The following is a 72,089-nucleotide window of genomic DNA, read 5'->3' as shown; positions in this document are numbered from 1 at the left end:
AGAGACCTTCTACAGAGAGTAGCTCATTCCTCCCTCCCTCTGATATACATAATAAAGTTACTTAGGCTTCAGGTTGCTTTGGTTGTTCGTAACACTCCCTAAGAATGTATATAACCCACCTGCACTACAAGACCTACCTATGTCACTCCTGGCATGTACTGAAGAGATGCCCCACTGTACCACAAGGACACGTGCTCAACTGTGTTCATAGCAGCTTTATTTGTAATAGCCAGAAACTAGAAACAACAAAGATGCCCCTCAGCTGAAGAATGGATGAAGAAAATGTGGTACATTTACACAATGGAATACTACTCATCTATTAAAAACAAAATAACATCATCCTGAATGAGACCCAGAAAAACACATGTAGTATATACTCATTTAGAAGTTGTCATTAGCCATAAAGTACAGGATACCCGTGCTATAATCCACAGACCCAAAGAAATTAAGTAATAAGGAGGGCTCAAGGGAGGACGCACGAGTGTCACTTGGAATGGGAAATAAAATATACATCAGGGATGGATGGAGGGAGAGAATTGGGTAGGAGACAGAGTAAGGAGGAAAAGGAATAGAGGTGGGGAATCAGATGTGAGGAGTGGTGTGGGAGACAAAATGGAAATCTGTAAGGGGCATCTCTAGGACTAGCCAGAGACCTGAGATGGGGAAACTCCCAGAAGTCTATTTGGTGAGCTTATCTGAGACTCCTAGCAGCAGGGAATATGAAGACTGAAGTGGACACTTCCTGTAGCCAGGCATGACTCCCAATGAAGAGAGAGAGACATCAACCCATCCACAAATCCTTCAAACCAAAATCTGTCCTGCCAACAAGATACACTGGGAAAAAGCAGGGATTGATGAAACAGTCAACCAATGACTGACCCGGCTTTAGACTCTACTCATGGAAGAGAGCTAACCCCTGACACTATTAATGACACTCTGCTATGCTTTCAGATAGGAGCCTAGCACAACTGTCTCTTGAGAGGCTTCATCCAGCAGCTGATAGAAAAAAAAAAATATACAGAGACCTGCAATCAAACATCGGACAGAGTTTGGGGAGTTTTGTGGTAGACGTAAGTGAGCAAGACATAGGGGTCAAGGAACCACAAGAAGACTTACAGAGTCAGTTGATACCCGATGTGCAGCTTGGTCTTCATAGTGGTCCCCTAACAATTGCATTCCTAGAGATGCCCCCACAGATTTCCACTCTTGTCTCCCAACGCTTTTCCTCTCCTCCTTACTCCCTCTGACTCTGTTTCCTGCCATTGACCCCTAGCTGGACTGCCTGGTAGGGCCTCAGTGGGGGAGGGTGTGCTTAGGACTGCTGTGAGTTGATGTCCCAGGGTGGGGTGGTAGCCAAGGTAGGTTTCCTCTTCTCTGGGAAGATATTTGTGAAGGTGTGACTGGGAGGAGAAAATGGAAGGGAGGCTGTAAAATGAGTAAACAAACAAACAAACAAATGAAAAGAGAATGTTTAAAAACAGGGTAGGGAGAGCTTCCAGGGACTAAGCCACTACCTAAAGACTATACATGGACTGACCCTGGACTCTGACCTCATAGGTAGCAATGAATATCCTAGTAAGAGCATCAGTGGAAGGGGAAGCCCTGGGTCCTGCTAAGACTGAACCCCCAGTGAACTAGACTGTGGGGGGGGAGGGCGGCAATGGGGGGAGGGTTGGGAGGGGAACACCCATAAGGAAGGGGAGGGGGGAGGGGGATGTTTGCCCAGAAACGGGGAAAGGGAATAACACTCGAAATGTATATAAGAAATACTCAAGTTAATAAAAAAAAAAAACAGGGTAGGGTAAAAAAAGGAAAAGTGAATGTTTACAACCCTCCTGACCCCGCTTTTCCATGTACTTGTCTATAATTTCATTACTGTGTATTCTGTCTTCATTCTCTGGCTGTTCCTATCCACATCAGTGAAGTCCAGGTAGTTTCATTCTTTTAATTAATATAAAAATAATTAGCATAACACCTACAAAAATAAATACAATGTTTAACAGCAACAATGGCGAGAGTAAGCAATTAGTTTCTTTTCTTGCTGCTAAGACAAAACAACTTAAGGGAGAAAAGGTTTACAAATGTTGTCAACATGGTTCCAGGCTCCCATTCATCACAGCATGAAGTGACAGCTTCATGAGGAACTTGCCACATCACATACATAATCAGAAACAGAGAGCAATGATCAATGGGTGCTACTGGTTAGTTCTCTTTCTCCAGCCCAGATCACATGGCCATGAGATGGTCCCACCCATAATAATGCTCCCACTATAAATAATAGGGTGACTTTTCCCACTCAATTAACATAATCAAGAAAACTCCCAACAGGTATGCCTAGAGGCCCATCTTCCAGGAAATTCTAGATTCTGTGGAGCTAACAACAGTAACATCACAATAACAAAAGCATTTCTAAATTTCCCCGTATGCTGTTAAAGTTTTCACACATTGCATAAATTATCCGTTTCAATTTTCAAAAAGAAATCTTTGTGTCGGGTGTTAGTTTGATATCCATTGTTTAAAACAGTGGATTGAGGTTTGTAAACAATTTGTTCAAGGCTATTGGTCATTGAACTAAAATTTAAATGTACTTGTTTTGATGATTCTGTATAGCCATGCATGATGGATAACCTGGACTATCAAATTAATAGAATTTAGAACAACCATGGAGACAAATTTCTGGGCATGGCTTTAACAGATTATATATTAGATTGGTACAGGTGGGGAGACCTGCCCTAAATGTGAGTGACAGCATCCATTAGGATGAGATCCCTGATGGAATAAGAAGAGAAAGCTACCTCAGCATTAGCATTCACCTCTCTCTGCTTCCTGACTATGAGTACAATGAGACCAGCTGCCTCACATTCAGCCATGACTTTGACTTGGACTCGATGGTGGACTGTGCACTTTAACAGTGAACTGTGAGCAGAAGTAACCATTTCTGTCTTCATGTTGCTTTTGTCAGATGGAGAAGGCTAATAGCTAAATACATAAGGCTAGCTCATGGTCCACCCTGTGGAGAGCAGGCTCCCCTTCCAAATGAGTCATTGTTTTGTTGTGGCTTTGTATGTAGCAGCAGCAGCAGGAGGAGCATGTGCGTGCGTGCGTGCGTGCGTGCGTGCGTGCGTGCGTGCGTGTGTGTGTGTGTGTGTTAGCATCTTGGTTACATATATTCTTATATATTTCTATTTATTAATGTGTTTGCATCCAATGGTTTAAAATGGTTTAGTATTTATATATTTATATAAAGTATTTTAATATATATATCAGTCAGGGTTCTCCATAGGGATAGAACCAACTGGGATGGGAACAAAGTTGAATGGAGGGGAGGGGAGAAGAAGAAACAAGAGAAATGGGGGGTGGGTTGTGTGGAGATCAACCTTGTGAAGGAAAATATTGTGGTGGAGAGTGAGTTGCCACAGTCTCCTGCAACCTCTCAAAGATTCTTGACCTGCAGTACATGGCATTAGATCTAAGATCATTCCTGGAACGCCAGTGAGACAGTAAAGAGGAACCAGGGCCACAGCAGTGGCTGCTTTCTCCATCTCCATGTCTTCATGAAAGTTCTAGCAGGTGACAATACTCCCCTTCACGCCCCCTCCTTCTGATTAATCTCATTAGGCAGAGCTTTCATTGCAGTGCAACAATGATGTGACAAGATACAGTCGGCTGTGAGTTTAAGGGCTTGCGATTGGCTCAAACACTGTACATAAGCTTACATGCTGTGCAATAAACTCAGATCCGCACCCTGATGCTGGTCTCTGGAGTCTGATTCCAGGGATTTGTCACATGACTCTGTCACCTCTCACCACCATCCCCATCCTCGATCCTGTTCCTAAAAGGAAGAGTGTTAGTAGAATTGTAGAGAGTAAGTAGTTAAACTTGTGAGGCAAGGCAGCAGGCTTGAAACTCAAGGAAAAATTGATGCCCTTTGAGAAAGAATTCTTCCTTCTAGAAAGCGTTGTTTCTCTATGACTGCTCACAACTGATCAGATGATGTTTGTCTACGTTATTAAAGAGATCAAACTCCAGAAGTTGGTTGGTTGTAAGGAACAATTAGATCTACAAAATACACAATATCAGCTAGGATGGTGTTGAGTGAGAGCTAGGTATCAGAGCTGTCTTTGGTCACTTAGAATATTATAACAAAATACCAAACTTGGCTACTCATAAAAGCCACAAAATAATTTCTTACTCTTCTAGAGTTTAGAGATCTTTAGGATAGAGATCTGTTGAGGAATTACTTCTTCATTTTAAGATGCTATTCTTCTCTCTGCCTGTGGAGGAAGTTGAGAGAGTTTTTATAGGTCTTTTCCGAACTACACTAATCCTGCTTTGGGTGCACTAAAGGACATTTATGATCCTGAAAGAGTTTGGTGCCTGTGTCTACCTGAGATCAAAAGATGGATGTGTGTGCATGTGTTAGACATCAGTGTACAGCTGGAGGTGAACATTCACCTCAGGTGAGACTCAGCAGATTAGTGTGAAGCTAGCAGATTAAGAGCTGCAAATGTAACCCTGTGCACGGCCACAGTTCCATGACTTTGCATTCCTTGATTGGAAAGTTTAAGGAGGATATTGAACTCGAGTTGGAAGAGGCGACTCTTTCAACTCGAGTCCGGTCTCAAAATGGAGGGCCACGATCCAAAGGAACCAGAGCAGCTGAGGAAGCTGTTTATTGGTGGTCTGAGCTTTGAAGCCACAGATGATAGCTTAAGAGAACATTTTGAGAAATGGGGCACACTTACAGACTGTGTGGTAATGAGAGATCCTCAAACAAAACGTTCCAGAAGCTTTAGTTTTGTGACCTACTCTTGTGTCAAGGAGGTAGATGCTGCAATGTGTGCTCAGCCACACAACGTTGATGGACGTGTGGTAGAACCAAAGAGAGCTGTTTCTAGAGAGGATTCTGTAAAGCCTGGTGCCCATTTAACAGTGAAGAAGATTTTTGTTGGTGGTATTAAAGAGGATACAGAAGAATATAATCTGAGAGACTACTTTGAAAAGTATGGCAAAATTAAAACCATGGAAGTTATGGAAGACAGGCTAAGTGGGAAAGAGAGGATTTGCTTTTTGTAACTTTTGATGATCATGACACAGTTGATAAAATTGTTGTTCAGAAATACCACACTATTAATGGGCATAATTGTGAAGTGAAAAAGGCCCTTTCTAAACAAGAGATGCAGTCTGCTGGATCACAGAGAGGTCGTGGAGGTGGATCTGGCAACTTTATGGGACGTGGAGGAAACTTTGGTCGTGGAGGAAACTTTGATGGAAGAGGAGGCTATGGTGGTGGAGGTGGTGGCAGCAGAGGCAGTTATGTAGGTGGTGATGGTGGATATAATGGATTTGGAGGTGACAGTGGCAACTATGGTGGTGGTCCTGGTTACAGTAGTAGAGGAGGTTATGGAGGTGGTGGGCCAGGATATGGAAACCAAGGTGGTGGATATGGTGGTGGAGGAGGAGGATATGATAGTTACAATGAAGGAGGAAATTTTGGTGGAGGTAACTATGGTGGTGGTGGGAACTATAATGACTTTGGAAATTATAGTGGACAGCAACAATCTAATTATGGACGCATGAAGAGGGGCAGATTTGGTGGAAGAAGCTCAGGCAGTCCCTATGGTGGTGGCTATGGATCTGGAGGTGGAAGTGGTGGATATGGTAGCAGAAAGTTTTAAAAATAAACAAACAAACAGCTACAGTTCTTAGCAGGAGAGAGAGTGAGGAGTTGTCAGGAAAGCTGCAGGTTACTTTGAGACAGTCGTCATAAATGCATTAGAGGAACTGTAAAAATCTGCCACAGAAGGAATGATGATCCATAGTCAGAAAAGTTACTGCAGCTTAAATAGGAAGCCCTTCTTGTTCAGGACTGTCACAGCCACAGTCTGCAAAAAGTGCAGCTATCGATTAATGCAATGTAGTGTCAATTAGATGTACATTCCTGAGGTCTTTTATCTGTTGTAGCTTTGTCTTTTTCTTTTTCTTTTCATTATATCAGGTATATTGCCCTGTAAATTGTGGTAGTGGTACCAGGAATAAAAAATTAAGGAATTTTTAACTTTTCAAAAGAAAAAAAAAGAACGTTTAAGGAGAATTTTTCAGACAACAAAAAGTAAGCTTTGTCCAAGAGATAAACAAAACAAACAAAATAAAAACCTAGAAAAAGTAAACTCTCTAGGGAGGCACGCTATCATCTTGGTTGAAATGCATCTGATGCATCTGGCGTCTGCTTGGTCTGGACATTAATACATACAAATCTCTGAGAAGATTCATTTACTTGGGGAAAGGGAATAAAATGGTAAATTGAAAATGAGTGAAACTACAGAATTGAATGAAATCTCATCTAATTCACCGTAGGCTTAAAAATGAAGACATAAAAAGCATGGCTTCCAGGTATGTCTCTCTGGCATGAATCATTAACACCCTCACCTCTTCTTATGTGCATCCCCTACTCTCTTATCACACAAGCACAATCACAATAATCACACACACACACACACACACACACACACACACACACACACAGAGAGAGAGAGAGAGAGAGAGAGAGAGAGAGAGAGAGAGAGCGCATCATAATAAACAAATGACATTTACAAGCTAAATTCTACTATAGGACATGTACAGTTTAGACAAACTTGGGTTTTCTGAAGCCTTAAAAATCTTGTTTACAGGTCTGGAGAGATGGCTCAGAGGTTAAGAGCACTGACTGCTCTTCCAGAGGTCCTGAGTTCAATTCCCAGCAACCACATGGTGGCTCACAACCATTTGTAATGAGATCTGATTCCCTCTTCTGGTGTGTCTGAAGACAGCTACAGTGTACTTATATATAATAAATAAATCTTTTTTAAAAATCTGGTTTACAAATTCTTCCTTACTGAGTTTCAGGATACCACATCCTTAGAAGTATATCGTAGGCCAAAATGATCAGCATTTCCATTAAGAACTAATGTTTTTAGTGGACTTCACATCTTCCTAGAAGCCCTTCTTCCTTTTAGGGCCTGTGAAGACAATTTCATGATTTAGGCTTTCCTGGAGGCCGTCTTCAGAAGCTCTCTGCTGCCTGTCCACTGCTTGTAGGAAACTTATCTCTGTTTTCAAAGGCAGCTCATGTGCTCCTGACTTTTATTGTGACTGATTAAATTCACTGGTCAGTGTTTCATGTGTCACTCAGCAATATGGCACAAGGAAAAGGGAACATGCTACTCATCTCCTTTTTTGTTGGAGAAAGGTTTTCAAAAATCAGAGCTAACCTTAGCTTCCTAATTGTACCCTTTATCGATAAAAAGTTTTTATATAATATAATTGGACAGCACCTAGGCTGAAACACTATATAACCTTTGAAACCTGGCTTGTCTTTGCCTTCCTTTTTTCTGTTATGTAGACATATCTGTGACAGCTAAGAACTCAGTGTCAAGGCATGTGAGTGGGATAGAAATCACATGAATATTCTCAGGAGAGTGACTCCATAAAAAGCATTATGGGATGACTTAAACGACAAATCCTAAAGGTGTCTTTTAGGAATTGTTACCCACAGATTAAAATAAGTCACAGATCTAATCTAAGATGACAACTGGTCTGAGGAATACTGCCTCTTTCCTCCTGATAAACAAGCATGATAGATCTGGGCATGTAACTCAGTGGTACAGTGCTTGCCTCACATGTGTGAGGCTTTGAGCTCAAGTCCCAGCACCACAAAAATAAAAGCATAAAAATCAAAACACAAGAGAACTGTAGTGTTTTCATCTACTTTGTTCTATCACTTACTCCTAAATTCTCACTCCTTGAAACCTACTCTAAATTTCTCCCTCCCTTCCTCTCTCTCCTTCCATCCTTTCAACCTTCCTTTGGTTTGTCCTTCCCTCTTTCCTTCTTTTCTCCCCATTTCCCTCTCTTTCATTTGTTTTTCTCTTTTCTTCCCTTTTCCTCCTTTCTTTCTTTTCCAGATTCTCCACTCTTTTTTCCTATTTTTGGCTCTATATTCATCATTTCTCTTTTCAAAAAACAATGATTTTAAAATGCTTACATATGATGTTTTAAGTCAGCTAGACAAAACACAATAATGTGTTCAAAAGGCCTTACATATTTCTAAGGCTTATATGTAAATTCAGTTTTTGTAGCGGGTCTGCGATGCTAGAATATTTGTTTATTTCATTTTACCAAGAAGAATTAATGTTTAGAGCAGTGCTTCTCAACTTTCCTAATGGTTCAACCCTTTAACATAGTTCCTCATATTGTGGTAACCCTCCCAACCATAAAATTGTTTTGTTGCTACGTCATAGCTGTATTTTGCTAATTTTAGTAATCATAATGTAAGTATCTGATATGCAGAATATCTGCTACCTGACTCCTCCAAAAGGTGGAAAATCATGAGTTAGTAGATCAGTGACCTGTTTAAAGTATCATAGATAATAATAGACAAGAAGCAACTGATTCTAGTAAACATAGACTCACCAAGACTGGTGAGCAAAGCTTTAAGTCCTAAAAAAATAGCAATGATGTGATAGAACAATCATTAATCTCTAGCTTTGTATACTTTAATTTCATATGCGTATCAAAGAAATATTGCACAGGACAAGTTAAGTAAGCAAAGGAGATCAGCCAAATAATTCTGGCTACTCCAGAAACCGATTTAGTAGATGACAAAAATCCAAGTAAGACTGAGTTAGAATTCAACACCAGGCTGACTGGGTTACATGTTAGACATTGTATCAAAGTAAAAAAGTTAAACAATGAACAAGAATATAGGTCAGTGGTAGACAGCTTAATTGCCCTGAATATCCTCTAAGCTAAACCCCTAATAACACACACACACACACACACACACACACACACACACACACACACACAGAAGACAGTGAGAGTTTTCTCAAAACATGAAGTGGAGAGAGGAAGCAACCTCATCCCCCCCATACAGGCAGTTAAAGAGTTTTCCAGGACTGAGGTGATCACCTGGAGAGTACCTGAAGGACGTTCAGTGGGCATTGTTATCATGGCATTCCCATCCCTAGTTGTCACTTATCGAATTCAAATCTCACAGAGCTTGGGAGGAAAGGTACAATCTTTCTTGATGATTACTTTATAAAGGAATGACCACCAAGTGGTTTTCAAAGGCTCCTGACTGTTGAATCACCAGAAACCTAGAGATAATTGCTTTAAGAAAAGGTTGGTGAGATGTCTTTGTCTGGTATAAACTCATCTAAAGTTTATTCAAGTTATGGAGAATATTGAGGCCATGATAGTTGAGAGGGGTAAGAATACCCATTTAGCTTTTAACAGGCAGCCTATGAATACAGACGTAAGGTTCATGCTTTATTACATGATTTATATGAAGTATATAGATCTTGTGGACTCTTATCTGGATTTTTAAAGGATTAGAAAAACATTTCCTTATACAAATGACATAACTACTGGTCTTGTCTTTACTAAAAAGAAATTGTTACAGGCTAGGTCTTCTGGTCTAATCAGGGCTTTACTTGTCATTATTCTCTTAATTAACTTTGATTCCTGCTTTTGATCACCTCAGTCATCTTCCCACTTGTCTAGGCTTCCAGCTCTTTCAGTCTGAACATGTTAAAACTGTCTCTTTCACCTTTTCCTTCTATTGGGAATTGAATCCATGGTGTCAACCATCCCAAGCCAACACAGCCTATGACCCCAGTACCCCACTTTACTTTTTATTCTATGAAAGGCTCAGAGTGGCCTAAAATACGATATGCTGCACAGGCAGGCTTCAAACTCACAATCTTCCCATCTCATCCTCTTGGGGAACTTCGCAGACCCTGCTAAAATGACCTCTTAGATAATAGAGTCAACCTCCTATTCTCCTGAGAGAAAACCCATGTATTTTCTGAACTTCTTACCCATACCCTTTTCAGTTCTGGCTATAATATAGTTTAGGAGACCTAAGAATTAGTCTATACACTATTTTTCCCCTAAATACTTTGGAAGGTTGGATAAGACTCTTTCAGCACCGTGGACAGCTGCCTCCATCAGAAACAATGACTGACAAACATCTCCCGCAGGGAGCCTCTTTCTACTGATTATGCTATGCTGTGATGTTTATGTCCTCACAAGTATTGCAAAGCCTCTGTGTTTATAGATGAGGCTGAGGCTTAGAGATTCTTCTCTCACCTGATTATGTATTAAACAGTGGAGCTGACAAGAATCTAGGTCTTTGTACTTTTAAAACCTCTAATCTTTGTAGTTTTATTTTCATTGTTGTGTCTTAATATGAGTCAAGTTGTTTTCCTGTCAATAGGAGGTTGACTCTAAGTTCTATGTCAGCCTTGTTTTATTTTTTGTTTGCTTTTTTTTAAACAGAAAACACAGGCATCTACAGATATTAGAGTGAAACATGAGAAATACTACTCTGTTAAAATGTAGAATATTAGCTGTTTTAGTTAGTTTTCCCTAAAGTCCTATATTCTTATTAAAAATTACAATTTAAAGTGCAGCACAAAATTTTTCTTCACATCACATCTACATCCACCCATCCTCTCTTTTGTGTACTTACAGTCCCAGCATGCCTAACTCAGAAATACACAATCTGGCTATGAAATGTTTAATGGACAGTTTTATTTAAAATATTGTATAAAATTACTTCCAGGTTCTGCATATGAAGTGTAATATGAAACATATGTTTATATTTGGAGCACATCTTAAGGTACCCAACTACATATGCGCAAATACAAGAAAATCTGAAGAACAAATAGAAATCCTATGAGCTTCACAATACTTGTCTTCATAAGAAATTTACATAATGGATACTAAAAAAAATGTTCTCACTTGTATCATGAGATTTAGTCTAGTACCAGGCTTAGAAAACAGTAGTTAAATTTTTTTTGAAAACCTAATCAATATCTTATCTTCTCAAAGTAGAATTTATGATTGATATTTGGGAAAATTCAGACCGTATCATCCAAAGAAATGTAATGTTTGTGACATGAAAACCTGAGCACCTGTGTGGCTGTAGACCTAGGGTGCACCTGTGCAGGTGTATTCCCATGGTGCACCTGTACGGCTGTAGACCCAGGGTGCACCTGTGCAGGTGTATTCCCATGGTGCACCTGTGTGGCTGTAGACCCAGGGTGCACCTGTGCAGGTGTATTCCCATGGTGCACCTGTGTGGCTGTAGACCCAGGGTGCACCTGTGCAGGTGTATTCCCATGGTGCACCTGTGTAGATGTAGACCCAGGGGACACCTGTGCAGGTGTATTCCCATGGTGCACCTGTGTGGCTGTAGACCCAGGGTGCACCTGTGCAGGTGTATTCCCATGGTGCACCTGTGTGGCTGTAGACCCAGGGTGCACCTGTGCAGGTGTATTCCTATGGTGCACCTGTACGGCTGTAGACCCAGGGTGCACCTGTGCAAGTGTACGCACAGGCTGAGCCTCTGTAAATGTAGAACCAGGGCGAACCTGTGTAGTTGTAGATACACTGGAATTGGGTTGCAGCTGATATATTTCTGGGACACTTAGGCAGCTGCTGTGAGCACATAAAAACTGTGAGCCAGTTTTGTCACCTTGATATTGATCCTGATCCTGATCAAGGTCAAAAGAGAGATATGAGGTCTCTGTGGTATCCTTAGAGTGTACTGTCACCTCTCAAAGCTGTGTGTTTGAAAGGGTGCACAATAAGTTCATTCATAAATCATGGATGATTACAATAGAATCATGCAGGCTCCTAGGGAGGCAGGACCATAAAATACAAGACAGTACAATCATTGTGGAAGTTCAGAATGGCATGAAGATCACTCAGAGATAAAAGTCAGACATTCAGAATCCTGCATCACATCCTGATTTCCCCTCAGAGAGCCTCCTAAATATTTCTAAGGTAGTTATGCCTGAAACACAAGAATTTCATTAGATGGTGAAATGATGCAGCTACCTCTGAGAATTAGCAAAGGAGATGTAATTCCTCAGTGATTTCTTTAGTTAGAATAGTCTGGGGAAAACCTAACCAGATGTTAATGCTCATAGATTAAAAAGCTCTCTGTATTCAGCTAAGTGGATGGATGGCAACTTTATTTGATTTCACCTCATGCAGACATTCAGTGGCTATGCCCCGGGGGAGAGGCACAAAGACAGGACAGGACCACCATTCTGCTGTGTGAGGGGAGAGCTGCTGTGTGGCAGAGGCCCCTTTTCTATTATGAGTGACAGGATGCAGATGTCAGCTTTTAGGAGTGACGGGAAGCTCCCGTTGTCTGGTGAGGACCCCAGCCTTTCCAAGTCTCAACACAGAGCACATGAAAATGGAAAGGACTGTTTTCTCCATGGCTCAGTCCAGATCTAACAAGAAAGGGAGTGCTTCCCCTTACTGTGGCTAATTCATTTACCCTGATGTGTCTGTCTTAGCATCCCTGCACTGCAGTAAGAGGCGCCATGCAAATGCTCAGCTATCAGGGGAGAAGTCCCTCTATTCATATAATCTCATTGCTCTTTGCTCTATGCAATACTGATGATAGATCCAAGCTTTCATTTGTTGCTTAGAATAATACCCCGCCTGTCAGAGCAAGTTTTATTATTGAAAATGCTTTTATAAATACTGTGTGTGCTTAATGAAAGTTCTGGTATGTGGTTTCATGATATGACAACACTAGAAGGATCAAAACTCATGACTGAGATGAAAACTTTAAGGTTATAAATCCATTTTCTCATTAGGGACTGTGAACATATAAATAAAAGTTCTCCATTCTATTGGACGGAGAAGGAATCTGTGATCTGAGCACAGTAGTAGACAGTTGGTTCCAAAGTTCTCAGCGATTTTGTTGAGAGAATAAACGTCATTCACACCAGGTATCTTCCTAGATCTTCTTCCATTGGTTAAAGTTTTCTTTCAGGCCTGACATTGATTATTTCTTGCTTTCTACTCCTCTTAGATGTGCCTGCTTCTTTTTGTTCTAGAGACTTGGGTGTACTGTTGTTAGTATGACATATCCCACAACCCCAGGTTTTTTTTTAATGTAGGCATTTAATGCTATGAACTTGTCTCAACTGCCATCTTTGTGTCCTTACAGTTTGAGTATGCCGTGTCTTTATTTTCATTCATTTTTAGAAAGCCTTTAATTGCTTTCTTATTTCTGTCTTGGCCCATTTTTCTTCAGGTTAAGAGTTTTCTTCATAGCTCCATGTTTAAAGCTGGATTTACTGCTTAAATCTGGTTTTACTGTCAAGTGTCTTTTTTTCTCCATTGATTGTGGTTTTCAGTTTTGTTGGGCATAATGGTCTGGTCTTGCATTTGTGGTCTATTAGAGTTTTTATAACATATATCCAGACCCTTCTGGCTTTTAGAATTCTTTTAGAGAAGTTAGGTATTTTATTAAGTCTGCCTTTGAATGTTATTTATTGTTTATCCCTTACATATTTTAATATTCTTTTTTAGCATTTTGATTATTATATACTGAGGAGATGTTCAGTTCATTTTGGTATTCTGTATTCTTCTAGTATCATGATAGGTATCCCCTTCTTAGATTAGGGAAATTTTATTCTATAATAATGTTGAAAATATTTTTGTGCCTTTGACCTGGGTTTCTTCTTATTATTTCTATTATTCCTAGATTTGTCCCCCCAACCAGGATCCTCGATATTCAAAATGGTTTGTGCCCGGATATTTTAAATTTAACAATTTTCCTAATTGAGGAATCCATTTCTTCTATTATTTCTTCAGTGCCTGAGATTCTCTCTTCCTGTCTTATATTCTTTTGGTGAGGATAGCTCTCGTTCAAGTTCCTAAAATGTTTAATTTCAGATTTCCAAAGGTTTGGGTTTTCTTTATTGATTCTTCTTCTACTTTCAGATCTTGAACTGTTTCGTTCATTTCCTTCTACTTTTTGTCTTTTCTTTAAGGGATTCATTCATTTCCTCTTTTTTTGGGGGGGGGGTTCTTTTTTTTTTTCAGAGCTGGGGACCGAACCAGGGCCTTGTGCTTCCTAGGTAAGCGCTCTACCACTGAGCTAAATCCCCAGCCCTCATTCATTTCCTCTTTAAGGACCTCAGTTATATTCATAAAGGCTTTTTAATATATTTGTCTTGTGATTCAACTGTGTTGCAATTCTCAGGGCCTGCTGTGGTAAGGTTGTGGCCTCTAGTGGAGACTTATTATCTTGACTGTTAATGCCTGTGTTTTTATGCTGGTGTCTCAGTGTTTGGGCTTGGGAAGATTGTAATTCTAGGTATTTATATCTGGTCTTCACTTTGTTGGGTAGGTTGGTTTTTTCTTTCTTAGGTTCTGTTGCCCTCTCTGGCTCTTTGAAGGCTGTGGTATATGTGTTGTCTAGCAGATAATACTTCTGGGATCCTGAAAGGTGTGGCTGCTGGGGGTTCCGGTTAAAATGCGTTTCTAAGAATTAGAAGCTAACATTTAGAAATGAGGATAGGCTGGAAGGAGCAGTTCTAGGGGTGTCCACAGGTGGGATAAAAGCAGGATTTCCATCAGGATCTGCTCAGTTCCCTAGAAATGGGAACAGGCATAGAGAATGAGGAGAGGCCACAGCAGGTGGTTACCATGAAGCAGGGGTTGATACTCAGGAAGTGGATCAGGAGAGGTGAAGATCTGTAGTACAAAGATTCTGATGACAAGGGAAGTAATCTGGGCGCAGGCAGTAATTCATGAGTAAACTCTCCCCTGGTCACATTGACATAAGCAGGCAGAGCACTCTCTGTGTCGTCTGCTTTCTTGCTACTGCAGAGTCTCATAATCTGCTGGGATGGCTTCATTTCCCCAGGAGCAGTGTACTTTGAGGTGAGGACCTTTAGCAATAAAGCAGCTCGCCATAACAAGGTGCATGTGTTAACAGTGAGATTGGTCCCCAAGACTGTGTGGCTCTCAAGAGTGGCAGGAGAGTTGCCTTTGGGAGAGAAAATGTGAGCTGTCAGATGGCAGAAGTGCTGTGAAGGCAGCAGAGAAGTGTGGCGAGGCCGTGCTGCATGCCGGTCACAGATGCCAGTCTCCGTGGGCGGCGAGACAGCATGCCAGAAAAATTCACACACATATGTACTACTTCACAGCAGAAAAGGCTGCTCAGGGAATCAGGCTAAAATTCTTCCAGTTTTGCTAAGGGAATATTCCTTCTAAATATAAATTTCCAAAAATAAATTAGTCAGGATTGACTTAGATCATTCAAAATGGACCTAATAAGTATAAATAATCACCACCATCTCCAAATGCAGAGAAAAGTAGAAATGAGAGAAATTATCACCATTGAATTGTCAGCCAGTTATATATTGAATACAAGCCATAATAAAATTAACAACAAACCATGAAGCAGAGTTCTAAACATGTGAGATAAGATATGGGAACCATGCAAAAGGGCATGGAACTATAGAATCAGAGATCCCAGCAGGCCAATGCCATAGCACAACATGACAGCAGGAATCACCCTGAGAACAGAATAGGTACACTGCCTTCCTCAGGGCAAATGACCCAGAGAGCATGAATGAGAAACAGGAGAGGATAATATGCAATTGGAAAGTTTACAAAGCATCACAGAAAGTATTGCATGTATGGATGAGAGACAAGAAAATCTATATATCTCTGAGTTCTTTAATTTAGCAAATGGAAGACAAAAAATTCTCATATATAAGTTAAGAAAAGGCTCCGTAACTATGGGACTTAGCATCTATGCTTTTTGACAGTGTTATCTAGCTCAGACACATACAGCAATAGATTGAGCATAAAGCCATGTGTGTTACTGGGCTGGCACACCAGGAGAATTTTTATTTGTGGAAAAGACAAAAACAAATATTAAAATGAACCAAGAAGCTCCGCTTTGATTATCTTAGAATAGTGCAACACCGTTTAAGCTTACTTTGTCATAGTTCTAGAGTCCAAGGACTAAGTGTGGTCATGGCTGTCTTCTGGGAGGAATTTCTTCCTTGGTTTCGGAAAGCCGCCATCTTACTGTGTCCTCCCTCGTGAGGGAAAGAGGGAGCCACCTCTGGTGTCTGCGGACATCAATCCCACTCATGTGACATCTTCTAAGTGTAATCACATCTTAAATGGCTCAGCATTAAGTAACACCACTGGTGGGTTAAACCCGCAGCACTCAGTCCCTAACAGTTAACGCTATGGGATGACAATTGTGTCTGACTCACACCCACTCTTGAGCATATTCTGAGTAGGAAAATACTAAGTTTTGAGTGTGCCAAGAAATGATGGGAAAACCTTTAAAATTTTGTATCTAGCACAATCTTACGTAAGTACAAGTATTATAGTACTACAACTTCTTAGATAAGAATCCAGTATTGTGATTATTAACTATTTTGTATAAAATACCATAAGATAAAACAGATAAACCCGAGTAAACTCAAGAATGACTGGAGAAATCAAAGCAAAAAGATCAGCAGTCACCCAGGATTTGTTTAACTGTAGGACTGACACTAAAAGTAAGTGAGTTAGGAGTGAAACTGTTTTCAGTGATAGGGTTGTTCCAATGGGAACTGCATGGGAGAGAGGGAATGTACAAGGTATGTCTTCAGATAATGGATGAAAATTTTCATCACTGATAAAAAATACTGTGAAAATCTATAATAATCACTGAGGTAAACTCAATAATTTAAAAATCTCTCACAGATAAAAAGAGCAGGGCCAGATGGGTTCTTCATAAAACTCTTCAAAGAACTAAAGCCAATACTACTCAAAATATTTTGAGTAGTAGAACAATAGAACAGGAAGGAGCTCCTCCAAATTCTGTATGAAGTCTGAATTATTTTGATACCTAAACCCAGATAAAGATTCAACAAAAACAAAACTACAGGCTAATTCTCTCATAAATATAGACATGAAAATTATCAAAATAATACTTACAAACCATATTCAAGAATACTCAAAAGATCACTCCCCATGATCAAGCTGACTTCATCCTAGAGATGCAAAGGTGATTCCTCATACCTAAACCAATTATCATGATTTATCATGTAAATGGACTCAAGGATAAAAATCACATGAGAAATTCAGTCAATGTAGAATAAAAAAAACCCTTTGAGCAAAATCTAACACGTTTTAATAATAAAAACCACTGAAAAATAGCTTATTCGTATAGGAGCAGGTCACCTGAGAATGAAGAAACAATTGGAATGTTTAAACAATGTTTGACAAAAAATGACTGCACTCCAAACTAATTTCAAAAGAATCTCTTATTCTAAGGGCTTTTTGAATCTTTGGCTCTTACCTCACTGAAACTATTTCTGAGCAATCAAATAGATAAAAGTTAAGTTTTACTATTTATATCTAATTTATGATTTCCTATTTTTAATCTTGTTAGCACTTATATTCTTCACTAACATTCATTCTGTTTTAAAAATGGCTTTATTTTTAGATCATTTCCAAGCTATGATTCTTTAAAATATATTGCTTATGTTGGTGGTATTTGTAACTTGTGGCAAAATTAACAGTCATAACTTAACAGAATTATAAATGGATATATGCCAGTTTGAGTCAGTGCAGTTGTCTGTGTATGGCTGCACTTTGAAAAGAATTGTGAAAGAAGTCTTCAGCTAATTCTTCTTTACTAATAATTGATATGGATTTATTGACAAGGAAAGCTGTGATAAGTAGAGAACTCTGGCACTAAAGCAAATCCCTGACCCCGTGTCTGCTGCTTAGATTTAACAATGTTACTGAAGAGAACATATGTAACAATAGTTGCCTTCATGATCGTGATACTCCATATTTTGCTATGAAAAGAAATATTACTCTTTTGGACAATTTACTGTGACAATAGACAGTTGATCAAATGACCCAACAAAAGGAAATATCAGTTGTCCCTAGCCATGCCCCAAAATCTACTTGAAGTTATCTGCCACTAGGAAAAAAAGGCAAAAATCATCATAAAATGTTGCCTTGACAAATGGTTGGAACTGGAAAATATCATCCTGAGTGAGCTAACCCAATCACAGAAAGACATACATGATATGCACTCATTGATAAGTGGCTATTAGCCCAAATGCTTGAATTACCCTAGATCCCTAGAACAAACGAAACTCAAGACGGATGATCAAAATGTGAATGCTTCACTCCTTCTTTAAATGAGGAAAAAGAATACCCTTGGCAGGGAAGGGAGAGGCAAAGATTAAAACAGAGACTTAAGGAACACCCATTTAGAGCCTGCCCCACATGTGACCCATACATATACAGCCACCCAATTAGACAAGATGGATGAAGCAAAGAAGTGCAGACCGACAGGAGCCGGATGTAGATCGCACCTGAGAGACACAGCCAGAATACAGCAAATACAGAGGCGAATGCCAGCAGCAAACCACTGAACTGAGAATAGGTCCCCTATTGAAGGAATCAGAGAAAGAACTGGAAGAGCTTGAAGGGGCTCGAGACCCCAAAAGTACAACAATGCCAAGCAACCAGAGCTTCCAGGGACTAAGCCACTACCTAAAGACTATACATGGACTGACCCTGGACTCTGACCCCATAGGTAGCAATGAATATCCTAGTAAGAGCACCAGTGGAAGGGGAAGCCCTGGGTCCTGCTAAGACTGAACCCCCAGTGAACTAGTCTATGGGGGGAGGGCGGCAATGGGGGGAGGGTTGGGAGGGGAACACCCATAAGGAAGGGGAGGGGGGAGGGGGATGTTTGCCTGGAAACCGGGAAAGGGAATAACACTTGAAATGTGTATAAGAAATACTCAAGTTAATAAAAAAAAAATGGAAAAAAAAATGTTGCCTTGACTTTTACATTATTCTTGATTGCTTCATGATTAGTAAACAAAACTAGTGATGGCTTGTCATGTTCTCTTCACGACAGATTCAGGTAACGGGACTCACAATCTGTCAGGTTAATAGTCACTGAGTTAGTTAATTGGTTCAAATACAATTATTTATGACAGAATCTAAACTCATACATACATATCCTGAAACAAACACTTCTAATATGTATGTAGTCTCCTTTTCTAGAATAAGATTCCTAAATGACTTCACTTAGAGGCTGATAACAGGAAAATGTCTGTAAAGGAGATGTAATCACTCTGGAAAATTGGATAATCGTTTCTTTAAGTGCTTAGTCATACACTTGTAATATGACCCAGTAGTGCGATTCAAAGGCATTTGCTCACCAGAAATGAAGCTCATGTTCCCTGGGGGCTGGAATGAAAGTCCTTAGAGGGGCTGCATTCAGAATCCAAAACATTCAAACCGGGCACTTGTTATATATACGATACATACAATATACACAGTATCATTCCTTCAGAAATCAGAGGAAGGAGACTGACAACACCTGCCGCAGTACAGGCGAATCTCAGAGATGTGTGCTCCATGGAAGGAGAAACCCATTCATGGCAATCCTGTAGTATTTGCTTATGTATAATTCTGTAGGCGACACACACACACACGCATACATACATACATACATACATACATACATGCATGCATGCATACATACATACATACATACATATACAAGCACAAAGACATAAAAACCTTGGACATCTTCTTGTGACTCTTCTGCTGTCTGTGAATTATTCCTCAATAAAATATATGTTTAAGCAGTGGGATAGTATCTGAGGAGATGGCTCAGCAGACTAAGAGTACCTGCTGATCTTTTAGAAGCCCTGGGTTTGGTTCCCAGCAGACACAGGAACTGCCTAAAACTCGTTTCAGGGGATCTCTTGACTGCGTCTGGCATCTGTGAGCACATGAATGCATGTGGGGTACATACGTGTATTCAAGAGATATAAGCACATATCGACTAAAATGTATTCATTTTAAGCAATTAAGAAAGCACGGGAGGTATGTTAATAACATTATTTACAGTTGATCTAATCATAGGCAGCAAAACAGGAGGCAAATTTGGTGGCCATTCATCAAAAGTATCATAGTTCCTGAAGGCAGCCACTGGCTGAGCACCAAATCTGTTTCTGCCCGTCCTGGTTTACAGGTAGCTTCTGTGTGTATATTTCCCTCTAACACAGACAGAAAGGCTCTGAGCACCAGCGTGGGAAATGTGCACCTCCGGTAGACCTGGCTCTGAAATCCTCCCTAGAATTATTTTATATCCTCTCCTAATCTTCCAGCTGGAGGATTGAAGTCACTGTGTGGGACGGAAGGGAGGGGCCAGGATTGCTGAGGCTGAGTGGTATTTCTGTCTTCGCCTTACACTCCTGACCTTATTTCCTAGAGACATCACTGTAGAAAAAAACCAAACTTCCATTGCATAAAGGCCACTGAAGTTTGGGGTTTGCTTGTAGTAACTAGCATGTTTATGGCACCTCAATACTATGTTACTGCAGAAGATCTGATTCATTCTGTTGCTTTGTACATTAAGAGAATGGGAGTTCTTTTGCTCGGTTACAAATCAATCACTGAAGACCTGTTGACAACAGACTGACGAACTAATTATTATTTTTTGATGAGAACTTAGGTTCAGAAGTAGCCAGTACTGTCTTGCCTAAGTAGATAAGATACACAGTGATAAGTTTCGTGCTATTCTCTCATGGTGATAATACAGTTGCTATAGTTCCAGCCATTATTCTACATTCAGAGAAAACATAACAAAGTGAATTCTACCTGCATCTTTTTATCAAGAATTTCAATGCTCACCCAAGCTTCTGAGCACAGTTTGCTATTTATTGGTAGAAATATATCACCTGTCACCGTGGAACCTAGCATGGGAAAGATGAAAAAAATCAGTGTTTAAACTGGGTGCCTTGCAGCCTACCTACCCATTTAACCACAGCTCCATTACAAAGGAAGAATACTGGCTAGGTAACTGGCCATTTCTGTAACATGTAAGAAATAACAAAGAACTTTGCATGTCTGGTTTGTAGCTTTGAGTATTTGTCAATGCAGAAGATATAAAGACCCAGAAAAACAATGAAGGTGATCTCATACAATTCTGAAAGTCACCAGAAGTGACCCTCTGCCTGAAGGGGATGTATCCTAAGGTTATGAACCCCATGTTCATGGGAGACCACTGGACCCTTCAAAGCCAGCTTTCTGTTTAACTTATTTCTATTCTCCAGATTCTAATCAATGACAAAACCTAAAAATAAGACATCTGCAGAATGTTCTCAAAATGCTGGGGTAAAGCAGTGGGAAAACAAGTCAAATTCTAAGGTCAAAAAAACCTCAAAGACTTCCATATACTAACTTATTCTATTCAATTTTCAGGTTTCAATTTAATTTTAATTTTGATAAATTCAGTAGTAGTTTCATCTAGTTTGAGTATGTAATCACAATGAAAATGACTCCATTGAATTTCTTCTGCTCCTTATGCCGGAAATTCCTAATGAAGCAGCTCTGAAGGGTGATTCATAAATAAAACATATACTTTGGCCTAGTCAAAAACATCTGGAAACTGCTTTCATATGTGATACTTGTGACAGATTTTACTTGCTGTCATAGCTCCAGGATGATAATGATTATCATTTACTTGAAGGGTGACATTTTTTTCTTATTCTTTTATTTTTCTTGATGTGAGGGTCATTTAAGCTAGCATACCCGGGAAATGTCAACAGCTTCAGTGAGCTACATATCTAGCCACATATTCATGAGTGTATTTATTTTCTCTGTATCTCTTTCACCATAAAGAAACTCTTCTTCTAAGCTTACATATGGAATACATTTTCATTATTATATGTTAATGTGCATAACGAGGACTATTTCCACATACAATGCTTGCTATATCTATAAGTCTGAGCACCTCAATAGTGAACCTATATTCACCCGCCATTACTCCCCCTGTATGCTCATAAATTCAAACTTTTATGGCTGGTCAGTATCATTTTTAACCAGGGCAGAAATATATAAGATGGACCAGGCAGAACTTGACAGCTGTCAAATCTATGTGATAGACATTGTATTTTCATTTCATTCTTTATGACAGTTTATTATATAGTACTTGATAAGAGGAGAGGTTATGGATATCATTATTCAAATAGCAGTGATAATTTTTATCTGTTATTTGAATTATTCAGTTATAGAACATGTTCTTCCTGAAAAAGCATAAGTGAAAAATTCCATTTATTTTTGTTAAGTATCACAATTTACAGATTCCCCTATCTTAAAAACAAACAAGCCCCCCTAGATTCCCCAAGCCCCGTCCCCCTGTGATCCCCACTCTGCATTTTCCCAGGCACTCCTGATTCTGTTTCCTCTCTTCCCCATTTCTAAGATGTACCCAAACATTCATCTCTGTGCTGAACTGAAATCTTATTCTCTTGGACCATCATTGACATCTATGTCACCAAATACACAGATCATCTGTATCCTGGCTCCTGATCTACCATGAATGTTTGTCACTGTCCTTTAAACACTTCTTTTACCTTCATGACTTCTGTAACCCTTGGGTTTTCTCTAATTGTACCAGCTTTCCTTTATGCCATGTGCTGGGTCTCTTTTCTTTCTGGCCTGTAAATGTTCATTGCCATAGGGTGTTTTCTGGGGCATGAGTCCTATGGTGTCATAAACATGGGGCTTCTCTTTTTTACTTGAATATTCACACTAGAGACCTGTTAATTCTTTGTGTAATTAACATTTCCGAAAACTTGCTTTCTCATTTAAACTTGATTTTGTTCAGTACTCCCTATTTCTGTGACTGGCTTCAGAATTCATCAAGTTGGCCAATGGAACCTTGATTTTTCTATTTTTTTCTCCATATTCCAACCCAATCATTCAGTAAGTCCTATAGCTTCTTCCTCAATATATATATAATTTGATGACACAGCTCCCCCAGGACCACTACCACACCTTTCTCCTTCCTCCCTAATAGTCCTGTAGCTCAATGACTCCCATGTTTGCCCTCAGGTGTCTATTGCATGTGCCATGGTTAAAGGTCACTGTAAGATCTTATTAGGTCCCTGCTGTTAATGATCTGGTTTTACCTCTAACTCAGGGTGATGCCCAAGTTTTTGTCTTGGCCAACGAGCTCTTAAGGCTCTATACTTAGTTTGCATGGTTTGCTCAGTCACTTCTCTTGGGGTTTTGCTCACAATCCTTTTCCTTACAGGCACGTGCTAATCCTTCCTGAGAGTGACCATCCTTCTGTCTCCTTATCCAGTCTGCAGATTATTAGACTTATAATCACAGGCACATGTGCTTCATGTATCCATGCTTACCTGCCCTGCTTAGCTCCTGGAGTGCATGCTACATAAGGACATGAACTTGGCTTCATCCCTCCATTTTTCTCAGTGCTAGTGGTACAGCCTAGACAGCTATAGGACACAGAATCATGAATGGCCCACAGTCATTCCTACATAGTATGGCAATGCCAGTTTTTCCACTGTGATTTTTTTTTAAAAGTTAAACGTTCTTCCTTCACTACATATGAAAATTCAGTATTTTGACTTGTTTCATTTAACAAAGAAAATATCTTGTTGCTTTGCCATCTAAATCTCTAATTAGCATGATATAATAAATACAGATGGATAAATCTTTGCCCAGAAAGAGCTGTGTGGCTCTGCTTGTGAACTTCTGAGACATGAGCTCTCTGATCTTGGAGGGAAAAGGTAAAGTCGTGGCATTAGACATTTGTGGCATGACAACAGGAAATCATTGTTACTGTTGGTGTGTCCCTGTATGTAAAGGTTCCTGTAGCAAGCTTGATTAGCAGAATTGAACTTTCCTTGCATAAAGGTAAAAATTTTGTTATTATGGGCTAAATCAAATATTGAACTCCCACAAAAGCTAAAAAACCAAAGTGGTTTAAAATGCATAAGAGTCCTGCATCAGCTATTTGGATTTAGTATTTTTCTATCTGATTTGATTATCTGAGGTGTCTGCATAGAATCCTGACCAACATATTTAATATTATAATACCTCCTAATTATTTACCCCTGTAGAAAAGACAGCTTGTGTCTGAATAAATGATAAAAGTATTTTAATGTCATGCAGTTCACTTTCTGTCTTTGATGGGAAACATGAATATGGAATACAAGAAGTAATAGAATTATAGAAGAAAGTTTACTTAAAATCTTATTTTTTCACCATTTTAGGATAGCATTTTTAAGTATACCCATCTCAGTCTTATGCATTTCCCATGCTAAGATATTTTTAATATAAACTTGTAAGAACATAGAAACGATATACACCAGTAAGCTATCATTCACTATAGTGGATATACACTGTCCACTTCCATGAGGGTAATAACACATATTTCCTCAAGAGCATCATTCCTTTATGATAAAACATTCAGAATCCTCTCCTCTAACTTCTCGAGGGCACAAAACATCATAGCTGCAGTCATCTACTGAAATAAAAGAGCCCACTTATGTCTGCGTCCACTGATGAGCAACCTGATGAATAGTTTGAATATTTCCTGGCATTGTGTAGGTTGGATCTTCCCTCTGGTGACTGTGTCCTTTGCTGAGCATTAGTAATTTATTTAGATGTAATTCCAGGAAGCTTTTGAAAACATAGTTTGCATCATCATCAAATCCTTAGTGTTGGAATTACAGTAAAAAGAAACCAAACAAACAAAAAAAACAAGCAACCTTTTCTTTTATTGTAAATGTTAAAATTTCTTCTGAGAAAGTAAATGGACTTTAAATCATATTGAGTATTTTGTCAAAGTTTGCCAAATTATCAGCTGTATTTGCAGGCTCATGCCTTTGAGGAGCCCTTCAGTCTTCCAGCCACTGAGGTACATCTCGCAAAGCACTCAGCTTCAGTATATGCCTGAAGGCAGGGAGCTGAGGCAGCTGGGAGACTCCACCTAGTCTCAGGTGACAACTACCTCCATTAGTTCTAACTGGCCAATGAACAACATACAGCTCTAACTCTTCCTTTAGAATTTAGCTCCCTTAGAGTTCACACAGGCAAAACTGACATCCACTGCAGCTGACATATGCAGTCAATGTCCCAGATGACTCTTAAGTCTCAGGCACAGCACCTACTGTTGAGTACTCCTCACTTTGTATCAATTTGTGGGTACAGAGTGACATATCAGCTGTCCAAGTCCCCAGATGACACTCTCCCAGCTCATATGCGGCAGTTCAGGGCTCGAAGTGACCGACTCCATAGAGACTCTGGCCATGTTCCCCTGGCTGCCTTGGCAGACACACCCACAGAATGTGTCTATGAGAGAGCTCTGGCTCTCGTGTGCACCTTTGGCACATCAGCCGAGAACTTCTGGAGGTGGGCGAATGAAACCTGGAAGCCTCCTATCTGTTTCATGTGGGCCTTCCACAGTCAGGGCTGAGAGGTGCTTTGTTTAGTAGATATGACTAGTGATATTTCAAAACAGAAGTTTTACCCTGGTTACTGTTGGCTGTTGCTACTTCCCTTTCCATCCATCCTCCCTGTGCCTGTCTGCCTCTTCAGGCCCAGTCTCTACGAGTGCAGCTATCTACACATTAGTCATATTGCATGATTGGTTACAAAGACAGCCAAAAGTAAAATGGAAGTCCGCTGTCAGAAAACTAGTGGAAGGTGGACATGCAGACATGGTTTACAAGTGACACAAACGGAGGGCTGAAAATGTGGCTCAGCCGTAGCACAGTTGCCAAGCTTGAAGAGGCCCTGGGTTGCATTCTTCTCACACACACACACACACACACACACACACACACACACACACACACACACCACACACACAGACACACCCACACACCCACACACACCACACACAGACACACCCACCCACCGACACACACACACACACACACACACACACAAACCACACAGACACACCCACACACCCACACACCCACACACACACACACACACGTATTGAAGATGTAACATGTCTGACTTGATAGTGAAGAGGAAGAAGCTTGGTGACATAATATACCGGGGGAGTTGACAGTGTAAGCAGAAGCCCAAGTCTTTACATTAGCAGAACTGATGATTTTACTTTAATGGTCCAAATGACCTGTGATGACTTTCGGCTTCACAGAAGGACTGAAGCCAGCAGGGAGGCCCTCCGTATGAGATCTCTAGTCCATAGCTAAGGGGGCTTCTGACATCCTAGTACTTACCTTAAGTTTGTCACTTTTCACTTAATTATATCAACTCCAAGAGGTTCACCATTATTATGAATATTTACCATACAGATATAGGCTACATGCTTATGACACTTTAAAAAAAATGAATTAATCAGAATTAAGTTGCAGGTACAGCATAAATATGATTAAAGGTATGTTAGTGTGGAAATATGTCTTGGATAAATTAACAAAACTTTCAGTTACCAAATTGTGGCTTGATCTCAATTTATTTCCATGATCAGATACACATTATAAACACATATATGTATATACATGTAGATAACACAGAAGACAGAGGGAGTGGCAAGAGACAGAGAACTATAGGAGTAGAACAGGAGCTCCTTCATCCCCTTACGCCCGAAATACTAGAGAACTCCCTAGAAAACAGACAGGTGAGTGGAAATACCGCATTACCAGCAGTTAACCCGGAGAGACGGAAACATGTTGACCTTACTCACCTGCATTTTCCAATCACTAAGAAATATTACTATTAGCAATTATGTCACATTTGCAATCCATACAGTAAAATCAGCTTCATATCCAAACCTTAAGTTGAAAATCACTTCCTGTCCACCATTTCTTTTCAATGAAAGATATATCAGCATCACATATTTTATCTTTAGCTCAGAAATAAACACACATCCATTTACTAACACCTGGTGTACAACTAATAAATTATAACACTCAATAAACTAAACTGCAAATGGCTAACTTGAATAAATTATGAAACAAAAATGTATCACTAAGGGGCAGGCATTAAATGTATCTCCCCAGTAATCCCAAAGACACCCTAAATTCAGCACCAAGAATTCACATCCTCTGGATTAACCTTATACAATTACCACTACGTGTAGCACAGCATTCCAAAAGAGCAGTATCACATGACATATCTAAGTAAAAGGGCTGGGAAAAGCCTCCAGTTCCACACTCACAGAGCATTTCACTACTCTAGCAAGAGTCAGTGTAACTAGGAATGAGGAAAATCAATAATTTGCTTTGTGTAGAATGGACACACATAGGTTTTTAAATGCCTTTTAGTACAGTACAATTGAACCAAGAGTCTAGCTAAATTAGGCAATTCTGGTTCCTGTACCACCTTATTTTTGAGAATAATTTTGACTAGCACGCACTTCCCCTGTTCTGTGAAAGCTCCTGTCTGTTGTGTTTTAGGCCCAATTTAGGATTTAAGTGGTGCCACTGTTTTCTCATAGCAGTGCAAGAAACCAAACAGCTGTTTCTCCTGGAAGGCTGGGGAGAAGGGAAATGGGAGACAGTAACAAGGAGCCACAGGAGCAACACCCACAGTTAAAGGAAGTTGGGGTGAGCATTTTAGGGGACCACGACTGTGGGAAGATGGGCAAAGGGCCTGCTGTCAGCCGGAATGATAACACTAGGAATTTGAGCTTGGAAAATGCAAAAGTGTTGGGCATCAGACACTTAAAAACACAGAAAGAGTCTAGTCCAGATTGAGTAAGCTACATCACTCCAAGGAGCATCCAACTGTAGCTCTTGAGCTCCTACAAGGTAGTGCTTTGTCAGTAAAACCCTAAGTGAAAACAACAGCGATCTGTACAATCTACAACTAGTGAACCAGTACCTTCCAGGGTGACACGCAGGCCGCCGGAATACTGTTACCCCTAGCAGTTCTTAGCGGAGTTCCTTGAGGAAGCTGTAACTCCTCCAATGTACCGTTCTATTCCTTGGGATGTGTGTGGTGTCTTTTTGCTGTTACTGTGGAACTAACTTTCATATCAGAGTTTTGTGTTTTATTATTGTAAATTTATCTATGTTGATACTTGGTACATTTTAAGGAAATGCAGCAAAAGTCTTAGTCCTTAAACAGACAAACATGTTAGGATGACCTGACCAGGCCTGTTTCCGCGCCCCTGTAATTCGGACTGCCACATTACAGAACTGGATGTTCACCCACTGTACAAGGTCTGCTTTATTTTTACTGCAGTAGAAAGGGTAGTCTTATTTAACTAGATAAATCCCACACAAGGTGAACAGGGGTTAAGTAGGGAGAAAAACTAGTACTCGCCCTATAAATATACCCATGCTAATCACATTAGAGGAAATGGCATTTGGGGCCATTGGGCCCATCTGCATTTGTCACTTCATTCTCTTCAGAAGCAATTTCAAGAAACCAGTATTTAGATGTCTTCTCAGAGGGTTCTGTCCCAGGCAGTGCTTGACTGTGACTGGTACATCAAAGATGGACCAGAAGATGGAGTTCTTTTGTGTGGTAAAAATGTACGCCAAATGACGGCTGTGCTGCTCATCCCACACCGACCTCATGCCCACCGTGGGGAGCTGCAGTACGTAAAGGATAACGATGAATACTTGCAGAGTCCTTCTGTCCCAAATACTTAACTTAAATCAGCCATTCGACATGATTGAGGAGCTAACACAACACTGCAGAGAGTGGTCTGGGTGTGGAAGTACACGCCTGGTGTGGAATCACAACACGCACACCTCGGGGGTCTGATCACTAGGAGCAGCTACACCTTTGTCTGCTCTTCCTTTGAGATCCTTACTGTGCAACCCTTTTTATTAATCACTCCCAATTCAACACACGAGGCCCATATCACTCTAGTCTGGCAGGCTCGATTGTCTGCAATTTGAGGAAACCACACAAATCTGAGTCCTGAATCCCAGACAGAGAGCACTCTGAGAATCTTTCAGTGACCATTTCTGACAGGATGCTCATCTGCCGATGTCTTGTATGTGATTCCATCTGATCCATGAGGCTGCGAAGCAGCTCCTGACGTCCTGCTTTCTGTATATCCCAAGGTTCAATACTGCTCAATGGATCCTACACAAGCTGCTGGCTTTGTTGACACTCATCAGATGGTAGATGAATGTTTTAAATCCCATGAATCCTCATTTCATTTCATAGATGTAAGGAAACGCTAGGAGAAAGGCATGCCTCACCAACACTGCCTGAATTTATACCGTTGGGAGTGACAGGAATTTGCAAGGCTGATGAACAAAGAAGTCAGAGTCACAGTCTCTCAAGTCACATGGGTATCAAGGGAGATGTTGAGTTCTGGTCCCCCACCATGCACATGTTAGCTGTATGGCAAGGTAGTTGACTTTCTCAGTCTCAGTCTTTGCACTGCACAATAAAGCTAACACTATCTACCCTGAATAGTTGCAATAAAGTTGACGAATCACATCTAGAAAGGTCCAGCAGAGATGACGTCAGAGCTAAGAGAACAGTAGCGAGTATGTTTTCCATTGATTGTCTCTGCATTGCATCATTGCCTACAGCAGCATTCCAACAATTAATCTGTTTTAAGAGATGGCCAGTCAAGTATAGGATCAGTTGATTCAGGGAGAAGCAGAGGTCAAATAAATAAATAAATAAATAATAAATAAACGATCTTGAACATTTTTACAAATTTACTTTCTTATTCAACTGGCTTCAAAATGCAAGTTGAACCACTCTTAATTAGTTAAGAAAATGGGGAAATCCTGGGAATTACCTTCATTACCTTTATAACTTTAGTCTAGAAAAACGTTGATAGTCACCCTGAAATTTTCACAACTACTCTATAAGAAACCACTACCATCACACTGATGCTTTTTGGTGTCAATCAAACAATAAAGAGATTGAGATGGGCCTTAGAAAGAACATTCCAGAAGCAAGCCCATTCTAGAAGCGGCTGTGATTGTCAGGTAAGCCTCATGTATGCAACACGCACCGAGATTAGACCCTAAGGCAAAGTTCTTAAATCAAGTGTCTGACCAGTTCTGTGGCCTCAGCTGACTGAGTCTTTAACTTGTACAGCAAAGATACTTATCTGAGCCGAAGCACTGGAGGTAACACAGCCGTACTCTCCAGGGACCCTCAGCCCAAACTGCACTGTGAAAGCACAGGGTTCCACAGACTGAATCATCTCTATGACTGTGGTATCTGTCTCACTGTCATTCTTTCATTCGTAGGATCAAACATGATTTAAGAAGACTCAGAACTCAGTGACAGTGACCATGCATCACCCCACTCCAGGTACAGTCAAGACATGATAAAACTTCACGCATTTGGATTGTCCCAGCAATCTGATGAGGACACCAGAAAATGTTCCCACTGATTAAACTGCAAAGTATCTCTTTCATGCTCCACAGAAGCTCCTGCAGGGAAATGAAATAGATTCTTCTAGCCACAAATAATGAGATGACTGGTTTTAAATCCATGGGTAAAGTTGGTGAACTGAAAAAAAAATATCAAGAAGCAGAAACATCAAAATACTTTTGAGGGCGCAGTTCTGGATGGAGGGCTCCATGGAGGGTGTGTCTCACTTTCAAGGAAAGAGTGGCGCTTCTTCTGTTTCCGGTCAATTCTTTCTTGCCTTTCTTTCTTTTCCTAAAGGAAAAAAAAAACACATACAAAACAGAAAACTCTATGGTTATTTATACTATGTGAACTTATTAAATTGGATTGTTGGAAGAAAATAACTCATTATAAGATCTCTATGTACAATTAAAGTAGAAGTCGCCAGGGAATGCTGCTGATTTTTATGAATATGTACAGGTTTATTAATCTGTATTAACGTTCATTTTGTTTGTTTTTTAAGAGAGAGTCTCATAAAGCATGGCCTAGAATCAAAATCACTACATAGGCAAGGAAGACCTTGAACTTCTAACCCTCCAGCGTCCTGTTTCCCAACTGCTGGGATTAAAGGAATGAACCACCCTGCCTAGCTTCACCCTACTTTTTAAACTGTTGATGGTATAATAAAAATTATGTTCAACTAGTCATGGAGGCTTACCTATAAACCTAATAGTCAGCCTCAGGCAGTATTGCTATGAATTTGAGGCTAGCTTGGGCTACAAAGTAAGTTCCAGACAGCCTTGTCTCAAGTAGAAGATGGTGATGATGATGACAGTGGTGGTGGTGGTGGTGGTGGTGGTGGTGGTCATAGGAAACAGGATAGGAGAAGAAAGAAGGAGGGTAGTGACAAGAGGTAAAATTCTCAGTATGGGGATATATAAACAATCCCAGCTCTTGGGAGGCTGAGAGTTGAGCATTGTAAGTTGGAGGCCAACTCTGTCTACACAGCAAGACTGTGCTTCAGAAACCAAAACAGAAAACCTGTGAGTGAGTGTGCAGTTTAAGAACAGCCATCGTGATTATGAAAAGCTGGTGGTGACCTTCGGGTAACACACTTCCGAAGGGGACCTGCAAGCGCCGTGTCTGTGCCATGGCAACGCAGGACATCCCAGAAGCCTATGATCCAGGCTCATGTGTGCCACTGAACTTGAGCACACTGTAAAACAATCTGTTGTCCTTGCTGTGATTCTTTTGTTCAACTGTTTGATGTATCTAACTGCATAGGTAACGGTGCTTTTAATGTTTAGTAGTTGGATATTTTCTAATGACATAAATATTGTCCTTGTGTGTTTTGTTCATGTTATGTGGATGGTTAGGTTTTGACAGAATATATTAATAAAGAAGTCAGCCTCAGAAAGTTCTGAAATACATTAAGAAAAAGTGAGTGGCCACTGAGCAAGACCAGCTCTCAGGCTCTTGTCCCTCCTTCAGCCCCCACCTTACATCTTCCTCCCCCAACCTTCCCGCTGTTTACCTTTGTTCAGTTTCACTGATCAACCTTTTATTCTCCCAAGTAGCTGTGGACCCTGACCTGCCCGCCAGCGTCCACACTGACTCTTAGATTATGATACCTTGATGCTTTCCAATTTGATAACATGGCTTTATTCCTTGATCTGAGCAATTAACGGTTTAGAAAGCATGTCAGACCCACGAGATTGGATAGACACTGAGATTCGCTTTATTTAGGTTTTGGCAGGTGCTTGGGACTTTCTATTTACTGCACTAATCCTTTCAACATTTTTTTCCTGCTGTGAAGCAAAGCTTTGAAGTCTAAATATCAAAGGCATTGGCCACTAGCAAGTCTCCTGCCATCACTAACGTGTGCTGCTCCTCCACTTTACGTCCTCACACATTACGTCCTCACAGGGAACAGGCTCTGAGCTCCCTATGGAGCTTTTGTTCTTCTGGCACCATGACACCTGGATTTTTGTTCCTTCTGTTCAAGTGTCAAGCAGTCACCTTCTACTCGGGGTCAAACTCAGAGTGCTTAGCAGGGCAAACACACAGACACATATACTTTCTGTCACTCAGAAAGCATTCAAAGTGAACAGATGAGAAACAAGTAAATTGGTAACATAGAATCCAAAACTGTGTTAATTTCTATGAGACAAAGGATGGAGGAGCAATGTATTTTCACAGAAAAGTGGATTAGAGGAGCATCTGTCTGAGCTGACCCAAGGTGGATGGAGATAACGGTGTGGGGACTCACCGGGGGAAGAGGTTTCAAACAGAGAGGTGTCAAGGGTCATAGCTCAGAAAAAATCTAGGGAAAAATTGGTGACGCTGAGGAAACAAAGGGAAGCCACTACGACCAAGGCTAGGGGGACAGGAGAGTCATGCCAGATGAGAATAAAGGGACACAAGTAGCAGTAAACCATGGTACTATCCAGAATTCAGGTGGTGAAGGACTGCAGCTAGGGACTTAGCCACTTAGGAGAGTATTGGAGGACACAGAGGAGGAGCGCAGTGTGTGTGTGTGTGTGTGTGTGTGTGTGTGTGTGTGTGTGTGTGTGTTTATGTGAACAGGCTACCTCACACATGTATAGTGAACCAAGTGTAACAGATCCAAGAACTTTTCTATTTGGTTTTGGTTTTGGTTATGCTAATGACAGGGACAATCGAAGGGAGGAGGGGGCTGGGCAGAGTGTGAGGAATTCCAGAAGTCAGAAGTGTCCACCAGCTTTACACTACGTTAGAAAAGTAAAGACAAGCAGAATAAGAAGAATCAGAGCCAGCAGGAGATGCTGTGTAGAGACTTCCTTGTTTCATTTTTATTTCTGATTAAGTTCCAGGACAATGAGGCAGTCAAAACAACCCTGAGATTTCACCTCACACCAGTGAGAATGGCTAAGATCAAAAACTCAGGTGACAGCAGATGCTGGCGAGGATGTGGAGAAAGAGGAACACTCCTCCATTGTTGGTGGGATTGCAGACTGGTACAACCATTCTGGAAATCAGTCTGGAGGTTCCTCGGAAAATTGGACATTGAACTGCCTGAGGATCCAGCTACACCTCTCTTGGGCATATACCCAAAAGATGCCCCAACATATAAAAAAGACACATGCTCCACTATGTTCATCGCAGCCTTATTTATAATAGCCAGAAGCTGGAAAGAACCCAGATGCCCTTCAACAGAGGAATGGATACAGAAAATGTGGTACATCTACACAATGGAATATTACTCAGCTATCAAAAACAACGACTTTATGAAATTCGTAGGCAAATGGTTGGAACTGGAAAATATCATCCTGAGTGAGCTAACCCAATCACAGAAAGACATACATGGTATGCACTCATTGATAAGTGGCTATTAGCCCAAATGCTTGAATTACCCTAGATGCCTAGAACAAATGAAACTCAAGACGGATGATCAAAATGTGAATGTTTCACGCCTTCTTTAAAAGGGGAACAAGAATACCCTTGGCAGGGAAGAGAGAGGCAAAGATTGAAACAGACACAGAAGGAACACCCATTCAGAGTCTGCCCCACATGTGGCCCATACATATACAGCCACCCAATTAGATAAGATGGATGAAGCAAAGAAGTGCAGACCGACAGGAGCCGGATGTAGATCGCTCCTGAGAGACACAGCCAGAATACAGCAAACACAGAGGCGAATGCCAGCAGCAAACCACTGAACTGAGAATAGGACCCCCGTTGAAGGAATCAGTGGAAGAGCTTGAAGGGGCTCGAGACCCCTTATGAACAACAATGCCAAGCAACCAGAGCTTCCAGGGACTAAGCCACTATCTAAAGACTATACATGGACTGACCCTGGACTCTGACCTCATAGGTAGCAATGAATATCCTAGTAAGAGCACCAGTGGAAGGGGAAGCCCTGGGTCCTGCTAAGACTGAACCCCCAGTGAACTAGACTGTTGGGGGGAGGGCGGCAATGGGGGGAGGGTTGGGAGGGGAACACCCATAAGGAAGGGGAGGGGGGAGGGGAATGTTTGTCCGGAAACCGGGAAAGGGAATAACACTCGAAATGTATATAAGAAATACTCAAGTTAATAAAAAAAAAAAAAGAATTCAGAGGTGGGCGGTAAAATTGACTAGTTTCAAATAAATGAAAAACGTATCATTTTCTGGTGTTTTATTTGATAGTTAAGAAATATGGAAAACTATGGTTTTGGTTATGGTAACTGGTTTTAGAAATGAATGTGGGAAAAAGAAAAGGAAAGAGGATTAGTGGCTGTTGTGGCTATTTGTCACACTGTGAAGCCTGAGATCCTGTTCCTGTTTCTAGTTGTGATGGGGCTCAGCCCTTAGCACACACCTTGAGTCCCTCTGGCTGGAATGCAGACGTGCCTGCCCTTAGTACACAACTTTAATCCAAAATAATGAAGGTCAGGTTAGTTTGAAGAAGAAAGCACCCTGTTTGAAATTGATGTTTAATTGCATGTTAGACAAATTAATGAACCACAGAAAGATGTGACAGAATAGGATATGCCAAACTGTCACGAGGAGAGGGAAAGAGAGGCTACTTCAAGAGAGCAGTGCAGAGAGAGGAGAGAGGAGAGGAGGCAGTTTTACTGAGACAGTTGTACAGAGACAGGCTGCAGAGAGAGAGAGAGAGAACAAGTTAGACACAGGTAAAGACAGAGTGAGTCAGACAATGAGAAAGAACCAGACGATTAGAACAGACTGCCAGTGCTTGAGGCCAGACAGAGCAATTCAGGAGAAGACAGAGGAAGGCAGGTTGAATCAGTCAGCTTGGAGAGGCATCTGAGCCAGAAGAGCTGAGTTAACAGCCAGCCAGGGTTCAGAAAGAGCTAGAGAGGGTGAGCTTATTCAGCAGGAAGTCTCAGACGCTGAAAACATCTAAACCTAGATAAGACTGTACAGAGGCTAGAAGCTTCCAGGTCTAGGACTAGGTTAGCAAACGCAGAGAAAGCAATTACAAGAGTCTGGAAGGCACTTTTAGCAGTGGCATTTCCTTTTATCACCGAAGTGCTATTTTTCATGTTTCTACATTAGTACAGCAGGTGAATTTGAGCCCCTTCTCATTTATGCTTCTTTTGAAAAAAGTCTATCTAGGTGTTAATACAAAATCTACACATTCATCTAGATACATTTTACTTGGTGTCTGAATAGCACCTGCTTGTCCATCTTTGTTTCTGATTCTCTGCTAAGACCAAACACCTGGAAGTTCTTCTCTTCTGGCTTTCTCCTGTGACTCAGAAAAGCAGTGGTTCCCATGAGGCCCTTAGATAACTGTCTCTACAGGCTGGCGGCTTGAGGAAGACACTAGTGGATGTTGGTTGTCTGTGTCTTTCATCAGTACTTATGAAAATTGAGACATATCATGAGAACAATGTGGCAATGTAAGAGCTACATTTGAAGACAATATTTGTAAGTCAAAAAAAGTGAGGCGAGGTCTTAACATGCATAGCCTTGCTCCTGAGGATGTCTGCATGCTTGATACTCCTACTGAAACAAAGAGGAATCATTCAGAACCTTAAAGAAAAAGCTGGCGTTAGTTCACTTGATTTAGCTACACTTCTTTTTCTCTAACCTATCTTTCAAGAGAAAACCTGAAACAAGTTTGACCTTACAAGTAGGATGCTGAAAATCCAGGAGTAGAAGTAGGTAATTCTTACCCTCACTATCAGGTAACGGGAGTCAACAATGTGAGAATAGGTAAAAGAATTTGGAGAATTTCTCTATCAGTTGTGGGAGTCTGGGCTCCTTCCTTCCCTTCACCATAGTTTCTTCTGCCAGCAGAAAGTTTAAAACAACAAACGGGTGATCTGGAGAGTGGGTCATTAGTGTACTGTGTGTTCACATTTTGGGGCACATTCCTGGGTGAAGTTTTATTACATGGTGCAATATGCCAGTAACTCAAGGCTTTGAGGATGTTTTGTCTCCCGGGTACTGATGAGAACTGAACGTGTCAACACACTGCAATCTAGTAGTGGTTCAAAACTCCGATGTGCTAGGAGTGGGAATGCTACTCCAATTTCAAGGAACTACAGAAATAACATGGAAAATTTAAACTCTGAAATGTAATTACCTGTGTCATATCAGCAGTAACACAGATGGTTTGATATGGGAAGTAGTCTAACATTTTAAAAAAGTGAATCAAGCACTATGTAAGAATTTAACTTAAAAGATCACAAAACACCAACCACTTCATTCAAATATAGCACCTTTCATTCTATTTTTTTTTAATTTTTAAAGATAGGGCCCTACTATAAGCTAATTCTGAACATCAAATTCTGTTGTCTGTCTGCATGGAATCGCCATGAGGCAGTCCAAGAGTCCACACAAACTGGTAAACGATGTTTACTTTTCAGTCAAGATTGCTGACTTGGAGAGAAGGGACACCTTTCTATCACTAGCTTAAGGTCTTTTCTACCTAAGAGCTGTAGGGAGTGCTAATTCTAAAATGTGCATGAAAAACTGAGAATCCCAGGGAAATGCTGTGAAAGAATACACTATGATGGGGAGTGTATTACCTAGATACATGATACATGAAGCCCAGCAGAACTGATAGGACTAGAAAAGTTACATATATAATGAGACCAACCAGTGGAGCACAAGGTCAAGAAACAGAGCCCCAAGGCAGGAGGGATAGATCAGAGATGAGCTCTTGCACCACCAGGAGAAGATGCGTTGATTTGTAAAAACACACATTCTGGGAAAATTAAGTTGGAATCAAATCTCTTGTCATGCATGAAAATAACTTGAGGTCAGGCAGGGCACATGGAAAGATATATCAGAGGCATAAAATAATGAGAGAAACTAGATAGCTTCAAACTATGGGAAGGTCTTTTCACCTAGGTTTGAGAATCAGAGGTAAAAAAAAAAAAGACTGAAAAAGTCAAAATAAAACTAGAACTAATAAGCAAAGTTGACGAAGCAAGAGTAGAGTGGGTGGAAAAGCTGCATCGTCTATCAGAAATTATAAGTAAATTTGCCTACTACAGAAGTTTCTAGAATCAGAAGAGGTAATCCAATAGAAAAATGTATGTGTCTATGATGTGACAATTTACAGAATATACATTCCTAATATGTACTTATAAATGAAAACATGCTCAAGTTCAGTCTGAGATATGCAGGTCAGGTCGAAACAAAACCAAACCCTAATCTGAGAGTTTAGACAGCAGAAGGAGATGAATTCAGTTAAGTCATATACAAACAAAAGAAAAAAAAAAGAAAAACAAAAAAACCAAAACCCTGCTAGATGGATTGTGGAGAAATTTTATATGTGACCTAGTCATAACAATGCCATCTATTTGCACAAAGTATAATACTGATGGGTATTATTTATTTAAAATTGAGAAGATTAATATTTGTTTTAAAGTACAGAAAACTTTTTTTCTTGAAAGTAACCATAGTCACTTGTTAAAATATGTAAATTAAAACCAAATATTTATCACTCAGACCCGTAGGGCAGCTCTGGATATTGTACCTTCCAACCTCACTGTTGATCCCTTTCATTAAACAATACCTGCATAGAACCCCTTTCTGTAGATCCTCAGCATCATTGAGAGTCTAAGAAACAGAACGGGTCCTCACCATCAACTTCAGTGCTATTGTGCGCAATGGCTGACTGCACCTGCAAGGCTCTGTGCCTGCCGTGCACTTCTCTGCTTCCTGTGATGTCAGAGGCAAGGAGCACAGGAGTAAGAGTGGGCATGATGAGAAGGGACTGAGGCAGGGATGCAGGCCTAGAGCATCACAGCTGGTGCGAGCTCAGAAGCAAGGAGAGAAATAAGGCCACGGGGAATCTGATCTACGGAGGAGGAAGGGCTGAGCTCAACGAGGTGCACTCCAGGAGGAGGAAGACTGGGAATGAGAAGCAGAAGAGGGATAAGAAGTCAGTTAAAGGGTCAAGTTCACCTGCACGGAACACGTACCAGCCACTTTTCGTATTCGCTGATGGCTTGCTTGTCTTTGTCTTTCTTCTCCGCTCTCTTCAGCTCTTCCTTTCTTCTCTCATTTATTTTCTCCTTTTCCTTTTGCTTGAGGAGAGCTTCCTTTTTCTCGCTCCTGTGCAAGAGAACATGAAACTCTGGGAGGTTAAAGGAGAGTATACACGTGTGACGCCCTCCTGCAGTTTTGAAAGCAATGAGGTTGAGAGGCATGAGGAGACCTGTAAGCTGTAACTGATCCCTAGGAAAGCCTCAAGCATTAACGCGAAACTCCCGAAGTGCGCATGCGCATGGTGGATTACCATCTCTCAAAGGCAGTCACACTGTCTTTCTTCTTCTCGGCGACCGCTTCTTCCTCCTTCTGCTTCTTCGCTCTTTCAGATTCTTTCTCCCTCCTGGTCTTCTCTTTGAGGTATTCTAGCTTTTTCTCTTTCCATTTCTCAAATGCCTAAAAAAGTTCAGAGTGACTCTCTTACTTGCCATGGCTTTTCTGGGATCAGCCTAAGTACAAGCGATCCTGCCGTCAAGCCCGGCACTGACGGGCACTGAGAGCAGAGTCGCCTGGGACACTCACTTGCAGGGCCTCGCCTTTCCTCACAGCATTTTCCTCCTCTGTCTTCTTTTTGTTCTTCTCCTCCAGCCTCTTCTTTGCAGCTATTTTCTTTGCTTCCTTTTCCTTCATAGCCTTCCAGGCCTCAAATGACGCTAGTGCTTCCTCTCTCTTAGCAGCTTTCTTCTGTTTTGATTAAAAACCAAAAGCATACAATGATGTGTCTGCAAGGAGTGTAAGCCTAGACATTAGACATAAATACACACGTATGTGTTTGTCATTTATGTCCCCACAGTTATAATACAAGGAAGCTACAAGGCAGTTAACTTATTCAGAATGGCCTGGACAAGGCCGTCTTCATCACTCCCTGCTTTGTACAATGCCAATGCATTTATCATGTTGACCTATTTAATATTCATGACAAAGAAGCATCTTGGTAGGATGCTAAATAAATGTTTTCAAAATAAACTACAGCAGGCTAACTGGTCCTATAAAATGTTTAGTAGAACAATATCATGAACTTTAAAAGATTATAACTAAGGTAAGTTGCCCAAGGCACACTGGATGCAGATGCGTGTTTTGATTCCTGTTTTGATATTGAGGCATAATTTCCCTATAATATGAACATATACCAAATGTTAAATAAGGGAATCACACTGTAAAACGTGTAGGGGCTGTACTGCAGCTTGCTATGTTACAAACGTAATGAATTTACTCTCTAACCTCATTAAGGCCAATACTGGGTCTCAAATACTGTTCAAACGTAGAAGACCTAGATCGCATCATAGAAATGATATGATTCAGAAGCAGAAGAACCCAAGGGCACACACAGCAGAGCTAATAGCACAAAGGCACTCAGAGGCGACCCCTGGAGGATGCTGTACCAAGAATTGCCTGGCCTAGTGCTGCTCATTTCCCTGTCCACCTACTTTAGTGAGGATCAACACAATGAAGTGGGAAGAGAGGAAGGTCCATGGGCTCTCAGCTGGGTGAGAGGAACAGAGAGAAATCACAGGGAGGGCTGGAAAAGTCTTGGGAATGAGGGAGGATATGGGTCAGAGGCCATAGCAGGGATTGGAAAACAGAACAGGAAAAGTGTATAGCAACTACGTTCCTGGTTAAATTCTAATCAAAGTCAATTTCTATGACAAATCCATTGATCACACAAATACTAATACTGCTGTTTCTAGCCTATAATTAAATACATGTGTTTTTATGTAAAAGTGAAATTGAACCCAAACTGAAAAGATGAAGTCAGAAATCAGTTCTTCAATATGTACATTTTACCACTTTAAAATAGTTCATTCACAACCATTAAATATCCAGAGATACTTTACCATGTAAAAGTCTACTGTTTATGGTTCTGTCTCTTGTGATACCTGTTCATTTTGGATCCTCAAGTTTTCGCTTTCAATTCTTTTTATTCTGTGCATTTCATGTAAATACACATTTTTCTTTTCTAACCACTCCTGTGAAATTAAAGAAGAAAAAGGTTATATGATGCTATAAGGTATCCAAATGACATAGAATTTTTATCCTCATCTAAACTATTTGTTGAAAGTTTAAAAAGAAACCATTGAAATTAATGTTTTATCTAAAGTAGTATCCTATTTCCAATACTGTCAAACATGAAGATGAGTATTGCTGCTTAAGAAAATCATGTGTATCATCTGTTTTGTACTGCAAGACTTAAATGATTTCCTATAATGGTTAAATGTATCGATATTTTACACTGAAAGTTAAGTGTAAATTTTCTATAATATGTTATATTCTGTGTAACAAAGCAAAAGGACTTCTCTTGAAATTCTGAAAAAATTAGGAAACCTGAGTCTGTGGAAGTCTAACAAAGTCTCAGAAAAGAAAAATTTAAAAAAAAAATTGTTCTTCATGATCAATATAAACTTTCTTCAGAACAGAATAAAATGCATGTAGCTTTTACAACGGACTGGCTTTAGCTATATTTCTATGAATTACAACGTTATCTTCTCCTTCCTTAAAAAACACTTTTTATATCTTAAACAGAATAGGGCAGCAACTAATTGAGAAAAACCCTCGAGATTTCTCACACATAGGAAAAAAACCACCTCCCTCCCAGTGACAGTGAGTGTCCGGTCATCACTGCGAACGGTCACCTTATCATTTGATGTGCAGGCGCTGTGGAAACAATGGGTTCTTGTTTAGGGAATACTCGCCCCTTTACCTGATAAACCGCTGCCCTTATGTGATCAGCCTTGTCTGGCTCTAGGCTCTGCTTCCGTGGTGGCTTCTGGTCCAAGACTTTCAAACTCCCTAAATAGTGAGAGGAGGTAGCTGCAGATGGACTTCTTTTGGTGGGACCTGATCTCTTTAAAAACTCAGAGGTCATCAGCCTGGAAAGTTCCAAACACACCAAGAACACGTGTTAGAAGGGATAACATTTGAAATGCAAATAAACAAAATAACCAATAAAAGAATTTTAAAAAAGATTTGCAATAATCAAATAATTTACATTATCTTCTGCTAATTTTTAAAGTTTTTAATATGTACTGGCAAAAATCAGCTGATTTGTATAGCTGTTAATCAAATTTTACTGCTGTATTATCAATAGAACAGGAAAAAGAACTGCACCTGGTGGTTATTAAAACTAATTCTGAAGCCAGGTGTAGCACCTCACACCTACGAGTCACACTCAAGTGGCTGAGACAGGATTACCATGAATTCAAGGTTAGCCTGATGTACACAGTGGGCTCCGGGCTACCCTGGGCTAAGTGTGGGACCCAGTCTCAAACAAAACAAAATGAAACAAAATTATGACTTGATGTAATGAATTATATAATTGCTTTGAAAATAATCCACTCCAAAGAAGTCATGCTTGCTTAGTTCACTCAACATAATTTAAACTTTATAACTTTGAACTATAGTTCTCTTCTTAGATACTTATGGGGTCAAAAGTTTTAACCCAGAATTGCTCCTGTCTAAAGGAAATATAGGTACGAAGAGTGGAGCAGAGATTGGAGGAAAAGCCATCCAGAGTTTGCCCCACCCGGGAATCCATCCCATCTATAGCCACCAAACCCAGTCATAATTGCGGATGCCAAGGAGTGCTTACTGACAGGAGCCTGATATAGCTGTCTCCTGAGAGGCTCTCTTAGAGCCATACCGATACAGATGCAGATGCTTGAAGCCAACCATTTGACTGAGCATAGGCACCCCATTGGAGAAGCTAGAGGAAGGACTGAAGGAGCTGAAGGGGTTTGCAACCCCATAAGAAAAACAACACTATCAACCAACCAGATACCCCAGAGCTCCCAGGGTCTACAGCACCAACCAAAGAATACACATGGAGCAAACCATGGCTTCAGCCGAATATGTAGCAGAGGATGGCATTGTCTGGCATCAATGGAAGGAGAGGCTCTTGGTTCAGGGAAGGCTTGATGCCCCAGCATAGGGGAATGCTAGGGCAGTGAGACGTGAGTGGATGGGTAGGGGGGAAGCACCCTCATAGAAGCAGGGTGGGGAGGAGGTTGGGATAGGGGGTGTGCGGAGGTGAAACCAAGAATGGGATAACATTTGAAATGTAAATACATAAAATAATCAAGAAAAAAAACAAAAAAAAAAAGAAAAAGAAACATCTCAAATTACATGAAAAACATCAACTAAGTAGGTTTTACTCACTCTTTGAATGTTATTGTATTATTCTGTTGCTTGATATGCCTAACTATAAATTTAGAAGCATAAGACCAGTCTTTCGGGTATTTTTTGGAAACTCTAATCTACCTTCTCTCTTGGTGAATGAGGTTTACTACACGGTGTGCTCTTCACTCATCTGCATATTCCTCATCTGCCCTGAACTCACAACAATCCTCCTGCTTCAGTCTAGGGAGTGCTGGATTATGTGCCAGCATGCTTAACCTTAAATTCTTATAATTTTAATAAACCCACTTAGCCTGTGAAAACTGTCCATTTTCCTCCATGTTTGACAAAACACTTAATAGGAAAAAAAGTGTCGCTCTTCAGCTTATGGCCATTTATACATCCTGCTCATCAAAATGCAGGCTTCAGCCCGGAGCTGTGCAGCGAGATGAGGGGAAAAATAAAAACACATCCGGAGAGGGAAACCACAAAGAAGATTGCCTAAAATGATAACTTTTCTATGAAAGAGTTAAACTGACAGAGTTTCATCATGAAATGTCCATCCCCGCTTACAACAGAAATGACTAGAAAAATCCGTGACAACAAGTGGAATTTGTTACGTAGATCTAGATTAAGGTGAGCGTTGCTAGAATCAGAGCTCAAACGGACTCTTACCTGCCAGAGGCACTGGACACTCTGTTATTCGTTGTCTTTTTATTCTTTGTGGTTTTGACTTCATTTGTTTTCTGGATGGAAAACAGAAAACAGATTACTCACTACGCAGATGTCAGGCTGGGAAGCAAAACTGAGAAAAGCAGCCACAGAAAGGAGCTGCACCTAGAACAGTGGGTCTCAACCTTCCTCCTGCTGCGACCCTTTAACACGTTTCCTCAGGCTGCTGTGACCCCAGCCATAAAATTATTTTCATTGCTACTTCAAAACTATAATTTTGCTATTGTTGTAAATTGTAATTTAAATATCTAATGTGCAGATGGTCTTAGGCGACCCCTAAGTCAAGTGGCTCATGACACAGGCAGCACCGGGGACAGTGACTGGGTGGGGTGAGGGGCTTCTCAGGTGAAGCTGCCCTGGGCAGGGCTGAGGGGTAAGTGGAGGACAATGGGAAGGTCTGCAGAGAAGAAGGAAAGCATGGGTGGGTGACTAACTGCAGTTAGCAATGCCCACAGAAACAGGGAGCTGACGCTTAGGGAGACGCAGGAGAAGAGCATGCATTCAAAGGAGGGTTTGTGAGCTCATCAGGCATGTGTGCATGTCATTCTCATGCCCAGAACCAGCAAACAAACTGTACCAGGAGGACTGTTGGGTTCAAGGTGGGAAGGATCACTCAGCAAAACAGAAGAATAAACCTAAACGTGGCCTCGTAAGAATTACTGTGGTGTGTAAACTGTGTATTTTAACTCAGGCATGTCCTGTTCTAAGTTTCTGTGTATATTTCACAACAGACTCTTGCTTGTTACATACAGCTCTCTATGTTGCACAGGTGGGGTGGTCTAGCAGGACAGTTGAGGGTGCCAATGTGAGCATAGCCCGAGCCCAGTGGCCAGGGTGCACGGGTGCTTCTGCACTGTGGCTGCATTGGCTTCCCTGTTTGCACTGTGTTTGTATTACGTAAGGCACCAGGGTACTCTGTGCAATATAAGCCAGTTCCTAGCACTCCTCATGGCCAGGCATGGACATTAGCGACCTGATGCTGTAACAGGTCTGAAGACTGAGTTCAGAGGAGATAAGGACTAGCTGCACTGTAAAGGGTAAAGGCACATTCGTCCGACATACCCTATCCGAGAGGACCACAGGTATTCTACAAAGCATAAATCTATTCCTAACATCACGACAATGTTCCTGCCCTGTGTCCATGATGTCCACTGTGAAAGGGACAGACACCGAGAAACACTGGCCCGGCCTGGAATTTGGGGTGCAGCTCCAGGGTCCTTCACACTGCTCATTAAAAGTGTTTATGTTTTGAAGTGCTGTGCAAATTTCACCAGTGTAACAACTCCTTAGCTGTTCTAGACAGGTGCATCTTGTATGATCTGACCTAAGGAAACCTATATACTTACACACACATATACTATATTGTTCTGCAATATTTGAAATTATATTACTGTGCTAATAGCTTCCAGTGAACACTTGGCTTCATTCTGCCATGGGCAAACTTTCCTTGAACTTGAAAGTCAATTGACTTGAGTAACATCTACTTGAAAATACAATAGCGCTATCAAAAGACACAGAGGTGCAAAGTTAGAAACAAGATACTGGGTGGTTCTATTTCATGCGTGACGCTGCAGTGCCATGGTATACATTACCATCTTACCTTGGCCGGCTCTGCTGGCTCAGTGGGCGTTATGACACTCGGGGACGTGGAGAGCAATGGGTCAGTGGTGAGGTCATCCTCTGTAAATCCACCCTTCTCTCTTTCTTCCTCAAGGTTGTCAGCTGCCACCTGACCTTCCTTGGGCTGCTCAAGTTCAGGAGTAACACAGTTCACCAAAATGGAACTTCCTTCATTTTCATTTGATATCAAGGAATCCCAGATTTCAGTAGGTTCTCCATCATGATCTGTTTGGAGCCAAAGGGACAGTACTAAATCCTTCTCATTCTACACAGTGCATGACAGGTTCAAGTACTCTCCTTCAAACAAGTGAATACGTGTGTGTGTGTGTGTGTGTGTGTGTGTGTGTGTGTGTGTGTGTGTGTGTGCGCGCGCGCATGCGCATGTGTGTACATGTGTGATTATGAATGCAGATGGCCTTCTCAGAGGTCATATGAGTTAAAATCTCCAGCAGCTGGAGTTACCGGCAGCTGTGAGATGCCTGACGTGGGTGCTGGGAATGACTTGGATCCTCTGGAATAGCAGTAATCGTAAATGCTCTTAACAGTTGACCCCTTCTTCTGGAGGGAGGAATTATATAGCTGAAGCTGTCCTTGAACTCCTGAACCATCTTTTTCTACCTCCCAAGTCCTGGAATTGTAGACATGTGCCATGATGCTTAGCTATAATCTCTCTTTTCTTACAAATAAAAAAACAGCTACCTAATGAAATTTGAATACACTTGATTTATGAATGCAAAAATGCTTATTCAATTAGCATTTCACAAGTCTCATACTTAGAAAATACAGCATAGACATAATTTGGATGGAATAATTACTCCTAAGTAAAGGAGAACATGTATGCACAAATCAAGTAACAGGGACTGCAGTGTCCATTCACAAAGCACATGTATTTGAAGCTAAAAGAGCATGCTGGGAAGGCAGGAGGCAAACAGCTTCACAATGTTGTTGGTAGGAACAGCTCAGATGAACTGCACAGACTGAGAGAGAAGCACAGTGTGGTGGTTTGAGTAGGTGTGACTCCCATAGACTCATGTGTTTGAATGCTTGACAGATAGGAAGTGGCACTATTAGGAGGTGTGGCCTTATTTGGAATGGGTGTGGCCTTGTTGGGATGGGTGTGGTCTTGTTGGGATGGGTGTGGTCTTGTTAGAGGGTGTGTCACTGCAGAGGTGGGCATTGAGATCTCCCATACTCAAGCATGTGTAGCACACAGTCTCCTTCTGCTGCCTTTGAATTAAGATGTACAACTCTTAGCTCCTTCTCCAGCACCATGTCTGCCTGGACACTGCCCTGCTTCTCCACCATGATGTGGACTAAAGTCCTGAAACTGTAAGCTAGGCCCATTAAATGTTTTCCTTTATAAGAGTTGCCGTGGTCACAGTGTATCTAACATTCAATAAAACCCTATCGAAGACACAGTGATGTAGTTCGTCTCAGAGGTCTAGTCAGAGGCAGCCATCTTCACCCCTTCAAGATGCACCTCACATGAAGAAGGCTCCAAGGCCTGGCTTGTTGCATACTCAGGCCTCCTTAGTACAGGCTCAAGCTTCCACTTAGAAGACTAAGTTTGGCTTTCACAGAACTTCTTCTATTCATACAGACTCTATGACGCTTTGACACATCCAACAGAAGCCAGCAGTCCCTGTAAGATAGCAGTTCTGATTTCCTCCAAAATCTAACTTCCAGTCACTGAAAAGTCTTAATTCTGCTGCTTTCACTGTGGCTACTGGGGGTGGGGTTGGGTGGGGGGCCTAACTAAGTTTAAAAATCGCTTCCTCATTGCAACTGTAATGTTCCAATTTGAGGAGCATCCATGACTTGATTCTGTTACAATCTTTGGAGCTGTGAAAAGAACCAGGACTTAGGAGTCAGAGTCATACTGTGTGTCACCACTGACCTTAGGTACGTGTGTCAATATCTCTGCACTTCAGTTTTTTTTTAAATCTGTAAAATGACAAAAATTACACTATATAGTAAGTACTTACCCATGTTTGCCTCTCTGTTGCTGTGTTCAAACACTTGGGAAAACAACTTGGGAAGGACAGGGTTTATTTGTTTACATGTCTTGATCACAGTCCACCCTTGTGGGATGCCAGGGCAGAAGCTCAAGGCTGGGGCAGAGCCCATGGATGAACGCTATTCCTGGCTTGCACCCCATGGCTGGCTTGGCTTATTTTTTTCTACAACTCAGGACCACCAGTCCATGGCTGACACCACCCACAACGGGGTGGTTCGTACAACATTAGTCAACCAAGAAAATGAACTCCAGGCTTCCTGCAGGCCACTCTAATGGAAGTCCCCTCACCTGAGATCCCCCCTCAGCCACGTCCAGGTACGCTAGGGTGACTGAAACTTAACGAATGCTAGCTACACACTGCAGTCTGTGCGAGCAACCCTTGCTTCCAACTGCACTGAGCTACACATGCTACACTAAAGAGAGAAATGGCATTAAGAACACATGGGTCACACTTAATATGCGTTCACTCTGATGGTGTTCTCGGAGCTCCTTATGCACTCCTAATTTTTACAATTCTTACAACCACAGTCATCTAAGGGTAATTCACAAGCCCAGAGAGGCTTGCTATTCTGTCCAGGTGTCTATGTCTGGATAGAAAGTCCAGGTATTATGTTGTGTTATCTGAGGTTAAAGCAATACACACACAATACAGGTTCACCTTAAATGACCTCCCAGTTGTCCTTGCGAGTATGCTGGAGGTATAAAAGCGCTTTAACACTTAATTTTCACAAGAGCCTTTTGAGACAGGAACTACAATACACTGGGGAATCAGAGGCACTGGGAAATTAACTTCTGTTTTCTAAAGTCTCCCAGTCAATTGCATACTCAGGATTAAAACTCACAGAAAAGCAAACATACCTTTCCCATAAATGTTCAAACTACAGACACACACTAAATAATACAGAGCTCACAAAGAAGGTACAGTAAGAGGTGTAACTACCTTTTATGGGTGTCTTTTCCTGAGATCCTGGTGATATGCAACCTCCAGGGCTTTCTTTGAGGGAAGATGAGGTCAGACTTTGTAAGAGTGAGTCCTATTAAAAAGTATTACCATATAAGGTTAGCAGTGAGAACTCCCAGAGGCAAGAGAATCATTAACACAGTTGTTGGTGCTAGAAAACTGGCTTAAGGGTTGAGAGTGCTTCCTGCTCTTCCACAGGACCCCAGCTTAGCTCCTAGAACCCATGTGGGCAGCTCACAAGTATCTATAAACTCCTGAGGACCTGACACTCTCCTATGCCCTGGACAGTAAATGCCAAATTCCCAGGAAGGAAGCATCGGGGGCCAGTAAGATGGCCCAGGAGATAGAGAGCTCACTTCACAAGCCTGACCACCTACATTCACTCCCCACCCATGTAAGGCTGGAAGATTTTAAGTTTCACAAACGTGTCCTCTGTCCACCAGAAGCAAGCCAAAGCATGCACAGAGGCAACAAACAAAAGTAGTAAATAATGCAATGTAAAAAAGACAGAAGAAAGAAAAACTAACAAACAAACAAAGTCGATGGCACAGCTATCTCCGCACAAAAGACTGCAGTCCCAAATCTTTTCACTGGCGAACCTTCCAATTTGACTTTTCATAACTGTGTACTTCATAACAGACTTTTAGGGAATAAAGAGAAAAGATACAAACACACAAACATGGTAATAGACACACAAACACAGTAACAGATAATCCCATCTCACTGACACTCAAGCCTGATTACATCTTGGGAAAAACTCATATAGCAATATCCTTAATACACACTCACACACACACACGCACGCACGCACGCACGCACGCACGCACGCACGCACGCACACACGCGACGTTTAACAAGAGAGTAACAAATCAGATCACAAACATGACAGTCCCTTGATCAATCCTGGTTTAAGCCAGGAACACGTATGAGTAACAGGAACAGCCATCTCACACATAGGTACGCACTCTGAAGAAAAGCATGAGGAGGAAGCAGAGAGGAAGCCAATGTCCCTCCCTCTCTTCTCTTCAGGATCTGGTACGCTATCTGGGGCAGGAGGAAGTGAGGCTTTATGTGAGATCTTACAGAGATGAAGGGGCCTGACAGCCCAGCCGCAGGACACACAGGGGATGGAGCGGTGAGGAGACAAAGGTTCCACACCCAGGAAGAAGAAGCCCTGCTCTAGCCACGTGGGAAATGGCCCCAGAGTGACCTTAAAGAGTCAGAGCAGAGCCAGGGAAACTTATAGTAAGCAGGAGGGGATATTTAATTGTTAAAAATCGTGTCCAGCAGGATAACAGTTCACTATTATGGGTTATGTCAGACCACAGGAATGAGGCTTCAGGACCACCTCAGAGCATGGACACACTCCGTGACTTACAGACAGGAAGTCCGAGCTAAGACACCAACTGTGTGGAAGCCTGGAGGGAAGGACAGCGGCAGGGTGGAGGCGTGGGGAGAGGCTGGCTATGTTCCTGCTAGACTCTTGTCACACTATGCTGCTACTTGAAAACAAAAAGGAGCACACACAGCACAGTCCTTAAAGTCAGGGGTACGGAGGAAATATAGGACACCACTTACAGTTAGGACTCCATACCTCTATGAACCAAGCCCCTTCCCCGACTCATGTCCACCCAGAGACCTTCGTTGTATGTATCATATTTGCAAATGTAACTGTAGTTAGGATGAAGGCCTATGCCTAACTCTGATAGTATTTGTTTTCGGGAAAGAAGAGGGACACCAGGGCACAAGGCCTAGTGACGAAAGCAGTGTGGTGCGATGATGCCTCTTTAGACCAGGGAGGGCCAACAGATGCTGGCACCCACCAGAAGGTGCAAGAGGCAAGAAGAGAGGCCCCGGCTAGGGCCGTAGAGAGGGTGGCCTGACAGACAGATTTCAGAACTACAAAAACAAAATTCCTTCTCTTGTCGGTGTCCTGGCTTATGGCAGCTACAGGAAAGCAATTCCATATTCACTCGAGCAGGTAGCTGTACTAAATACATCAAATCACTGTTTCGGTTCCTCTCTTCACTTTTCAGAACAAATTAAGAGCTGGCCAGAGATCACTGTCGGCTCTAAAGGAGACGTGACTCTAGGGTCTGACTTACAGGTAGAAATCCATGGACTTGGGGTCCTGAGCGCTGTCCGCACTACTCACTGAGCACTTCCTCCCACACCCACACCACAGATGAGTGGAAGAGATGGAGACCTGGCCAGGCTGCTTGCAGTTCATCTCCCTGGATCTGCCCAAGCAGGTAACAGAGGAAAATGTACTCTTCTGAGGTATGAGCTGGAAGTTGGCTTTTCAAGTGAACTACAGAGAGGTGACAGGTGATCTCCCTGGTGACGCTGGAATCAGAGCTCCTCATAGAAGCCTAGGGAAGTACCAGGTCCCACAGAAAAGAGAGCAGTACCCTGAGAGTAGGTCCAGGCGAATGACGGAAATGAACTAAAATGTCCTTAGCCAAAGTTACACAAGCAAAGACGAATACATAATCACGTAACTATTATCATTCAAGATGGGCTAACTATGAATACCCAGAAAGGGAAATTATTTTAATATTTCACCTTCTTTGAAATTAGATGCATCTCACTATAAATGATATGCTGTAGCTTTCTAGTGGCATAGAAAACCATGCTACATTCTAAGTTAAGGGAATTTTAGGCTCAATGGGATGTAGTTTACTAAAGAAGTGAGATCTGTTTACCAATTACAAAAGAATGCAACACAACACACAGGCACAGACACACAGACACACAGACACACAGAGAGCAGTTCACACACACACACACACACACACACCAGTGCTGAATTGAAATACAATTCAATAATTCCACATTATGCTAACCTCGAGATCGAGGTTTTCTGAGCACACTTTTTCCTCCGTCTGCAGCTCTGTGCCATTCTGTCTTGGAAGGGAAGGTGTGGGGGCAGAATCTTCGGTTGTAGAATATTCTTTATCAACTCCTGACCTGACTCCCTCCTCAGGGTGCCAGCTCTTTTTTAACATGCTCCTTGGCCGGGGCGAAGGCTTAAAGTGGCCATCTGTATCAAGACTGCTGCTGTTTTCCCCTGAAAAAGAAAACACTTTCGGGTGAACGTAAGAAACTGACCGCAGCTTCAGCTGCCCTCCAGGAGATGCCACGGTGCTCAGAGCATCCAGGAGCACAGACATCCCCATAAGCTACACGGCACCGGTACCAGAGAGTTCATAAGCAAAGGGCAAGAATTGCTGCCATCCTGGAATGTGCTAACTAGTCTAATTCAGTTTTATAAAAAGCCCCTTTCTATTTTATGAGTTCATATAGTATTAAAGACATTTCTAAAAATCATAAGCAATCACATCAGAGGAAAGCTTGACTGAAGCCAGGCCCTTCAGGCAACACCAGCCCTGTACACCATTGAGCAGCAAGGTCTCCGCCCAAAGACTTTGTAGGTGAAGAAAGGGCAGGATCCTAAATACAGAACTGGACAAGACCAGTTGCTACCACTGTGACGGGAAGGATCCTGTCCTTCACGGGATGAAGGCCTCGCACTGGAGGAAGGGATGCAGGCAGAGCTGACTTAGAGAGCTCTTCCATCAGGAAAGCTTCCTTAGCAATTACGGTGGTCCAACAGGTGCTTGGCAATCAGTGGTTATGGTGGTACACAAGGTGCTTAGCACCCAGGGAAACTGAGTTCAATCCCCAGCATCATAGATACAATAGAAATTTAAAAAAAAAAAAACCAAACACCTTTTATAGGCATTGAAGTCTGTTCTTCTGAAATGTAAATGTAAACAGCCTATTTCTGGTATACTTTTAGCTAACAAACACTGAAGGGGACATTCTTCCATTTATGTATTTCTAACCTAAATTTTACCGTATTTATGTCTCTCATGTTCTATCCAATTTATTCTTCTATAACTTTAAGACTGAGCTAACCTCCTGTGTGGCTACATATCTCATGGTGAATGTTGTTAGAAGATTCCAAAGCCATGTTGAAAAGGTACCACTATGCCCCACTGTGTGTCTGAGCTCATCATAAACTCTGGCCAATGTCCATGCCGGAAGTTACGAGCCGGCCTAGGTTACTTCCACTCTTCTGTATAGCGAAGCTTCGTTACACTCAAAGGTCCCACCAATACAAACTGGTCTCTTACTCTACTGTCCTCCCCACGCCTGGCTCTCACCTGTTTCTAAATACTGCTTCCCTGACATTGACAATCAACCCCGCCATTCCTCTCTGCAAAGCCCTTTGAGCTCTTCCTCACCCAACCCTAAAGCAGCAAAAGCTTCGATGTGAACAGCAGGGAAGGCGTCGCTGTCCTGCTGCTGACCACCTGTGCGGCCTGCTTCCTGGTTCTTCCACCTCGGAACCTGTGTTCTGCGGACCATAGCTGTTCTGCAGGCAGGCACAGACCCTCTACAACCACAGTGTTATCAAGGCCTAAAACAGCTGCTTCTGGGTTCTCTTCTGACAAACGTGTGTGGCATTCAAGCCTCAGCTCCAATTATTGTGCCAAGAAGCATCGAATTATTTTTGTTTATATTGTCTCTTAAAATACTTTCTGATGTTCAGTACAGCACTGACTGTGGCATAATGTGGATAGAACATGTTCGCCTTGCAAGACAGATACCGTATACGGTTGAATACAAGTCCCCAGTGATCCCTCCCTCCAGTCCCCAGCCAATACCATTCTACTTCCAATTTCTCTGAGTCTGAACCCCTTTGGAGGCCTCACACTTTTCTTTTAGCTCTGACACTTGTCACCATAAGCTTCCCAGTATAAGCTAACCTTGGAAGAGTTGCATGGATCGTTTTTGTCAACTTGACATACACCTAAACATGTCTGGGAGGACAGAATCTCAACCAAGGAACTGACCTACAGACAAGTCTGTGGGCATTTTTTGATTAATGATCAATGTGCAGACACCCAGCCCATTGAGCTTGGTGCCACTCTCGCTCTTGTTCCAGGGTTGTGTAAGAAAGCAGGCTGAGCAAGCTAGTCAGTACTCAGCACTCCTCTGCCTCAGCTCTTGCCCCTTGGTTCCAAGTGAGGCTCCTGTCCAGGCTGTCCTTAATTATGGACGCTAACGTAATGAATGCTTTCTTCCTTGGGCTACTTTGAAATGGATCGGCTCCCAAAGACTCAAGTTTGAATGCTGAGGGCGTGGCACTAGGGGGTGTGGCCTTGTTGGAGTAAGTGTGGCCTTGTTGGAGGGAATGTGTCACAGGAGTCTTGAGGTTTGAAATGCTCAAGCGAGTCCAATGAGTGTCTGTGGCTGACCCCTATCCCCCACCTTCCCGCTGCCTGCTGACCGAGATGCCCAGTTCTCAGATCCTTTTCCAGCACTATGCCTGTCTGAATGCCTCCATGCTTCCCATCATGATAATGGGCTAAATCTCTGGAGAGTGTAAGCTGGCCCCAATTAAATGTTTTCTTTTATAAGAGCGCCTGTGATCCTGGGGTACATTCTCTGAGCAATCGAAACCATAATAAGACAGTCCCCACGTTGCTTTTGGTTATGGTGTTTATCACAGCAACAGAAAGCAAACTCAAACAAGGCTTTTCCCTTAGCTGCCTGTGGAGCCAGAGTGAGAAGCCACCACAAGCCCACAGGACAGAGCCTGATCAACACTCAGTGCTCGGTAAGCACTCTCAGTGGGGTCAATGATTTCTTCCATTTTTATTCACTGGCTTGTCAATTACAATTGCAATTCTTTGGGGGGGAAGTTTCTCCTTGACAACGTCTGTCTAATTTTTGCAAGTTAATAGATATCTCATGATCCACCTTTCCCACCTCCTCACTCTACTACTTTATCACAGACCGCAGCCCACACACAACACACTGTAGTCCTCCTCCTCTTCCTCTTCCTCCTCCTCTCTCCGCCTCCTCCAGGAACCTTCCTTGACGTTTTAGGTAACTCAGACATCCACTTTCCGCCATTCTTACTCTAACCTTTATACGGTTTCTTACTAAGCTCTAAAGGCAACTGGTAAGCTGCTTTAATGTTCCATTCCCGCTCATCATCAGTTTGTACCATGAGAAACACAATGAGTTCTGAATACACACACAGACAAATCGATAACTTGCTCATAAAAAGATGCTAAATATCAATAATATTTCATTTATTCTATTACTGTTCTGAACACTTCAAATGTAGAAAATCATTTAATTGTTGACTTTTAACTCCTGAGTACTGAGCCACTTAGAGGTGTCTAAATTAACCTCTCCATTTTACTGACGAGTTAAGTAAGGTCAAGGTTGAATTATGTCCAAGGCTAAAAGCTCCACTAAACTGAAGACCTGAGATGAAGGCAAAGACGCTCTAACCGCAGCAGCCCACGAGACCCTTGCAACAATGCCACAGTGACAGTCCCTGCGACACCTGCCCCGCCAGGCCAGGCTGCTCACCATAGTCGGTACAAAGGTAAGCAGGAGCAGAGAAAGCCATCAGTGGAACTGGTGGGGTAGGTGGAACCAGGAGCTTCACACAGGCTTGGCCATGCTCTACCACTGACCTATGCCCCCCATTACAAATATCAAGTTTCAAACATTCCATGAAAGATGTTTAAGAATTTGAGAGTACAGCTGAAGTCAGGAAGGGCATTCCTCTACTCATGAGTGAACCAGCCGTGTATTCATCCATTCATTTAGATTCCTCAGAAATTCTCTGTGCCAGGCACGTTTTAGGGCCACCAGCCTAAATTTTTATTCTTTGCATTGAAAATATCTGACAACTTTAGTATATTTTATGCCACAATTCCATTTCCAGAAATGCTTTCAAGTTCTCAGGGAAAAAAAGTAAGTTCTTTTCATTTGAAATGCGTTGTATCAACCCTAAGGAGGTTCTCTACTTAGTGATTTTCAGCTTGTAAACACTGAATTCAGCCACACCTATGGGTGCACAAGATGCTGCTGCCACCTTGTGGTTAGAGTGAAGTATTGACTTACTTATTTTAATCCCCCTTTACTGCTGCTACCCGTCCCACTTTTTCCAGTACTTTTAGTCAAGTTCTTGTCTTTTAGTCCACATCTATGTAGCGAAGACTAGCCTCAAATTCACAGCAATTCTCCTGCCTCATGATCTAGAGTGCTAGGAGCTCAAGTCTGCACTAACACACCAGGCTCTAGCATAGCTTTAAAAGTAGAGTATTGCGTAACACCTACAGTAAACTAATAAGAGTAAATTTTGCTGCTATATTTCACATTTCTTCTCTGTCTTCCTTTTTAACTTATTTCTCTGGTCAGTTCTGGGGATCAAATTTAGGACCTGTTACATAAGATGGGCAAGCACTTGATCACAGTACAATATCCCCAGCCCTCATATACCCTTAATAACGAAGTTCAACTATGTTCCTTTCTACCTATGATTACCCCGCCACACTTAAAAAGCTCAGTTTAGAAGTTGGTCCAGCCTCCTTATGCTGTCTGCTTACATTTGATGGCTTTTTCTGGTTACTTCAAAAGATTCCCAAAGCAGTACCGCAGGACAAGAAAAGCAGGTTTGCCCTCCCACTCACGAAGCTCGAGCGACTGAAACTATTCTGCCTGAGTCACACATAACTAGCATGTGCAATGCTTTTGTATCCATGTCTTGAACACTTTTCTAGGGGGGGTCTCTGCTCTGCTTTAATCCTCGTAAGGTTCCCAGGATGCGCAGGGAGGGAAGGACTGTCCCTTAACATACGTCTGAAATGAAGTTCTACCTGATGTTATTGGTACTATCTACCATGTTAAGAATGAGCCATCTGGAAGCTCTGGTTGGTTGGCATTGTTGTTCTTATGGGGACTGACCCATGGCTCCAACTGCCAATGTAGCAAAGGATGGCCTTGCTGGGCACCAATGGAAGGAGAGGCCCTTGGTCCTGCCAAGGTTGGACCCCTAGTATAGGGGATTGTCGATTGGGGTTGGGGAATAAGGGGGTGGATGGGGAGGGGAACACCCTTATAGAAGAGGAGGGGTAGGAGTTTGGGGCTTATAGACAGGAAGCCCGGAAAGGGACTAACATTTGAAATGTAAATAAGAAATACCCAATTTAAAAAGAAGAGGAAGAGAGAGAAATAAAAAAGAATGAGCCATCTGACAGCACCACACTTGAGAGCATGACAGGAGGGGGTGGTGGCGGGGATTTTATGCATCTTAGCATCTGCTAGTTTTTCCTTTATAAAACAGAGGGAAAGATGACCGGGTGACACTGGACCCTTGCCTAGTTGCGCTGCCTCTCCCAAGGGCTCCTAGGGCTCCTGTCCTCCCTCCACCCTACTTTCTGAAGGCTAGAGTTCAGCAGACTAGTGGAGAGTCTCCAGTACCTTCTCAGTCACACTAGGAAGCCACCTTCAGGAAGCTGGATTTTGGCTGGCAGCTTATGCAATGCAATAAACCAAAGGAAGATTCTGTTTTTGTTTTTTTTTAAGGGAGAGTCAAGAAGCGTCATTAAACAACAAAAGCAAAATGTCAGTATGGAAATGCTTGTGTGCTTCATGGTCCTGACCTTGAACCCATGGCCTTGTGCATGCCAGCCACCAATATACCGCCTCACTACACCCTCAGCCTTTTACAGATGACTGTTTTACTCTTGGGAGCGCGTGGGGATTAAATTAGCTTCACTGCAGCTGCAGCCCCACAATAGAATAGAAGCTGATGAGCCAGGTATGTGGGTGCCACAGATGCCTGGACTTTCTCTCGGGCCCCAGCAGATTCCAGAGTGAATATACAATGGGCCTTCGTAGCTATGGTTACTAAGTTATGGGCGGGAAACTGGAAAGTTAAATATATTAGCCACCATAAAAAGGCATTTTGTGACAGGCTATCCCGAAACGAATATTCTGGAAACATAATGATGGTCATTTCCCAAGTTACCTGAAGATGTACTTCTTTTGCCGGGGAGCATCCTGGGTGTAGGCTTCATTGTAATGACCTCTCTGCCAACGTCTTGATCATCATTTTGAGATTTGGGGGTGGAATTTCCAGTCATATCTTCTTGAGCATCTGGTGACGTGCCTTCACTGTCTAGAATGACGGAGTCCAGATCATCTTTGGATATTTCACTGTTTACTTTCTTGGTTTTCAAAAAAGACAGTCGTGGAGAATTCTTTTCCTCATCATCAGACATGTGAAAATCATTCATCTTTTTTCTAATGAGACTTTCATCTGTTGAGGTATCTGAAAATTCACCTAAAGAAACTGAAATAGGAACAAGAAAAGGTGTTTTCAACAGTGTATTTTAAAATTTATATTCTATCTCTTTGAAAAGCAAGAGTACCTTCCTAAACAGAAATGGTTAGAAATAAATCAATAACCCCAAGTAAGTCCATATTTATTTTGTAACTCTTCAAAACAACTAATCTAGGTAGGCCTTCTTGGCAATTATCAAATAAATTCTGAGTTTCATTAACTTATTCAAAATACTTATCAAGTGCCTACAGCACTGTGTTTATTGGGGCAGGGAATACGCATTAAAGGTTGTTCAATATAGCACCATCTAATAAAGAACACCAACTTAACAAGACAGACATGATTTAATGGCTATTCCGAATGCTTTTACGGAGAACACTGACCCAGTGAATATTACAAAATAATACAATTTCAAGTTCAGAATTCTATATGATTATACCTGAACCCTAAAGTAAAATGTTTTGCTCACTTAAAAGAAACCAAGTTAAAGTATTGATGTGAAGGGTCTGTCTTTCAAAATGACCCACTTTGGTGGTCTGAGTGAAAATGGTCCCCAAAGGCTCAATTACTTTAACACTTGGTCCCCAGTTAGTGGAACTGTTTGGTGGGGAGATACTCCAGTGTCTTATGGAGGAAATGCATCAAAAAGGACAGGCTCTGGAAGTGTATAGCCTTGGCCCATTTCCAGTTTGTTCTCTGCTTCTTGTCTGCTGTTGATGCTACCTTTCAGCTTCCAGCTCCCGCCACCCATTCCTGCAAATTTCCTGTGTTGTCCCCACCATGCTGGACGGGCATCTCTCTCTAACCATAAGCTTAAATAAACTTTCTTCTTTAGGCCATTTTGGCCATGGTGTTTTATCACAGCAACAGAAAAGTAACTAATGCAGAAGTTGGTACCAGAGAGTGGGCTGTTGCTGTTGGAAACCTGATCACACTGTCCTTTGGAGGAATGTGGAATACCCTAGAACTCTGGATTAGAATAGAGTTAAACCCTGTGAGGAGACCTTTCCAAACACTGACAGAAGTTCTGAGGGTAATCAGAACTGTAGAGGTCCAGGTCAAGAAGTTTCCGGAGGAAGCAAGGACCTTAACAGCATCTGGGATAGAGGCCATTCCTATGATATCTTGGTGAAAAATCTGGCCCTTATCATACGTCCTTGCCTGAGGATTAATGTGCTGCTTTGTTTTCCTTAACTTGACAGAGACTAGAGTGTGTGTGAAGAGGAAAACACCCTGAAGGACTGCCTCCAACAGATAGTCCTGTGGGCAAATCTCTAAGGCCTTTTCTTGAGTAGTGACTGACGTGGGAGGGTCCAGCCCAATGGGAGTGGTATTATCCCTGGGCGGCAGTCCTGGCAGTACAAGAAAGCAAGATGAACAAACTAAAAAGGAGTAAGATACTTAGCAGTGTTCCTTCACGCTGTCTGCTTCAGTTCCTATCTCCAGGTTCCAAGCTGAGTTCCTGCCCTGACATACCTCAGTGATGGATTGTTATGGGAAAATGTAAGCCACATACACCCCACCTCCCCAAGCTAGTAGTAGTTAGTGTTTTCTCACAGCCATAGAAATCAAATAAGACACTAATTAAAAAGTAATGGATCATTTCATTGGTAGAGAAAACATGAAGACAGCATCCTATTGAATCTGTGGCATGGTTATTACTGGTTTTGCTTATGTAGGTTTACAAGAAAAATGGAGTGGGGCAAGTCAGGGCAAGGCAGCCTATGCATGTCAGCCCTGAGAGGGCAAAAGGCCTTTATGTGACACTCTGAAAGTGAAGTTTGGGTTATGGTAGGGACCTCAAGATGTTAGAGACGCAGAATCACAAGATCTCTGCCAAAGAGTGTTACACATGAGAGAAGAGCCAACCACAGTCCCAGACACTAGACATGGAGTCATTGGGACCTGAGTTTGCCCTGCTATGTTTCAGTCTTGCTTTGGTCCAGTATTTCCTTACTATGTCCCCATTCTTCCTTTTTGGAATGGTAAGGTATGTATGTATGCACGTATGTATGTATGTATGTATGTATGTATGTATGTATGTACATATATCCTATCCCATCATATGTTAGAAGTATGTACTTTGCATTTTGGTCTTTCAGGAGGTTATAATTAGTCCATTGTCCTGAGTCTCAGAAGAGACTTCAGAAGAATTTTAAACAGTGCAGAAAATGATAAAGACTACAGGGAATTTTAAAGTTGGACTAAATGCATTTTGCATTGGCCATGAGTCTATGGGTTACAGAAGGTAGAGAGAGTATGGTCATCTGGGTGACACTGTTTCCCATGGGCTCAGGAACTTGACTGCCTAGTCCCCAGTTGATGGCACTGTTTGGTGAGGAGGTACTGGCTTGTGAATGAAGTATGTCTCTGGTGGTGGGCTTTGAGTCTTCACAGCCTTGATTCAATTCCAGGTCTCTTTCTGCTGTGTGTGTTGCAGGAATCTTAGCTTCCTGCTCCTGCCACCAAGCCATCCAATTTCTGCCATGTCCACCTCTGTGGTGGACTCACATCACTTTGAACTGTCAACTGAAATGAACTCTTTATCTGTAAGTCACTTTTGCTCACGATGTTTTATACCAGCAGAGAAAATTAGTTACCATAGCCACTATCACTGCCCCTAATCTGGTCTGTATTACAAACGCAGTACATAAGCACCAATCCTGTGAACTCCAGGATTAGCTTAGTCCTAGAGTAGCATTTTACTGTAGACCTAGTCATACTTTTGAATTCACATTCATAAATAAGCAGAGGTAATTTGCGTCTTGAAAATTAAGAGTGGCATCCTTACTCATTGGACACATAGAATTCTGAAACTAGGGAATTCATAGGCAGTGATATATCAAGAGAGGCTAGGGGATAGGTGAAATGTGACTAAGGAAGCAAAACACAGGGAAATGGCTCATTTGTCTATCCTCTTACATACCAATCTCATCACTGTCGAAGTCATCCGAGTATTCGGAACTTCTCTGCCTGGCTGACCGGGCTGTAATTGCTCTGATCAGCTCATCCTGTAAATGAGATCAGTAATGTCAATTCCCGTTCAAGCAGAGTTTCACACTTAGAAGAGACCTTTAAACAAATATTACTCGATTATTCCGCATTCACACTTAAGTTTCAATCACCTAACTTTACTCTAAGCCTATGCGGTACAATATACCCATCAGACTTAGTGCAAAATTGAGCCATCTCCTCTGGGATTCCTAAACAGGAAGTGACTACTAGTATTAGATAAATTAACCGCAGGTTACAATCTGCGCTAAATGCTAATGAATGCTAGGGGCATCGATTGAGATTGGATTTATTAGAAACTGACATTGTTAGAGTGTACATTTTGAGGGAGGTAAGTGCTTGGGTTTGACAAGCACGTCAGGCACACAGCCTACCACTGGGTCTTTTACGTATATTGCAAAGATGGGCATAATCGATATGGCAAACACGAGCAAAAGCTGGGTGCAAGGTTGGCACAGTAAGTCCTTGTGATGCTTACGATAGAAAACCGAAATTTAGAGAGACAAGCTCTGAAGTCGCTCTGTGGCTTTCAACTTAAAAGCAAATATTGGAGACAGGGTCTCACAGAGGGGTGTTTTAATACTAGAGCCCAAAGTTGACAGATGACCTACAACACACTTAGAGAAACAAGAAGTCCTCCTGCTTCATGCCAGATCCTGTGAGAACCAGCAAGTGCTGAATAGAGGCATAGACAAAACCAAATGGTTTGCCATGTTTTACCTGAAAAGAAGTTCTCTTAGTAGCTTTTGGACTCTTGGTATATGCCAAAGTTGTGCTGAAGATTTCATCCGACATAGTGTATCCTTTTTCTCTTTTATACAACAGTTAATAAATAATTGAAACAATTCATTCAATCTAGGATGGTGGCTGAAATTTACACATAAATATTTAAAAGAATTAGACCTTTATGCATGACTGGGGTACTCTATTCCTGGCATTAGTGCTCCCCCAACCCCAGGCCAAATAAAGAGAAATCGCTTTAAACACTGCCCAATATGTTCACCTAAAAATGTAACAGTGGTTTTTGTTAAGGACATAAAATTCTCACACCAATCTGTTTTCACGAAAAGAAAACGCATAAGGAAGTTACTGTTCAACAACTATTTTAAGGATGAATGAAATACATAATCACCAAAACTTTGCCAAACGATTTCACCTTTCCATTATTAAAAACATATAGCATTGCGGATGCCACAATGACTTATTTCAAGATGCAACCAAGAGGAATGTCAAGGTTCCCAGCCCCGGAAACAGCTAGCATATAACAGTATTCAAAACAATGCTTAGCCACAGTCAGCAGCAGCGACATTTTCCCAAGCCATTTGTTGGCTCTTCCACACACAACAACAACATCTCCGCACTGAGTTGCATCACATCAGGCTGCATTAAAGTCTCTGTTTCTAGCGCGCGACGTCCGAGGCCCATTTGGATCTCCGGCCACCGCCCAGAGCGCCCCGGGCTGGCCAGGTGGCGTCCGCGTCCCCGGCCGGCTCCGCGCGGCTCCCGGCCCAGCACGCGCCAGGCCCGCGCACACCCAGCGCGGTCCCCGGACTCCTCCACGTACCACAGCTCGCGCCTCCTGCATCCACCCCGCTCCCCGTGCACCCCGGCCCCTGTGACCACCTGAGAATCCAGCGGCTATGGTCTAGCATAGGTGTCGCCCCCGGCCCGGGCCTCACGGTCTGGGAAACCAGGTATCGGAATAAGCTGGAGGCGGGGCAAAAGATGGAGGCGGAAGGCGGTTGCCAGGCAACAGCGTCCCCGGGAGGAAGTGACTTCCAACCGACTGGTCTCTTGGGTACCCAACACCGCCTTTCCGCCTGCGTCGCTGGGACAACCGCACAGACCAAGGAAGTGACATCACCGGTGTAGGTGTTGGGAGCGCAGTGCCCTATCAGCTTATTTGCAATGGCTGTTGCCTAGGAAACAGGACCGGCCCTCTGCCATCACGCCACAATGCTCCTGCATTGATTGCTCCTGCTCAGTTAAGATCCATCCATATAGGCAGGTATTGCGTGGCCACGATGCAAAATTTCCTTTTGTTAGTTAGGACGTGGAATCTGTGAGTCGGTGCAGTGTCAGCAGAGCCGACAGAATGACGTAGTACTGACGTTTGCAATCATCGGAGTCAAACTGCATGTTTGATTCTTGGCACATGCAAATTAAGGTCTCTATGCTTTGATAAGAAGCTAATAATTATAGGACTGCCTCCTTAAAGGATTGCGGTGGATAATGAATGTAATATGTAGCGAAATATTGGGAAATATTTAGAATTGCATTCAGTTAATATTACACATGAGCGTTTCTTGCAACTGATGCAGTTCCCCGGGGCGGGGCAGGTATGCTCTGGGGAGGGATTATATGTGCTAAAATATCCCATATGCACTCAGCCCAGAGCCTGTTTCGCATCTTTGATGGAAAGTTTCCCCTTTCTATATTTAGCTGATAAACGGGTTAAAAATCAGTCAGCAAAATAAAAAAAAAAAAACAGGCGAGAAGTACTGCTGAAAGAATCAATATCGTTGTCATTTAATTATCGTTAATATTAATTCACAAAACACTTAAACTTTTAAAGTTACACAGATTTTAACTATTTTAACTCGAAAAAAGTATGTCAAAATCAATTCATTCACTATAACTAAACCTGCTCGTTTCCATACCTCCGCAATATTTCTTTTTAAAAAAAATAACACTGACAACTTGATTTAATAAATAAGCACGTAGAAATTTTAAATACAGAAAAATAAATATGAAGTTTAGTGAGAAAATGGTTTCTAAGTAATATTTGCAGTAACTCCTTTTAAAAGCTCAGTTTACGCTTTTCAACTTGTTCGGTAAATTTGTTTTGCTTAACTAAATTGTTTTAACTATCTCTAAGTGAATATATGCATAAGGAAAAGACTCCCCATTTTTACCAGTTACTGTTAAATTTTCTGTCCTACATTTTATTAACATTCACAATTCTGTTAAAGCCCCTGTACCAACAGCAGGTACCCAAATGGGAAGAACCAATTTTGGATAATGTGTAAGGGCTGTATTCATTTGGTATCCACTTGACTGATATAAGTTGAATTTAGGCATGACTTATGGAAATAAACTTACAACAACATCAATGATAGAGAACACCGAGTTCCCAGCTACCGATAGGGCATAGTTGCACACCATGGGAATGACTTCGGATGATTATTCTCCACAAGCACAAACTGAGAGGCTCTAAAGAAAGTTCTTCCTGGCAGCATTTCAGTTGTTACAGATGCGTGTCTGAGTAAGGAGTATAGGAGAGAAGGGTGGACCCCTAGTCTAGTAGATGGACCCCTAACCATGGTTTTGAGTGGCTAAGCACAGTAGCTGCCTTTAGCTAGTGCTCAAGATAATCCACTGTGGGTGTTTGCTCAGCTTTTATTGCCTCTTTGGCGTGTGTGTGTGTGTGTGTGTGTGTGTGTGTGTGTGTGTGTACTTGCAAGCACACATGTGCATGCAGGCATGTGTTTGGGCAGGATATAGGGTAAAAGAAGACCCATTTGCATTTGACAAACTGAGATGTGACCTTTTTTATCCTCACATAGCAGGAAGCTATTTGTAGTTCTGTTGCTTATGGTACAGGTTAGAGATCAGATACAAATTTAAAAGGAACAAAGGGTCTGTGCTCACAATTATCATCAGATGAAAACTAAAAAGCTCTCTATGGGCACTGGATGGTGTGCTGTAACATGAGTCCCATAGCTCTTGAGGGATGAAGGCTGAGTTCAGATAACAGTACAATGACAGTTGCAGAATTGTTGGGTGAATGCACTGTGACCAGGGAGGAACTCCCAAAGGGACATCGGAGTCTTGAGGAAAGCTGTCCCGCTGTGATGATCTATGGTGATTTAAGCGTACTTTTTCATGTTTGTGGGAGAAACTTAGCACCACTCTTTTGAAAGAAATGTCAACATTGACAGAATCAAAATGGAGTCACTTTAGTTAACCTTAAACTTAAAAGCAAATAATGCTTTGATGTTGTGAAAGAAGGCTTCTGCATGGTTGACTGGTACCACTAAAGACTGCCATAACCCTCTGCTTCAGATGCCACCTCATACAAGAAGTACTTCTGCAGGACATCTGGCCAGCACCTATCTGTTCAGACTGGAAATGACATCACACTTTTTATTAATCAGAGATTGAAGATTCCTGTTTCATAATACCCCATTTTGGTCTTTTTTTCTCAATGTCCTTTCATATGTCCATAATTTAGTATAATGTTTGTTCTGATCGCAATGTTCTGCTGTTACCAAACTAGTCCTTTTTTTATTATAGAGAATCCCTCTGCTTTGAGAAAAGCAAGTTGATAAATATAACTATGTACGTTTGCATGTTACATAGAGATAACAGAATTATCATACAGCAAGATACATAAAGAAACATGATTCTTTATTTTTAAACAGAACTCATCATTGTGAGCAAACTGTCTTTGTCATTAGGTTAATGTCTTAAGTCAGCTGTCACTACAGATGCTGTTCTAGTTAGAAATGTGATCTGATTGGATACCAGAACACTTGCTATTTGTACAGGGCCCAGTATAATTACTTCTGCTTTAGTAATTTACTTATTTTAATTTTTATCTAGCCTTGAGAAATATCTACTTTTGTACAGTCACATTTTATAGGTGAGAAAATAAAGGTCTAGAAAACTTAGGTTTCCTATTATATTTATTTCAGTGATTAATGACTAGAAAAAAATTGGATCCAGTTAGGCTAATGTAGAACTGATGCTCTTAACTAACAGTCTAAGTGGATAGCCCTGCCACCAGGGAAGGTCCATAGCCTAATCCCTGGCACCTATGAAATATATTGCCTTATTTGTTTTTAATTAGATTGATCATTACAGAATGGAGGGAATAACTCTATGATTTTGGAGGAACCATCATAACCACAGGACTCTTCCCAGGAGAAGTGCAAGGTACCAAATGGTCACAGTGAAAACAGATGTTGGAGAAATGCAGGACCATAGCTAGGTGATTCAATCAACTTTTATGGATTCTTCTTGATATGCTCCAGACTTGCAGCCCCATCTACCCATTTCAGATGAAACCAGTAACAGACCAGTGACATTACTCATGCCATATCTAGCTTGTTGAACCGATGAGAGTTTATTAGAATTATTTACAGAAGCATGTATGACATCAGCAAATCCACCACTAACAAGTCCACTCCGGCATGACCAGTGGCATACAAAAGCTGCATCCCTACAGTTCCCTACAGAACTTGGAAATAGCTACATCAAATGGTTTCTTCTCTCCCAGCAATTGTTTGCTACTTGTATAATATTGGGGCAGGGGAGTCTCATGAGTTGTAATTTTCTCATAAGTCTGTAGCCTTTCCCCATAATCTATGAGGCAATGTATCAATCTAGAGTGAAGTAACATTGCTTCTCGTTTTGTGAACTGAGGGGGTAAATATGCATTGTTTGTGAATAACTATTTTAACATGCTATGGGAGCACAAGAAGTCTATGGGTTTGACCCAAGCTGAGATTCCTACCAGCAGAGGACAAAGAGACTGAAATGGCCACCTCCTGTAGCCAGGCAGCACTTGGAGTGGAGAGAGAGAAACATCAACCCACCCACAAAACCTTTGACCTAAAATTTGTCCTGCCTACAAGATACACAGGGATAAAGTTGGAGCAGAGACTAAGGGAACAGCCAACCAATGGCTTCCCCGACTTGAGACCCATCGCATGTGAGAGAGCCAGTCCCTGACTCTATTAATGATACTTTGATACACCTGCAGGCAGAAGCCTAGCATAGCTGTCTCCTGAGAGGTTTCCTCCAGCATTGGGTGGAAACAGATGCAGAGACCCACAGCCAAACATCAGGGAGTCATGTGGAAGAGTGAGGGTAGGATTGAGTGAACTGTAGGGGCAACGGCACCACAAGAAAAACTACGGCGTCAACTACCCTGGGCCCATGGGGGATCACAAAGACTGAACCACCAACCAACAAGCATGCAGAGGCTTGACCTAGGACCCTTAAAAACTTGTAGCAAATGAGCAGCTTGGTCTTCGTGTGGGTTTCCTAACAATTCAAGCAGGGGCTGTCTCTGACCCTGTTATATGCCATTGAATTCCCCTTTCTCTACCTGGATTGTCTGGTTGAGCCTCAGTGGGAGAGGATGTGCCTAGTCCTGCTGGGACTAAATGTCCCAGGGTGAAGTGCTACACAAGGGGCGCTTCCCCTTTTCTAAGGAGATAGTGAAGGGATAATGGGGGAGAGGATTTGTAAGGGCTGTGACTAGGATACGAAGTGAATAAAAAAATAAGCTACTAGAAAAAAAATTATACCACTCATGCTAAAGTTGCTTTTATATACATGATTTTTAAATCAAGAGTCTGTGTTTGTAATGAAAAACTAAATAGAAGATAAGTTATCTTTATATTAATAGGTCTAGTTTCTGTTGGAGTGTGTTACACAAAGTGGGAAAGCAAGAGTGGTTATGAACCATGCACTCAGAATTTTAGTCTCTATGAATGGAAGCAGTTATGGCTGTGTCATACTAAATAAAGTTAATTTTGACAATCAGAGAAGAGACTAGCTGGAGTACAGGAAAGGAGCCAGGAAAGGAGTCAGAAGAGTAATATCACCCAGGAAGCTACGGCTTCAGCTCAGGGCAAATGTGACGTGAATGTATCCTACAGTGAGACTGAAATGAGGAGGGGTAAAAGAGTCTAAGTTGTTTTACTGAAATTCAGCTAAAGGTATGTGTGCTAGGCCAAAGAGGAGCAGCAGTTTGCTGTGTCCAGCCTGGCTGAGCTAGATGACTGCAGCCTATGTGAAGAAGGGGTGTGAGCCCAAGTTAATAAGGGCAGGGAACATAGGATAGGGCAAGAAATGGAACCCTTCTGGGAAACATCGATGGGATGAAGGCAGGTGGCATGTGGCACAGCATGACAAGTATCTGCTACAGGAAGAGAAAGAACTGGAAGAGGACAATGGGTTTCCCATGAGTGAGTGGCCAATACTGTCCATTGGCCAGCTGAAGAGAAAGTAAATATATTGGGAGGTCACAGGGCTGCATCATGTCAAGGTGGTCAATGCTCACTTCAGAGGGAGGTGTAGTGGAGTTGTGCCTGCCCAAGGGAGTCCATTATACACATCTAGTTCTAACTTGGCTTTCAATGACATCAAGGTGACAGCTTGGTGAAAGGATTTTAAGGTGACAAGTACCATGATGCTACAAATCAAGACATTCCCTACACACTTCCACTCAAGAATCAAATATTCACCAACACTTAACTTGATAAGGAAGAAAGTGAAGCTTACCACAGGCAAGCGTGGGATGAAGAGGGAGGAGGGGCAGAGATGTCTGAAATTTGTTCCTGAAGTTAAGGATGAAGGGGAAAAAGGAAGTAGTACAGAACCTAGTGGCACAAGTAGGTTCAAGGAAACACTTTGTCCCTGGAATCCTCCAGGCAACATTTTATAGAATCTTCACTTTTAATAAATTCTCATCTTTGCAAACCTGGACTATTGTTGGTAAGATGCTGGCCCAGTGGTTTTTCCTTTGTGCTGATCTCCTAGCACACAGAGCGTGTGTGTGTGTGTGCGTGTGTGTGCGTGTGTGTGTGTGTGTGTGTGCGTGTGTGTGCGTGCGTGTGTGTGTGTGCGTGTGTGTGTGCGTGCGTGTGTGTGTGCGTGTGTGTGCGCGCGTGTGTGTGTGTGTGCGCGTGTGTGTGTGTGCGCGTGTGTGTGCGTGTGTGTGTGTGCGTGTGTGTGTGTGTGCGTGCGTGTGTGTGCGTGCGTGCGTGTGTGTATGTGCGTGCGTGCGTGTGTGTGCGTGCGTGTGTGTGTGTGCGTGCGTGTGTGTGTGTGTGCGTGCGTGTGTGTGCGTGCGTGTGTGTGTGTGCGTGTGTGTGTGTGCGTGTGTGTGTGTGTGTGTGTGCGTGCGTGTGTGTGTGTGTGTGCGTGCCTCTCTCCAATTGCTTAGTGCCCTTTCACTTTGTCCACTTTCTCTTTAAGTCAGATTTCGTTGTAAGACAGAAAGCCATGACTACAAATTTGGATCTATTTATTCTTTTTTTAATTTTCTACATTTTAAATTGTGTATAAGTTTTATGGAAATAAATAAAACTCACTTTTAAAGAAAGCCCAAGAAAATAGCAAAACGGCACTCAGTATTTCCAGGATGTTCAAGGAGTGTCCATAGGCCAAAGGTAGGCTCTTGGAACAAAGTGACTCAATTAGTAAATTCACAGAAGCCAGTTTCCATTTAGCTTTGCTGTAATTTGAGAATGCAATAATCTCTTCCTTGTCTCCTCTGGGAAGCTTTCTCTAGAAGGGGAAGGAAACTTGTTGACATGTTCAAGTTACTAAGTTCCATAAGATGGCAGCAAAGGATTTGCATCTATGCAGATAGAACTAATTATGAGTATTGGGTCTTAAAACAATTTAAACTTTTAAAGATGCAAACACTAAAACTCTATATATTTGACATAATTTCATGATGCTTGTTACATGGTCAGATTTGTCTTTATATCATAAAGTTAAATGAATATTACTTCATGTTACAAGAAAACATGCAAAACTCTTTTTAAAGGTCTTACATCAGCAACTGACCCAAGTCAACTCTCTACTACCCCAAACAAAACTATAATCATTATTGATAGTTGTGGTGATTTGAATAGGTACAGCTCCCATAGACTCATGTGTATGAACGCTTGGCCATAGGAAGTTACAGCACTATTAGCAGTTACAGCCTTGGTGGGAGTAGGCGTGGCCTTGTTGGAGGAAGCATGACACTGCAGGGGCAGACTTTGAGGTTCCCTAGCCTCAATTTATGCCCAGTGTGGCACACAATTTTCTTCTGATGCCTGTGGATCAAGATGTAGCTCTCTTGGTTTCTTCTCTAGCACCATGTCTTCTGGGACATTGCCATGTCTGCCAGCAAGCCACTATGACTTTTACCCTGCCAGTAATAGACTAAACCCCTGCAACTGTAAACCAGTCCCAGTTCTATATTTCCTTTTATATGAGTTGCCTTGATCATAGTATATCTTCACAGCAATGAAACCTTAACTAAGACAATAGTTATAATTATTTTCCATAAGATTTCAAGACATAAAATATTTACCTAAGACATCCTGGTCAGGTCATTCAAATATCCTTGCATATTGTCTTAGTTAGGGTTTTACTGCTGTGAAAAGACACCATGACCAAGGCAACTCTTATAAATGACAACATTTAATTGGGACTGGCTTACAGGTTCAGAGATTCAGTCCATTATTCTTTTATAGGTAGGAACATGTCATCATCCAGGCAGGCATGGCACAGGAAGAACTGAGAGTTCAACATCTTGTTTGGAAGTCAAACAGGAGAAGATTGACTTCCAGGCAGCTAGGATAAGGGTCTTGAAGCTCATGCCCAGAGTGACACACTTCCTCTGACAAGGGCACACTCACTCCAACAAGGCCACACCCTCTAATAGTGCCACTCCCTGGGCCATGTACATTCAAACCACCACACATGCTAATTAAACATTGACTTGTGCCTCTTTCAGTTGTTATACAATTACATGCATCTCTAGTTCATTATTGACTGTCCTTTGGATACTCTTGAGCTTTCCAGAGAATTCTTAAATAAACATAAAGTGCTTAGTTATGAATTTAGAATAAATTCCTATACACAGAATCAGTGGGCCAAAATATATATACTATCAGCTGTCATTAGACTTATTGCCACAAATGCTTTCCAAGTATTTGTAATCTCATACACTGTTTGTGAATAATGTGAGAACAGTGTTTACCTAAATTTATCAGTTAGTTAGGCACCCTTATTGTTTCCTAGAAGATACAATTTCTTTCCTAACATTTCTTTTTACTTTTATGCAACTCAGCTTATTTTCTCCTCCAGAAATAATCTCACAGATATCCACAAATTACAAAGCTAGATGTCAAATAAAAACTTACATGCAATACTATTTCCTTCAGTTTCTGACATTAAACATTAAAGGATGAAGGGAAGAAAAACCGTTCAAATGTGACTGGAAAAGTCCTGTCTGTAAGTAAAAGAAAAGTATTTTGATCTTACTTTTTGCTGTAATATTACTCACAGGAATCATTTAATATCCTTCTGCTGAAGAAATGTACTAGGTCATGGGAACTAAAAATAACACAAAGTACTTCATGTTTAGAACAAGCCATGATGAATGCTAAGGAGCCACGAAACAGTTTACTCAACTTCAAAGACATTAGCTGCCTAATCACGCATTGAGTTTTAGATATTTTATACACATGAACTGCATAGCCAACCCTAGAGTAAACTTTGATAAAAGTTTTCTATGATGTGAGCTACTTAGCCCCAGAATGAACTTTTCTGGCCCTTCAGTAAATATTTTAAGGTGATGCTTTTAATCTTTGGATTTCTTCCAGATTTCAGTCACACTTTTCATTGTGTGGCATGTAAGCAATGCATAGCCAGCTAAGGTTTTCTGTTGAAGACAGAATGAAAAGAATGTTTCTGTAAAACTGTGCACAGACTTTCCACTCTGCTGTATCGTGTAGTGCCTGCCTTCCTCAATCACGAATTTTCTCTTTAAATGTCAGCATATTCTATTGGTCAAGAACAGTTTCCAATGTTAATTTTCAGTCATGTTAGACCCGAAGGACCACCACCAAAGATCCTCTCGCCCCCAAAGACCACCGAAACCAGATCAGATGCAATCGGCAAGAGGTTTATTAATTTCGATTTCCGGCGTGCCGGGGTTCCTCAGCCTTCAGATGGGAACTGAAGGAGAAGAACCCCGCCCTACAGATTCACGCTACTTTTAAGCACAAAAACCACAAGAGCCACAGGAACAGCGAGGGTGACTTTGAGGCATACGAGGATTGGTTGGGCTCTTCTGCCCCTTGACTTCATTTTCTGGTGACCTCTCTGGGCGGTGGAAAGCCTCTGGGGGTCCTGCTCGCCATGAGACTACCTCCTGTTAGTCCTGGGGTTCTAAGGACAAGATGTAACTAGGTCATAAAACCACAGTGGGGATGGGTGAGGCTTAACTGATGGAATTCCACGGCAGGGGAGTTTCGTTGGGGGGTGGGGGTATCTTACAAGCTGCTTTGTAATTTTCTTTAGGTTTTACAGTCACACTTCACAAACTAAAGAAAATTTTTTTATTTCTTATGATTATTGTGAATTTTTGTTTTGTATCTTGAAATAATGCATCTTGGATTTGTGAGAGTTGAACCTAAAATGTCCATATTTGAAATCGCATATATAATTCAAACCAATTTTACAGGGCTTGATTTCAATATCTAAGTCTGTGGGGAGTTGGGGCTCAGTTTTAAAAAGTGGAACGTCACTATTTTACCTGCAGTTAAGTAAGAAGTTAATGATCATATATAACCAACTTCCAGCATCAGTCTGGAGGTTTACGGTTGGTGTGTTTTAAACTATATGAAGGCAAAATCGAGAGCATCCAAACCATTGAAGAGCTATATTAGCAAGCTGAAAGAACTACACTTAATACACTTTCACTGTGAAGTGAGATTAACATACCGTGGCTGTAACGTGATTTGATACAGGAATTCTCTTAGAACCTGCATGACTGAGTACATTGGACAACATGGCTTCCACCATACAGGGCAAGACCCTTACTGCTGGGCAGCACAACACAGTTTTATTCTCCACACTCAGCTAAAATATTTTTCCATCTTCTGTAAACTGATCCTACCTCTCTTCTACACTCCCGGGAAATAAGCCTAAGCCTCCTCTTGCTTAGCAAAACCCATTTAGAAAGGACATAGACACTCACTCCAGTTTATTGTGTTTCTTTACTGCTATTTCATGTGATTTTAAAATATGATAGCATTGTGGTTATGCTTTTTGTGGAAAATTAAGTTGACTTTGTCTCCCCAGAGTGGTTTCTAAAGGTGGTCAGTATAGCAGAGACAGTCTATCCTGTACACAGAATAGCCTCTGTGAAATCTAGACTCTGGCTCAACACAGCTCAGCTCAAACTAACATTGCTTTTTCTGTCTGATAGGTATTGCTCCTATTTGAGCTGTGAATTTATAGATTGTTGAATGATCATATGACTCAACAGATTCTTTTGAATTAGATGTAAGGGCTTGGTTTTAATTTGATTTGGGACATCTACTTCAAATCTTTCCATGGACAGACTATTTCTTAGGTTCTATAAATATACTAGTTTTTTTTTTTTTTTGCTATCATCTTCCAGTTTAACACATTATGTTAAGTATCGTTGTTAAGTCATTACTCAAAACAAATTAATATATTTAATTTACTGCCAGTCATGTCTTTACTTGGGAAATGTTATTGCCAGGCAATCTTAACAGTTCTTCTGATGTAGTGTGTTAACTTTAAAAAACAGAACCTACTTCTAGACTTCTATCTTCTTGCTTTTCGAGGAGGCAGCAGCAGCAGGGGTGCATTTAGATTTGATTCTCCTGCCTTTCAGCTTCAGTTATAATCAAACACAATTACATTACTTATGAGATGAGGTGTTTATTCCTTAA

At 41.7% G+C, this 72,089-nt stretch overlaps 1 protein-coding gene and 1 pseudogene across 3 annotated transcripts; one reads left to right on the top strand and one right to left on the bottom strand.

Moving 5' to 3' along the window:
* The first annotated feature begins 4,614 nt into the window (after positions 1-4,614).
* Hnrnpa1-ps51 (heterogeneous nuclear ribonucleoprotein A1, pseudogene 51) lies at positions 4,615-5,682 on the top strand (annotated as a pseudogene).
* A 20,454-nt stretch (positions 5,683-26,136) lies between these two features.
* Positions 26,137-62,348, bottom strand: Map9 (microtubule-associated protein 9). Of its 3 annotated transcripts, none has more exons than XM_006232515.5 (14): positions 61,210-62,348; positions 60,307-60,453; positions 59,501-59,585; positions 56,260-56,583; positions 50,261-50,484; positions 47,394-47,487; positions 44,417-44,661; positions 42,760-42,830; positions 40,673-40,841; positions 39,852-39,941; positions 38,497-38,658; positions 38,225-38,370; positions 37,908-38,040; positions 26,137-30,294 (listed from the first exon to the last, which is right to left on the bottom strand). In XM_006232515.5, exons 2-14 carry the CDS (start codon positions 60,379-60,381, stop codon positions 30,172-30,174), a joined length of 1,941 nt encoding a protein of 646 aa, XP_006232577.1. In that variant the 5' UTR covers positions 60,382-60,453; positions 61,210-62,348; the 3' UTR covers positions 26,137-30,171. The 3 variants fall into 3 exon arrangements, with proteins under 3 accessions (XP_006232577.1, XP_006232578.1, NP_001129188.1); NM_001135716.1 differs by having other exon boundaries at positions 30,172-30,294; positions 60,307-60,397; positions 61,207-61,393; XM_006232516.5 differs by lacking the exon at positions 60,307-60,453 and having other exon boundaries at positions 61,210-61,399.
* Positions 62,349-72,089: the final 9,741 nt, after the last annotated feature.

Source organism: Rattus norvegicus, chromosome 2 (assembly GCF_036323735.1).
Source record: "Rattus norvegicus strain BN/NHsdMcwi chromosome 2, GRCr8, whole genome shotgun sequence".
NCBI classification, from domain to species: Eukaryota; Metazoa; Chordata; class Mammalia; order Rodentia; family Muridae; genus Rattus; species Rattus norvegicus.
Note: the sequence above shows the minus strand (reverse complement) of the source record. Positions and strands in the feature narration are given on the sequence as shown.

Coding starts and splice junctions, on each gene's coding strand:
- Map9 (XM_006232515.5), bottom strand. CDS start 60,381: ATGTCGGATGAAATCTTCAGCACAACTTTGGCATATACCAAGAGTCCA. Junction 40,842..42,759: donor GTGTCCAGTGCCTCTGGCAG/GTAAGAGTCCGT, acceptor GGAACTTTCCAG/GCTGATGACCTCTGAGTTTT. Junction 39,942..40,672: donor TAAGGGCAGCGGTTTATCAG/GTAAAGGGGCGA, acceptor TTAATTTCACAG/GAGTGGTTAGAAAAGAAAAA.